Below are 69,681 nucleotides of genomic sequence, written 5' to 3'. Positions count from 1 at the left end.
CACGAAACGGTCGTGGAAAAAGTTGCTCAATCAGTGCAAGGAGCGCTAAAGGTAAAAAAACATGTGCTTCTTGAGTTTTGGCTTAGTTGTGAACATTGTTGATCTTCATGTTTTATGTTTTGATTGTTTACATGATTGAAGTTTTTTTTACGGGCTGGGCGTATAAATTGAGAAACAGAATCTTCTCTTTGGAAACTTTGTAAATTTGTGTTTCTCCAATCCGACACTTCACTCCGGTACAACAGATGCGTTCCTCCGAACGTCAGTAGTCAGGTATTAATGGTAATCATGTCTCATATCTAAAAGAACACCATAATTTAAATACACGTTCACAGCTAACCTACTCTCTTTCCAGGTTCCGTTGAACTGGCTGTTGACGACGACAACGAAGTGCCACGTTTTGTGGTCTTTGACAGGGAGATCAGCAAGAAAGATGCAAACATTCTGGCTCTTGCGGAGGCTTGTTTTTGCTCTAACACATTACATTAAAATTATTAAAATTGTTACGATTTCTCTGACCCTCGAATCATATATATAATTGTAACAATCATATAAAATTGTTACAGATGAGAGGTGATGAAGGACCGGAGCTACCAAACTGCATTGAACTGCTAAGTGGCAAGGAATCGTTTTTCACCATCTCTGCAGTCACTGAGATATCTTCTTTGGCACTCAGCCAGAGGTGGGTAATCTAAGTTCTTAATAATTTTTTCCGTTCAGATCTTAAATAACATACATGTACAATTGTGTCTCAGAGTAGCAGCAGCAGCCAAGCTCCAGTCGTGGATGTCCAAGCTGGACAAGCAACATCATCTGCCAGCAACACGGTTGATGCGGCGAAAAGAGCAATGGGAGTTGATGAAGCAAAACTGCCCAGCTTTGAAGACGAGCCAAATAGTCCAAACGCCCCCTGAGTGATAGTTTCAAGACCGAATTGTCATCTCCACTTATAGCTATCGTGTCATTTGAAATAAATATTTTCTTATGTATTCCCTACTTTGATCTTTGGTTGTGTCTTGAAATATCTTCAAACCATCTCCCACCGGGAAAAGAGTTACTTGGATTTTAAATAAATAGAACGTCTGAAAAATAAGCATGTTCTAACTTAGTGTATCAATACATGTTCACATAGCAACACGATGCTATTGTCGACATTGTTTCAACGTAGAAAATGTTTACAGACTCATGTCAGGTTATTTTAGAGAATACGTCTAATTGGACAAATTGGAGATAATTTGTTTAATTTAAATTGTGTAAATACAATAGTTAGTTGTACTCAAAATTTTAAGGTCCAGTTTAATGGATCGTATCATCAAACTAAATCATGAGTTTTTTATCCAATAACAGATTAATGGATGCCCCAAATGCATTTTTACAGGACTTGCAGTAGGGAAAAAGCAATCTCTCACCCTCGCTTCAAACTAAGAGAAATAGCATCTGGTTTGTTTATGGGTTCCAAAAACGACCACTTATGCTCCGATCAGCTTCTTCTCAAGTTTCTTTTTTCTCAAACAGTTTTTTTTTCAAAGTATGCGTTATCGCCTCTTAAACCTCTGGCTAAAAAAAACAAACAAATTAAAGCTTCCAAAAAGCCTACTCATACAATAGACATCCACTATGAATAATATACCATCTCCTAACTAATGTTTCTAACTTCACTTATCATCTCTTACGTATACTTTTTTTGAACGACCATCTCCTCAATTCCTTATTCTTTTCTTATAGAAACTTTGTTTTTTTTCAACAACCATATCTTCTAACACAAAATACAAGTTTAAGACCAACTATCCCGCGCTTGCGCGGGGCCACGCTCCTAGTAATATATAACATTCGAACAGGATATAGAATACTTGATTTTATGTTCTTTTTTTACATCAAATACTTACTTGAGTTTTATGTATAACATGTTTTCTTTTACTAAGTATATAATATTTTTTACTGTTAGTATATTGTTAGAAAATCTTCATTGTAAATATCTCACCAAATATTTTATAAGTACAAAGGAAAAAATAGTAGGAAAAAATTATGAGAGAGTGAAGAAAAGTTTTTGAATAAGAATAATTTTGTTTAAAAACTTTTGAAAGTTCTATAAGGTGTTAGAGCAATCATTTGAAGGTTTTGGAGGTGTTTGCAACTATTTTGGGGGTAAAAGAGAGTAAAATATGACTTTGGACAATTTTAGTGAAGTTGGGGATTCACCCAAGTGTCGGAACAGACAGGGGGTCAGAGTGGCCGTCGTATACCAAGTGTTCTCGTAGCTAGTCAGATATTAATTGTCTTCCTTCAGGCGAGGGTCTAATTAATATATGAGTCGTTCTTGGGTTCACTCCCTAGGGTGAACCTCTAGGTTCACCAACCAATAAGATTTCATTATTTTAAATTTGATATCTTTAAAAAAGAAACAAAATATTCTCAAATTATATTATGTTTTTAAAATAAAAAAAGATAATAGTTACAGAAAAAGAATTAAAAAAAAAATATTTTTAATGTTCTCAACAAAACACTAAACCCTAAATCCTAATCCCTAAACCCTAAATCCTAAACCCTAAACCCTTGGATAAATCCTAAACCCTTGAGTAAATCCTAAACCCTTGGGTAAACCCTAAACCCTTGGATAAACTCTAAATAAAAAAACACTAAAACACTAAACCCTAAACGCTTGAATGTTTTAGTGTATAGTGATTTTGATTTAGAGTTTTGGATTTATCCTATAGTTTAGGGTTTATCCAAGGGTTTAGAGTTTAGGATTAAGGGTTTAGGGATTAGAATTTAGGGTTTAGGGTTTAATGTTATGCTGACGACGTAAAATATTTTTTTTGTAATTATTACTTTTTAATTTTAAAAACATAATATAATTTGACAATATTTTGTTTCTTTTTTTAAAAGATATCGAATATAAAATAAAACAATTCTATTGGTTGGTGAACCTAAGAATAAGTCTTAATATATATATATATATATATATATATATATATATTTAGTTGGTAATTAAAAATATATATATTTAGCTAATATATTTATACTAGCTAATTTGCTAATCATTTTATAAATAGTTATTGTTAAATAATTTAATCGTTATAAACTATAACGTGAAAATTCATATACCAAATGATTTTTAATTGATTAATATTTAGTTATAAATCTTAATGTTTTCAGCCTTTAATTATTTATGATTAAAATGTATTTACAGATAACAACAAAAAATATATATAAAATTATTTTTTAACCATATAATATATTCATTATATAAATATTAGGGTAATATAAATTATATAATAAATGAATTTAATTATTCCTATGGATATCGACGACTCTAACCGCTCTAATTTTTAATATGGAAAAATTATTTCATAAATAATAGTATAGATGCTGACAAAAAATATATATAAATGATAAGATACAAAAATACTATATATGATTATATGGTTAATTGGTTATATTTTATTAAAATTTCCTATGATATTTGAATATTTGAACTGCGTCTCAATTTTTTAATTTTATTTCCATAAAAATCTTTTCTTAAATAGGAGGAGTTCGGCCGGTACCAACCTTTGTTAGTATATGATGATATATAATAAAATAATTTTACCAGAAAAAATCAAATAGAGACTATTAGAGATAAATTATCTCACATCGGAAGTTTAAGAGAAATTTAATTAATATAAAAGGTTAAGGGATATTCACTGATTACTGGTTAACTTTAAGTTGGAAACTTATCATAAGCCAGAATGTAACATGGTATCAGAGCTTAAATTCTAAACACCTACTAATATAACCCTTTCAACCAATTATAAATATCCTACTAAACCCTCGTGACCAGATAAAAAGTCCAAAAATTTCGAGATAGTTGGCCGATAAAAGCCATAATAGGGGTATTAGAGATAAAGTATCTTATATCCAAAGTTTAAAAAAAACTTAAGTAATATATAAAATGTTAAGAGCAATCTATTTATCTCACTTATCATCAATTGATTTTAAGTTGAAATATAATAGACCAAACTGTTGTGCTTAATAACCGCTGTCCCAACGCATTGTTAGTATCTTCATAAAAGTTTGAAATATACACACACGATGTTCTCAGAAACAGTTTATTAACTTTTTAATTAAAAATTAAGAAACAATTTTTTATATTCTCCTAAAAATCCCGCCCTAAAAACCCTTGATAATGATACTCTCACACTATTAATGTATGCGTTCGCGTTTGGTCGTTTTAGAGACTGTGTTAGTAACTGAGGATCTCAGGATATAAGCTCGTAAAGAGTCCAAATTTGATTTCTCTGTCGAACAACTTCGATCATGTCTTATCTTTTACTCACTTCTGTATGTCGAACATCTATGAAAATACCAATCGGAAGAATTCTTACAAAGTTTCTTGAAACGATCTCTAATTTATAAGGTTGACTTTTACCAAGGAAAATGCATTAATGCTGAATCCCACATGCATCATTCCCAGTGTGAATGAAAAATAAAACATGTAAGATGGGAATATGTGGAACCTACTAGTGTGATTAGAAGTCGTAGTTACTGACAATAATATAATTACTGTTGGGCAATGATCGAATATCTGAATTTTTAGAGGTATTTGTAATTTGCTTCGTATGCCGCAAATATCTAATTTTTTTTATTTGTTTTGCCTCGAAAAAATACGGATATCCGGAACACATATATTCGAAAATAAATAGATATTTGTTGATATTAACCAATACTTACGGATATCTCATCCATTTTGATTAATACAAATAAACTTAAAAATTTGATACAAATTTGTTTTATAAAATATTATTTGCATGATATATAAAATAAAAATTTAAAGAAATAGTGAAACTACATATTTTGTAAATTTTAAACTTAAGTTAACAATTATAATAAAACAAAACTTAAGAAAAAGTTATAATTGTTGTAAGTTTTTTCACCTTTTTATGTAATACTTTAGTATAAGTAATAATGTGAGTATAATTTATCAAATCATATGTTAGAATAATAAATATATAAATTTATACATTTAAAACTGTAAATGTAAACAAGATATACATGTATTTATATATCGCCGGATCGGAGCAGATATCCGCTTCCCAAAATTTGAATATTTCTGATTTGCTTCGATTTCAGCAGATATTGATTTTTAGTATTTGTTTTGCTTCGAAAATTTACGGATATCCAGAATTTTTGGATCAAATCGAAAGGTATAATAGATCGAATCACATTTAACGAATAAAATACCCAGCTATCTATTAAATTACACTATCTATTTTTGTGCTAATTGAAAATTTTAATACTTACTTTAATTTTATATAGTTCAAGTATTGACATATACATAATAGTACAATAATATGTATGTATATATATATATATAACATCACAGATAATTACCTTAACTAATTCACTGAGAGATCTAAATTCGAACGATACCATCAGATCGCATACGGTTGTTGTAACAAACTCCTCAAACTCTGGCCATATGCGCAGTATTCTCAATAGAGAAGTTTCAATTAGGTATTAAAGATACAAAATGTCTATTTTAGTTTGATCTTAGTTCGTTATCAAAAAAGAAAAAAGAAAATTGATCCTAGATAACATATAAGAGCACTCACATCCATTAGTATCTCAAATAAAATATCTCATAAATAAAATAGTAAGAAATTTAATTTAGTTTAGTTTGTAATCTATATTATTAAAACATAAGCAGTAAAAAATCTACTTACAAAAAATAATAGTATCATTAAATTTATTTAACTTATTAAGTTATTATTAACTATATACACCATAGCTTAAATATTATTTGAATATTAAAAATTATATATCTAAGAAAATATAATTAATTATCTTTTTCTAAAGATTACATTTAAAATTTATCTTTACTATTTATATTTAAAATGTAAATGTATTTATTTATTTTTGATATTTATTCTAAATAATAAATTCGTAATTAATATTAACTATGATTATAAATAAATACTAATATATATTATTAAAAATAAGCACTAAAACTTTATTTACAAAAACTACAACTACATTTATTTAGTTTTCTATTATTTCGCCTACAATAACTTTATTATTATTATACATGTACACCATAGTCTAATGTATTATTTAAATATTTTAAAATTAGATATCTAAAAAATATTCTTAAATATCTTTTTCTAATATTTCATTTTAATAATATCCGGTAATATCTTTTTATTTAAAATATAAATATATATTTCTTTTTAATATTTTTTTTAAATAATACATCATCAAAAAACATCTCTGTTATCTCCTATGAGAACCTTATTTGATTCTCTCACCACTTTTTCCAGATATTTATACTTTTTGGATAGTGTTTTAGAAAATGGATCTGACTCTCAAGAGCTCGTAAAAGCTATCAACTCGAAATCCTATTCAGTAGAGCTCTATGGGGTTTTCTTTGATATCGAAGTTCTATCCCTATCTTTTGCTTCTGTTTTATTTTCTTATGTTCTTCGCTATCAGAACGTGACTGCAGGCAGAAGGAGATGCAGTCTATGAAGAACCAGAGATTATTGAGGTCATTACAAAGTACTTTGCTAATCTGTTCTCGACAAATAACTCAGACCCATCTAACATCGTGGAGGAAGCCTTAAGAAAGTCCATCACCCCAGAAGATAGGGACGCATTGACAGGTATACCCACAGCTAAGGAAATCAAAGAAGCCCTGTTCTTGATCCACCCAGATAAGGCCCCGGGGCCTGACGGCTTCTCGGCAGGGTTCTTCAGGACAAACTGGTCTACGGTTGGACCCGCCATCATAGCTGAAATTACGGACTTCTTCAGACATGGAACTCTCCCACAGAACATCAACCATACTCACCTGCGCCTAATACCAAAGATCACAGCACCAAAGACAGTGGCAGATTATAGACCGATAGCTTTGACTAACGTCTATTACAAGATTATTTCGAAAATCATCACGAGAAGGCTGCAACCGGTACTGGACTCCATCATCTCCGAAAATCAATCTGCTTTTGTGCCAAACAGAGTGATTACAGACAACATAATGATAACACACGAAACTCTTCATTTTCTCAAGAGATCGGGAGCTACAAAACATTGCTCTATGGCTGTGAAAACAGATATGAGCAAGGCTTATGATAGGCTAGAGTGGAAATTTATTGAGGCGGTGCTCCGGAGATTTGGATTCCATGAGGTTTTCTGCGGTTGGATTATGAGTTGCATCACGACAGTGACATACTCTGTCTTATTCAACGGCGAGGTCCAAGGAATGATATACCCAACTCGAGGCATCCGGCAGGGAGACCCGCTGTCCCCTTACATCTTCATACTTTGTAGCGAGGTTTTATCGGGTTTATGCATGGAGGCGCAGCGAAGAGGTTCACTGGCAGGGGTTCGGGTCGCAAGAGCTAGCCCAAGAATAAATCACTTATTATTCGCTGATGACACGATGTTCTTTGCCAAAACGACCATCAGTAGTGTCAATGCACTAAAGGAAGTCCTGAAGAAATATGAAGCTGCATCTGGTCAAATGATCAACACAGAGAAATCTGCGATCACTTTCTCCAAAAAGGCGCCAGCTGAAGTGAGAGAAAGGGTTAAAGAATGCCTGGGTATTGCTAAGGAAGGGGGGGTAGGAAAGTATCTAGGCTTGCCAGAGCACTTTGGGAGGAGGAAGAGAGATCTTTTCACCTCGATTGTGGATCGTATACGACAAAAAGCGGCAAGCTGGAGTACTCGTAAGCTCTCGGCCGGAGGAAAACTGACCATGTTGCAGTCAGTCCTGCTACCAATTCCCTCTTTCTCTATGATGGCTTTTAAACTGCCGAAAGGTCTCACCAATAGGATACAATCAGCCTTCACGAGATACTGGTGGGATGATAACCCGGAGACGCGGAAGATGTGCTGGATCGCTTGGTCGCGAGTTGCAAAACCGAAATCGGAAGGAGGGTTAGGAGTGAGAGACGTTGAGGCTTTCAATGATGCCCTACTAGCTAAGCAGGGGTGGCGGATTTTAAACAATCCAGACTGTCTACTTGCCAAAGTGATGACAGGAAAATATTGTACCACTTCCTCGTTCCTGGCTGTACCAGCTTCAAGCTCATGTTCACATGGATGGAGAAGCATCCTATGCGGAAGAGATCTCTTACTGCAGAACATGGGTAAAACTATAGGAAATGGAGAGAGTACAAAGATTTGGGAAGAACCGTGGATCTCACTGGATGTACCAACTAGACCGATTGGCCCGCCGAACCTCTCTTCAAAGGACCTAACAGTTTCACACTTGTTAACTCAACCAACAGGAGCTTGGGACCGAGATAAAGTGGATTTGCTGCTTCCCCATGAAGCTCATAAAATCCTTCTCCTTAAACCAAGTAGAACAGGAGGCCAAGATAAGCATTGCTGGTTAGCGACTAAAAGTGGTGAATACTCTACAAAGACAGGTTATCATACAGCCCTGAAGCAGTTACAGCCCGAACAGAGTCCACCCCCCCAACCGATGATATGTGACTGGATGGCAGACATTTGGTTGCTCCCCATCCCACCCAAGATAAAAGTTTTCCTATGGAAGATAGTACAGCGTGCGCTACCGTTGGGAGATACGCTAGCTTCAAGAGGTATCCCAGCAACGTGCCTCGCTTGCACTCATTGTGGAGATCGAGAGACGGCGAACCATCTGTTCTTGACATGTCCTTTTGCGAGACAGATTTGGAACCAAACCCCGATCCATAATGTGATGAACATAATTGATTCTGCAGATTTCCAAAGAGCCCTCAAAGACTCAAAGAAGGCCCGAAACCTTCCTCCCATAGGAATGAGAATGGGGTCTCTCTTTCCATGGATATGCTGGAACCTATGGATTGCTAGAAACCATAAGATATTTCAGAACAGGTGTTTTGAGGCGAAGGAGGTCCTCTCGAAAGCGATTGCGGACGCACTGGAATGGCAAACAGCTCAGGAACAGTCTATCACTGGTCTGGCCACTGAGCAGAACACAATTGTCCAAAGGCCTCCTCCCCAAATGAACCCAGATATCATCACGGTGAACACAGATGCAGCTTGGAAGGAATCAGAACAGAAAGCGGGGTTGGCTTGGCTGTTCTCGGATAACACAGGCAGGATACTGGCACGGGGAACCTCGCTCGAACTCTACGTCCCCTCCCCCTTAGTGGCAGAGGGCATGGCGTTAAGAGAAGCCTTACTCCATGCGCAAGCTCTTGGCTTTAACAAACTATGCATCAAATCAGACGCTCAGATCATCATCAGAGCTATCAATAGGAGAGACCCAATCAAGGAACTTTGCGGAATCCTACAGGATATCCTAAATTTGTCTTGTTACCTCTCTGTTTCCTCCTTCATTTTTATTTCTCGCAAAGACAATATGGCCGCTGATGCTCTTGCTAAGAGAGTATTAGTTGAAACAATCTATGTGTAATCTCCTTTCTTTTTAATGAAGTAGTCGTTCAAAAAAAAAAGAACGTGACTGCAGGCTCATTGGCAAAAAACGCTTTGCGTTTGGCCACTTCTTTGTACTAGCTATTCGCAATTATTAATCAATTTGGTGTTAAAAAAGGATAGTGTTTTAGAAACCTCCATGGAGTTGCCTTAATCATGCTGTTGTACATATACACACTGTTCAACTAACCAAATTCTACCGTTAGTATTCTTAGGGATCCGTTTAATCTCTCATAGCATTTGATAATAATAATGAAGTGAATAGAAGAAAAAAAAGCTCAGTATCCCCAAAATGTGAAGATTTGTATACTGCCTACAAAAATTTAGTGGCACACTAAGAATAAAACCGGTGGAGGATACATCAATACTATTAAACAAGAAAACTTTTTATATACTTACAAACCGTTGGGTCATTACATTAATTAAATTTTCTATTATTTCTCATTCAACTAACTTAGTTATTACTCCCTCCATTTCATAATACTTGATATTTTGCCTTAGTGCACAAAGATTAAAAAAGTTAGATTTAAGAAAAAAAAGCATTTAAAAAATATAGTTTTTAAATCATTTAAACAATTATAAAAAAACACGTAAAATCTAATTGGTTGAACAGTTTCCAATAAAGTTAAAGTTAATCTTAAAACCTCAAAACTTCATGTAAATTGAAACAAAATATTTCTTCTAAAATATCATCTATATTGAAATGGAGGGGGTATTAAATATATACTATATATAACATATTATTTTTATATTTTCAAAATAAGATTTCTAAAGGATTCTTAAGTATCTTTTTCTAAGATTACATTAAATAGTTTATATTTAAAATGTAAATATATTTTTTATTTTTGGTATTTAATTTTAAATAATAACATTCGTAATAAATATTAAATATTATTATAAATGAATACTAATTCATTTTTTGATTTATAGAATAAGAAATAAAAGTTCTATAATATTTATATATACATAATTGATATTCATAATTAAATTGGTAAACCAATTAATAAATATAAAGTTAATTAATCCATTTATTAAATATTTAAATTTTTTAAAAAATAATTACATATGGAAAATAACATATATTAATAAATTTTAAAAAACTACTTCAACTTATTAAAATAAAATATTAAAGTAAGATATTTAAACTAATAAATATTTGTATATTTTAATATACATATTCAAATTAGAATATTAAAATATAATTAAATATATTTGAATTTGTTAAAAATACAATATTAACCCTAGGGGTATTAGTGTCTTTTACGCTTTATTAAAAGTGGAGGTAAAAGTGGTTAGTGTAAACATGAAAAGTGGTAGTATGAATGTGAAATTTGTGGAAATTTCCCATTTCTTAATTGATATGTATAATCATATATTATATATTTATATCATATAACAATGAATAGACCAATCGTTCTATTTTTTCTTAACTTGAGTTTATCATGTATGGTATAAGCACACAATAATTACACGGCACATGAACGTGAGAAGCCTTCGAAACAAAAAGACACATGAACGTGAGATAAGTTTTTTAAAATGTAAGAGAATTATGAGATATGTTTTTTGTATTGTGAAGAGATTGGTTATTTTCTATAAATATATTAGGTCACACACCATTCTATTCATTATTGAATGAAAATATTTTAACAATTCTAACCTCATGTCTTAAACTCCTATACCTTATAGACACCCGTAAAACATTAATTTTATAAGTTATAGAATATGAAATTATTAGAATTTTGATTAGTTTATTTTAGGTCACACAAAATATTTGTTTAGTTTTTAGAGTGATTCTCTTTTAACAGTATTAAATTAAAGAATCACAAATCAAATATTTTATTCAAATTTATATACTATTAAAAAGTATATCATTTTTTCTAAGAAAATATCATCAGATTTATATAGGTTTTTATCGGGTTAATCATTATCACATCGCAGATTAATGATGGGCTTTTGAGTTTTTACCAAATTTTATAAGATTTTTACTTATCACGTTTTAACTAAATCTGAACCGGACTATACATAGATCACCGAATTGACCGGTTTGACCACAGGTTTGGGTCGTGTATAAAAACACTGATAATATATTTATTCTAAGTAAATCTTATGTCTCACCAACTTAACAAATATAACTCTTATAAAATATATACAAAATATAAAAATGACGTTGTAAAATGAAAGTGTACATAAAAATCTTAAATAAACTAATTGATAAATTCTATAATTTTAAACAAAAAAAAATCTTCTTTGATATAATGAAACTTTATAACTTAATAATGTATATCAAAACCATAACATTAATTTATATCTAACAATGTTATTATCAGAAGACAATCTGCACTTTCGAAGCGCGGATCAAAATCTAGTCAATACTATTAAAACAAAATCATTATCTCCTAAAGTAAAAATTCTTTTTGGAATGTTAGGGATGATTCCAAAGGGTCTTGGATATGGAGGAAACTTTTGAAGTTGAGGGATGTAGCATATAACTATCTTAAGGTGGACATCAGGGATGGCACAAGCTGTCACTTCTGGTTTGATGATTGATTGGGTAAAGGGCGTTTGATCGACATCACCGGAGCTGCAGGTACTATCTATCTTGGTGTGCGGAGACACGCCACAGTTAGTGAAACGGTAACAACGAACGGATGGAACATTCAGGGGCAGATAAGTAGGCGCTTTCAAGAGTTACGTAACAGCATTCTGGCTATAGATGCTCCTCAGCCTGAGAGCGGAAGAGATGTAATGCTTTGGAGACACGAGGTTGATGACTACAGAGATACTTTTTCTTCATCCAAAACTTGGGATCAACTGAGATTGAAGCGCAATAAGGTGGGATGGTATAGAGTGGTTTGGTTCCCACAAGGAGTTCCCCGCTACTTTTTTATCACTTGGCTGGCCATTAAGAATAGGCTTTCTACGGGTGATCGTATGAGACACTGGGGAATGATTCAAGGATGTGAACTGTTTGGAGAAAGAGATGAGATAAGAGACCATATGTACTTTTCATGTCCCTATTCCTACACGATATGGGAGGCTCCTGCTCATAAACTTGTGGGTTCTTGTGTTAGCCCAGACTGGCAGTGGACATTGCAGCGTCTGTCTACAGGCAATGGGCACTAAAGGAGTAGACTCTTGCATAGTTCGACTCTTCTTTCAGACCCTAATCTACCACATTTGGCGAGAGAGAAACGCTAGGCGACACCAGCAACGTAGACACTCAATAGAGCAGATGAAGAGATTCATTGATAAGGCTATGAGGAACAAGATTTATTCACTCAAATATAAGTCGGAGCACAAGTTGGGAGGAATGCTAGGAGATGGTTTGAAATCACACTTTGATATCGATTTTTATAACACAGCTTAGAGATATAGCAAATAGATTGTTCCTCTCATGTAAATAACATTCTTTTACTTATTATCAATAAATTTGAAATTTCATCAAAAAAATCATTTTTGATCTACTTACAAATAATATAGGTTGGACAATTACAATTAACTAGCCTTCCTATTATTTCTACTTATAGCTAACTTAATTATTATTAAATATATATATCCTAGCCTAAAATTAAGGAGCTAAATAAATAATATATTGATTTTTAAAGTAATAAATTTAATTTATATTAAAACTAAATTTAAGTAACTAATCAATTATATTTTATTTATTAATATATAAAATAATTATATATGCCTAATAATTCGTATACATACAACTGTACTTTAATCCAAATGCAAGAAACAAATCCTTCAAAACTTTCAACAAATTCAAAATAATATAACTCTTTATATGGAGTATTAAAATTAGACATTATATATATATATATATATATATTTGATAAAATAAATATCAGTTAGCTACTATTAATATTTAATGACATAATTAAAATTTATGAGTATAGTTTTAAGGTTTATTCCAACAAACATGTAAAATATTTATCAAATATAAAAATAATTGAACAAAACATAAAACACACTTTAACTTAGGCTTAGGCGTTCAGGTACCCGTTAGGATATGAGTTGGGTATTTTGAATTTTGGTTCTAAAAGTCTTATTCTAGTAAATTTGTAAGTATGAATCGGATTCGGATATAATACATCGGTTTTGGTTCTAATTTGTATCAGATCCTAAAACCTATAAAGTAACCATATATCTATCGGATTTGAGTGATATTGGTTCTGTTCCGATATATCCGAAGTTAAATCCAAAATTTAAAAGCAAAACATAAGAAATAAATACTTATTTATATATAATTGGATATTTAAGATACTTATTTAAAAAAAATATACTTAGTTAAGATACCATTTGAAAATAAATATAGAATTGAATATTTGAAGTAAATATTTATGTTTCAAATATTCATATTTGTGATTAATTTGGACATGCATTGGATTGGATTTTCAGATTTTTTTGGGTTTTTTTTTCGGGTTACTTGTTCAGGTTTGCCAAAATAATACTTCGGGTTTGGATATGTTTTGTACCACCCTACAAGATACATTCTGGTATTTTTATATTTCAAACCGGGTACGGATCAGATATTTTTGGTTTAGTTTCAGTTCAGACTTCGGGTTATGGATTTTAAATCCATGCCTACATTAAATAAATAAAAAAATGCGATTATACAAAGTTGTCAAAGAAATATATCCCGCGCTTTAAAAGGGTGAGTCAAAATCTAATTTATTTATACTATTAAAAAAAAAAGTCATATGAAGTTTTCATGTGTGATTTTTTTTTTAATTTAGACCTAATAAAATATTTCAAGAATATCCTTTTATGATCCATTTTAATGTATCAAAGCATTGAGAAGCTTTAGTTCAATGTATATAGGTTCATCAAATGTAGATGTATATTTTATATCAATGAAAATTATGATTCATGATTTAAAACTATAAGTTTTTTTTTTAATTTGACACACATCATCCTTATACAATTTTGAATATACTTGGGTATAACATTTAGGTGAATACAATATTTAGTATGTTTATGATTTTTAAAACTATAATAATAGAAGTTATGAATTTTTTATCTGTAAATTTTTTTTTGGATCATCCCATAAAAATTTATCAAATGTATGTTTTTATTTACCTAATAATATGCTAACAATTAATTCTTATGTAACTAAACTTAAATATAAATGAAGTTATTACACAAACTTGCATACAAATTTTAAACTTGAAATATTAAAATATTAAAATATTAATATAAAATATTTAATAAATATATTATCTACGATAGTTTTCAACAACAAAACTTAAATATGACTCTATGTGCTATAAAAATTTATTCATTAATGTATGCTCCGTTGTTTATATGACGCCTAAAATTACGAAATATCTAATACAAAATCATTTATACAATTTCAAAAGAAAATAATTATAATCAATCAGTTTAATATCTAACAAATCAGTTGCTATCTAGATATTCTAAGCACATACTATACTAATATCTATCCTATTAACTGAAATCATAAAAGAAAATCATATACATTAAAATTTATTTAGATATCATCATATATTCATAAAACCTAAAATGAAAACTATATATGTATACTTTCAACTAAATCTACAAAACATCATATTCTCATACTCATGTCTCTCAACATGTTTATCCTAATATTTAGAGTTTTATATTTATTTATTTTCAAAATGATTTGGAGTAACATCTATAATATTTTTTTAATCAAAGACATTTTGTAGTAATAATTTTAATTAAATCACATGAAAATAAATTATAGAATTCGAAGATAACAACAAACTATTTACAACTAGTCACAAATTTTTGGGTTTGCAAAAAAATCATAAATTTTTGGGATGTAAATGTAAATCTTTTCTATAAATAAAACTCGTGCGGATGTAACGATCAAAGATCTAGTTAATTTTTATCTTCACCTTTTTTATGTTTTGCATATTATTTTTGGTTTACGCATTTTAAACAATAAAAACATCTCAGTTGTTGACGATTAATAAATAAACTCTAATCGATCGCTCTTAACGGCGATCCAACAGTGCATGACCTATAATTTCTTTCGCTACACACCCTATAAAAATTATAGAAAAAATATAAAATTTATACACATGATATTTATAACGTTTAAATGGTCAATTGCTAGAAGTATTTGAATAACGTTTAGAATTTACAACATTTGCTTTTTTTCCTCTAAAGATTCCAAGGTGATCGACCACCCATGAAGATAGTAAAAGCGACTCAATAACCAACCAACCAACCAACCAAGAAATATATGACATTTATGTTACCTGTATTGTTTATACTTTATAGGGTTTTACTGTATATACATTAACTAGCAGGCGCAAGAAGCATATATCCACCAAATCAATCACAAAAGACGCAGGTTTCCATAAGTGGCAAGAGGCTTCTCAGCCATCAGTCATCACCAATTGCTTTTCAACTTAGCTTACTAGGAGAGTGACTATCGCTCCTTCACAACCACCAAACCTCACATCATCTCTCGACGTGGACATCGACTATGGACGATCACTATATAGTGCTTTCATTTTATTCTTAAATATTTTGATTTGAGGGATTAAATACAACTTAATAAATATACATTTTCATAAATTTTATCTAATTAAGCGGACGAAACAATAAGCTCAACCAATGGATTTCAAATAATTGATGGGAGTTAACAGTTCAACCAGAAAATTCTGCAAAGCCATTATTTAGATTAAACTACAAAAAACTAGTCTTTACTTATTGCTGTACTTTAGCCCCCTATTATTAGGGTATGAATGGTGATCAGGGAACGGCGAGGAATAATGCGTTCCCTAACGTTCCTGAAAAAAATCACAATTCACAAGGAATAATAATTTCCTCTCACTTCCTTTCATTTTTTTTTGTAGAGAATTAAAGAACAAAAGTATTCCTTGTTAAAAGTGATAAGGAACAACCATTCATTTTCATTCCTGCTATTTTATTCCCTAACATTCCTTTTTAATTTGTTCCTCTTATTTTCCGAATGGTCACCAGTCAGACCTTAATGTTTTGCTTTGCTTCTTGCATTAATCTTCAGCCCGCAGAAGCTTAAGAGAACTATCTCCAACCACGACCAAAATACTCGGCCTTGATGAGACAATCGATCACTTTAAGAACAAGATATAAATAAAATATAGTAATAATTTATGACAAATTTAGTAGGATAGCTTTTTCTAAATTTTTGTTACAAAAATAGTTCTTAGTGAGAAAAAAGACAAAAATAAATTTTATAAAGAATAAAAATGCATTTATACCCTAGAGTTAACTAATTTATATTTAGGGTTTAGAGTTAAGAGGTGTGAAGTTTTGAGGATAGAGTTTCAAATTTTAAAAAATAAATATTAAAATTTTTAAAATAAAAATAAATTATTTTGGTCATTTTCTTTATAGAAAGTTATTTTTGTGACAAGAACTTAAAAATAGCTATTTGAGAGAATTGCCCATAATTTATCCAACTAATAAAGCATAGTAGTTACTTTAAGTGTAATCCATTACTAGGTGTCTTCCTGCACCATGTGCAGTAAAAAAAGTTTAAAATATTTTTTAACAGGTAAATATAAATTATATTTTAAAATAAAATTTTATTAATATTGTAAATTTTTGTCTTCGTATCAATATTTTAATATAAATTTGATTAATTAAACATAAAAAATATATTTAAGAATATGCATGTATATATTTGAAATTATAATCTTAGATAGATTTTTTATCTATTTATTTTAATTAAATATATTAAATACATTTGTAAAAGTTGCATAATTACTAAAAACATAAAATTAAATAATACTTATAAAATCTGTAGATATATAAGAAAATAATGATTTTACGATTAAATTTTTATAATTTTCTAAAAAAATTGTATATATTTTTGAAATTTTTAGTAATAAAATTGTATAATTAAAAAATATATAATTAAATTATATTTCGAAATTTATAATGCCATATTTGTATATATTTATTTTAATGATGATTTATGAGTTATTTACATATCTAAAAACAAATTTGAAAATATAAATTGACATTAAATGTAATATATGAGTTATTACGATATTTTAAAAAGTTTACCAAAAATATAAATTAAAATTAAATGCAATTGCCCAAAATCTATCTATTTATTTTAATTAAATATATTAAGTACATTTGTAAAAGTTTCATAATTACCAAAAATTAAAATTAAACAATATTTATAAAATTTGTAGATATATAAGAAAATAATGATTTTACGATTAAATTTGTATAATTTTCTAAAAAAATTGTATACATTTTTGAAAATTTTAGTAATAAATTTGTATAATTTAAAAATATATAATTAAATTATATTTCGAAATTTATAATGTCATATTTGAATATATTTATTTTAATGATGATTTATGAGTTAATCCCATATTCTAAAACAATTTCCAAAAATATAAATTGACATTAAATGTAATATATGAGTTATTATCATATTTTATAAAGTTTACCAAAAGTATAAATTAACATTAAATACAATTGTCCACATCATATTAAGCTATAAGACATGTCATCAATTTCAGTAGCCACGTCATATTTGTTTTGTGAAATTAATTGTAGAAATGACATGTGGCAAAATCACTTCACAAATATAGTCTAGGGAAATTTATAATGCCAGATTTGAATATATTTTATTTTAATGATGATTTATGAGTTATTCCCATATCTAAAAAAAATCCGAAAATATAAATTGACATTAAATGTAATATATGAGTTATTACGATATTTTAAAAAGTTTACCAAAAATATAAATTAAAATTAAATGCAATTGTCTAAAATCTATCTATTTATTTTAATTAAATATATTAAGTACATTTGTAAAAGTTGCATAATTACCAAAAATTAGAATTAAACAATATTTATAAAATTTGTAGATATATAAGAAAATAATGATTTTACGATTAAATTTATAAAATTTTCTAAAAAAATTGTAAACATTTTTGAAAATTTTAGTAATAAATTATATAATTTAAAAATATATAATTAAATTATATTTCGAAATTTATAATGTCATATTTGAATATATTTATTTTAATGATGATTTATGAGTTATTCTCATATTCTAAAAAAAAGTTTCAAAAATATAAATTGACATTAAATATAATATATGAATTATTACTATATTTTATAAAGTTTACCAAAAGTATAAATTAACATTAAATGCAATTGTCCATGTCATATTAAGCTATAAGACATGTCATCAATTTTAGTAGCCACATCATATTTGTTTTCTGAAATTGATTTTAGAAATGACGTGTAACAAAATCACTTTGCAAATATAGTCTACATGTTACAATATAGTCAATTTCGAAATTAAATCTTAGCATCGAAAAAATAACATTCAAATCTGGTGGATTCTACGTGGCTCGTATGTGTGGATCCTTTGAACATTTATCTCTTCAATGATTCTTCTACATGAATAGTGCCATAGTGGTGAGTGGTGACTATTCTGGTGTTTGACCTTTTTCTTGGTATTCTTATATAAACATTTTGGTACCGGAATATAGTGAATGGTAGATAGTGCACATGTGACATGTATACCGACCAATTTTCTAGTTTTCTTTGTATACGTACGGTATACCAAATGATTTTTCTTGTTTTGATAAAGTATCGCACATCAGTTCTATATTTGTAAATAAAAAAACATTATTATGTATTGGTCATGAATCTTTTGTTCTTTTGAAAATCGTAAAGATACACGCAAACATGGTTGCAATTGCAGTGTGATAGACGTGGGTGGACGTTTGGATATTCAGTTTTGCTCGGTTTTAGTCTGGTCTGGATCTTCGGGTTTTAGAGAATTAGACATCTTTAAGTACTTGTAAATTTTTTTATTCGGTTTTGGATCGGTTTCTCTCGGTAACATGTGTCAGCTTTCTATAGACAACTATAAATACCAACACTAACTGATAACTATTGTCAATACATTTGGGGTTAGTCTTTGGGCAAGGCCGGTTGAAGACCAGGGGCCAGCGGTGCACCGAAAGTCCATTGCTGGAGGGGGCCCATAATTTTTTTTTATTGTAGTAGTACAATTTTTTTAATGTAAAATATACATATAACATTTTTTTAATAAAACGAAATTAATAAATCTAACTTTATGGAAACACAATCTTATTCATGTTAATCTGTTTACATTTTTACCAATTATAATTAATATTAAAATATTATAATCAACATTTATGTGAGCTTATTAGGCATGAATATATTTCATCAAGACGTCTTCTTTTCTTCTAAAAAATGTTCATATTTCCATTAACGATACAATTGTAAAATATCTCAAATTCGTTCATTCTTCAAGGATTCTTGCATAATTGATTAGTTTTTGTAAGTGATCTTTAAAATTTTGTTTACTATCATGTTTTTTGTTTATAGATCACTAATTTTTTTGGTAGAGCAGAATATTTTTTTTTTGTTTCTAAAACCTAGAATTGTTTTTGTTTTTTTGTTTCAGGTTTCCATTTCACTTTCAACTTCATCAATTCAGTTTCTGGTTCTTAAATCCAGGTCTATTTTTCCTTTTACTCAACTTTGAAAAATTAACTTGACCTTGAAGCAGGACCGGCTAAAAAATATTATAGTTTGAAAGTTTTTGTAGAAGCAAATGATCTGGTTCTCAATAAAAAAGAAGCTATAAAAAAAGCAAAAGTGTTTTATTATTCTGGTTGTGCTTACCTTTTCAAATGAAAACGATTTTATTTTACCTTGTAATTACAATATCAAATTTTCAATTTCATCTCGTAAATGTCTTTTTTTTTTTTTTTTGCCCCAGAGCCTGTAAAAGGTTTGAGTCGACCCTGTTTTTGGGCTTGGGCTGCATATTTGGGCATAACAGGCAGCAAGTGAGTAGCCGATTCTACTCGTCTTGTCTCATCTCTCTCACTGTTTGTTAAGAGATGGTGACTTGTGTATATGTTTCGCAATAGTGAATGTCAATTTTTTTTTAAGGATTGTTCAGAAACTAACAAGGATATGATATCTGATGTAAAGTTCTTAGTTATCAAAAGAGCTGCAGATGAGATGCAGCTGCCAACATTGTCAAGCAGAAAATTTTGCAAGTCTTAAGCTTACTTTTTCAAGGAGACTAAGTATGTTGACTCGCACAAACTTTTTTTTCTCATTTCTGAACAACTTCAGTGAAAAAGCCTATCAAGACACTGAAGCTGCATGTTTCAATATAGTCTTTGTGTTCTTATGACATTACATCAGTTGCCAAAAAAATTTGTAGAGAAACTCTTAAACAGAACAAGTGACCTCCCGACCTAAAATGCTAATGTCAGTCTCTTTTGTTCGCATCTTCTGGTTAGTTTCTCTGTCTCTACCTCTTCTTGCATCAAGCACCAAATGTTGCCTGAACGTTGTGATGAAGGCCTCTACTCTCTCGTTCAGCTCCTCGTTTGATAACCTCCCTGGCTCAAACTCAGCTTCTTTTTCATGAAAGTCTACTGAATCCTTGTGAAGCAAGCAATCTTTCACAGTTTCCTCGGACTCGGGACAAACACTTTTCGTCTCCTCCACGATACAGTTCTTGATAACTTCCTTAGGCTCCACGACAACGGAACAAGCTGGTTCCTCCACTCCCCTTGTCTTCTTGGCCTTCTTACTCTTCCTCAACGTACCTCTTCGACGAGCCTTGAAATTGTGATGAGTTTCGCCGCAAATAGGACGAGTCGATGTGAAGTAAACGGCTAAGAGGACGAGGTTGAGGAGTAGAAACACTAACGAACGCCATTGTTCGATTAAATAAGAAATAGAGTAGAAATGTTTTAGACAAGCCATAGAGAGAACAAAAAATGCAGTCAACAGCGACGTACACATGTTCTCTTCCTCCACTCTAAGGTCTCTCTTCATCACCATTATTATCTCTCTGTCTCTTTCTTTCTATGGTCTGTTTCTTTCTTCTTCCGATCCACGAAGCTGAGATTCTTATACGAAAATATTTCAAGATTCCTAAAGGTGGGTCCGATTCTGGAAGACAGAAATGGCGAACAGAAAGAACAAAATGAAAAGACAGGAGAAGAGGAAGCAGAGGAGGTGTAGGAGACAAGAACAGGCATGCCCTCTTCATATCTAGTTTTTATTACAGACAATGTATTATTACTTTCTTCTCAGGCTTTTCTGATTTCATCTGTTTTTTTTTTTCCTGCTTTTCCTTGGGGACCATTCTTCCTTAAAACAATCATTATCAACTTCTACTTTACATAAATGTCTTTCAATTTTTTTTTTTTGAAATATGCTAATTTAATCTACACATCAAATAAAGATTTTTCAACCTTAATGTTTAACATAAATAAATTGGTTTATAATCAATTATTGAAATTTACATCTTTATAGATACATGCAATAGCTCACAATGAACATTATATATATGAAAAGTTTTTTTTTTTGCCTATTGGGTTATATTTTCTTAGTGAACAGAAAAACCAGAGAAGTGTTAGTTACTCAAAGTTCTGTGTTCAATGGGGAACCGCATGCTAAGCAGGGAAATGTAATAGTTTTCGCAGAAACTGGGAATTATGTAAACAAATGATATTTTTGAGTTGATTTTTAAAAATAACTATTGAATATTATAAGTTTATAACACTCCATCAGGAATATTTCGATTAAACCTACAAAAAACAATAATTAAAACAAATTACACGCCTGCTGCTCTGACTTGTTTATTCCTTCACAGCAGTGTGGCCCCATGTTTGCTCGTCTTTCCAATATACATAATAACAACTTTGGTTCCCCGAATTCAAATGACTCAAGAACATTGGGTTTTCACATTTAAGTGGAAATAAACAAATAAGGAGCTGAAAATGGTTTCCCTTTATAGTACTAACACCAACCGTCGAAATGCTTTTCATTTCACTTTCAGCCGATATAGGGCATATCAAAGAAAAAAAAATGTTTTCAATTTTTTTTTACTAAATTTAAATGTATACACTCAGATTTGACACCATGACCTTAAACATGCATACGCAAACAATTACCAATAGATAGACGTTTTTACGTTTTTTATCGTTTCACGTTCAAGATCATATGCAATGAGCTTCGATCCAGAACAAAGTTAATGTTGAGAGAGAAGCAAGTATCTACAACATCTTGACTAGGATTCAAACTCTTAACAACAACCTTTTGAACAGAGATTGTTTCTTCTCTTCCTTGTTCACAACATGTAACTCACTGTAAAGCATTTGGTTTCTCCAGTTTGTGGAATCATGTAAAACCAAAACTTAAAGTCTTTAAACATACATTCGGGCTGGGCTATTTCCATCAAATAGGCTGGGTTATTTAAAAGACAGCGGGCCTTAAAACTTTAGAAAATGTCAGAGTTGGTGATGTGGAACTATCAATTAAATTGCAATTATGCCTTTTTGCCATTTTGGTCAATTTCACTATTTGAACACACAATTTTCAGCTGGTTAATCATAATTCAACTATTTACGAACATTATTTTAATAGTCTTACATATGAATATTGTGCAAATCCTAGTTTAATACTAGCAATATATAAGTTTTGTGTTTGGTCTATGAGAACACTTGAGTGATAGCTACAATTAGTTTAAAGGAGGTTGGTCAATAAAGGAAGGCCATTGGATGAGAGAATATTTTGCTAAGATTTTGTTTTTGGATGGTCGTATGATTACCAGAGCAATTGTGATCATGTATAGGTAGGTTAGTTAAAAACTATTTAAGAAGAAACAACAATATCATTGAAAATTTCCTACTTGTTTAATTTAAAATTGCACATTTGACCACACCAAACCCATACAGACGTAGAACCCAATTTGCTGTCACCAAAAGGTCTACGGTGACAACACACACGCATGTAAATACAGTAATAGTATTAAACTATTGATTATCAAAGATACAGATGCATTATGCATTTCTATCAGTTGATGTTTGTAATCTTTTTGTTTTATATCGTTTTGAGTGTAAGCAAAGTTAATATTGCAAAAAGGTGATTTCGAGGTCATACCAGAAATACCACAAGTTGTTCATAAGCTTAACTTAAGGTGTGGAATCTCTTAATATTGGAAAGTTAGGTATGTATATGCAATTTACTTGAAAAATGTCATCTTACAAAAAAAAAAAAATTACTTGAAAAATGTTGGTTGAGATTGAAATCAGTGTTGATGTATAAAAAAGGATACAACTAAAACTATTTAAAATATCAAGAGAGCAGATACTTACTTGATTTTGCAGTCAATAAACCTCTTATATATTAAAATAGAAGTCATGATTTCTTTCATGTGTAATTTTTTTAAATTTGGACCATCACTTAAAAATCATATTAAATGTATTTTATTAAGACTAATAATACATAGAATCTTTAAAATACTTTAATCATCATATCTTTTGATATCTTTTTATTTCAAATATAAATATATTTATTTTGAAATTCCAGAAAATCTGTTTTAAAAGATTTTTACAAGATCTTTATTTTTGAAATTATATTTAAATATTTTCACTAATTTTGAAATTAGTTTGAAATATTATTATACATTAATAAATTCAGTAATCGTTAATAAAATGAAAAATAAAAAATTCTGTAATACTTTATATATTATATAATCATAATCAATCATATTAAAAGAAAATTATTATATTGAATTAAATATAATAAAAATTAGAAATTTTATATATTTTATTTTCGTAAGTATAATATATTTATCTTCAAAATAAAATCTAATATGTTGGTAAGATGAGTTAACATTAGCAAACTATATAATACATGTATACAAAATAACATGTATTTCTTTAAAGCTTATAATATAAAATCTTTGTAACTACTTTAATCATAATATATTTCTATTTTAAATATAATATAATACATATTTATATATTATATTTTAAAAATTCTAATAAATCTGTGCAAAAATATTTTAACAATAATTTAATGTATTTTAAGTTATTGTTTATAAAATGTAGAATAAATAAATTATATCATACTTTATCTACTTTATAGTCATGATCATGTTAAAATACAATTATTATACTTAAATAAATATGATAAAAGTATATTCAATTGATAAATTTATAAATTTTATTTTCATAAATATATATTATTTATTTTAAAAATAAAATATGATGATAGAACGGCATAAAATTAGCAAACCATATAATACATGTCTAAAAATTAACATATCTTAAACTACTTTTGTATATACAATAATATATTATCTAAAATGAATAAGCATAAAAATATTAATAAAAATTAAAAAGAAATACAGCTTTGAAATATGGGTCAGAATTTAGCATAAATTAAATACAAAATAATTTTCAAATATGTTTTCTCATGAATATATTAACTTGATTAATAACTAAATGCAAATACAATAAGATAAATATATAAGAAGAAGTGAAAATACATACAGTTTTAAATATTTTATTAATTATAATATATAAATTATAAAATTATTGTATTTGAAATAGTTATATAAACATTTAAGTATATAATTAACGTTAAAAATATGTACAACTAATGTTTAAAAATAATAATTTATGTATAGAAAAGTGAAAACAAACACCCGTGCGGTTGCGCGGATCAAAATCTAGTTTTAATATTTAATTAAGATCGTGTTATGCAAAATGATTAATCTACATGACAAGTTAACTTAAGAAAACAAAAACAACCACATCATTTTTATCTTTGAACACTTCATTTTCATCAACCTTACAAACTATTCGAATATTTATTTACTACAAAAAAAAAAGTCAGAGAATGATGAAAAATTTCATTTTAATTGATGTTTTCAAACATAAATAAATATTAAAAAAAAGGAGAAAATTTAGTAGTAATAGTCTTTTTTTTCCCGGTCATAGGAATAAAAGATGAACAAGAAAATAAACACAAAAAGACAACAAAGTCGACGACTACTCTTCAACATCTAATCTCAAACCCTTTTGAGACGACCGTTCAACGCGTCTTGTCTCTCTGCAACTCCATTGGCACATACCAAACCCAAAAGACCTCTCAACACTTCTTCATCCATGGAGAAGATCATCCCAAACCTTCTTCCTTCATCGATCATCATCATCCTCCTCCTCCTCTGTTCCTCTCCCCCCGCCATGGCTGCCGACGAAGACGACATAAGATGCTTAAAAGGAATCCAAACCTCCCTCACCGACCCTCAGGGCGCTCTCAGATCATGGAACTTCGCCAACACGACCCTCGGCTTCCTCTGCAACTTCGTCGGCGTCTCCTGCTGGAACAACCAAGAGAACAGAGTCATCAACCTCGAGCTTCGAGACATGGGCTTGTCCGGTCGGATCCCAGAGTCCTTACAGTACTGCGGGAGCTTGCAGAAGCTCGATCTATCCACCAACCGCTTATCCGGTAACATCCCTCCACAGCTCTGTACTTGGCTACCGTTCTTGGTCTCTCTCGATCTCTCCAACAATGACTTAAACGGCGAGGTTCCCCCTAGTTTAGCTGAGTGTAGATTCGTTAACTCTTTGGTTCTCTCTAAAAATCGGTTAACCGGTCAAATCCCGGTTCAGTTATCCTCTCTTGGAAGGTTAGCAACGTTCTCCATCTCCCACAACGACTTAACAGGTCGCATCCCTTCTTTCTTCGCCTCCTCGGCTAAGTATTCATCCGATGACTTTGCTGGAAATAAAAGACTTTGCGGACGTCCTTTATCCTCCACCTGTGGAGGGATAAGCAAGAAGAATCTTGCTATAATCGTTGCAGCTGGTGTGATCGGTGCGGCTGCTTCGACGCTGTTAGCGTTTGGCGTTTGGTGGTATTATTACAACCGTACGAGGAAGAGAAGGACTCTGAACGAAGAAGGAGTTAGCACCTTAGCGCGGAGGCTTATCAGCCATAAGCTGCTGCAAGTCTCGCTGTTCCAGAAGCCTCTGGTTAAGGTTAAGCTCGGTGACCTCATGGCCGCGACCAACGGTTTCAGCTCTGAGAATGTTATTGTTACCACTAGGACCGGGACCACGTACAAGGCGGTTCTCCCCGATGGGTCGGCGCTCGCGGTGAAGCATTTGAGCGAGTGTAAGCTCGGGGAGAAGGAGTTTAGGTACGAGATGAATCGGCTTTGGGAGCTGCGGCACCCTAACTTGGCGCCGCTTCTTGGCTTCTGCGTCGTGGAGGAGGAGAGGCTTCTTGTTTATAAGTACATGTCGAACGGCACGCTGATGAGTTTGCTGGAGGGTGATGAGGAACTGGATTGGTTAACTCGGTTTAGGATCGGTTTGGGTGCGGCTAGGGGTTTGGCTTGGCTTCACCATGGGTGTAGGCCTTCTATACTCCACCAGAATATTTGTTCGAGTGTGATTCTCGTTGATGAAGATTTCGACGCGAGGATTGTAGACTCAGGGCTTGCTAGGCTTATGGTTCCTTTAGATAATAATGAGAGCAGTTTCATGACTGGTGACTTGGGTGAGTTTGGGTATGTAGCTCCAGAGTATTCAACCACAATGTTAGCTTCGTTAAAAGGTGATGTGTATGGACTTGGAGTTGTTCTCTTGGAGTTGGCGACAGGGGTGAAAGCTCTTGGTAAAGAAGGTTTTAAAGGGAGCTTGGTTGATTGGGTGAAGCATCTTGAGAGCTCCGGGAGACTCGTTGATGCTATAGATGAGGAGATTAGAGGGAAAGGGTGTGATGATGAGATTATTAAGTTTGTTGAGGTTGCTTGTAACTGTGTGGCTTCAAGGCCTAAAGAGAGATGGTCTATGTTTAAGGCGTATCAGTCGCTTAGAGCTATGGCTGAGAAACAAGGCTATTCGTTTACAGAACAAGATGAAGATTTCCCTTTGATTTTCAACACACAAGAGAATGAATGAGACAGTGTGAAGTTAATAAAGCCTTATGTGAAAACCTTATCTTGAGGTAATTATTTGTGTATAGCATCTTGTACTACCTTCCTACTACCAAGTTAGAAGATGCATTATTCCATAAAGCTTCTAAAAATGTATTTGTAGACTTATGTTATTGTAATAGAGAACAAAGTGTATATGCTAAGTGTCTTCCCTTGTGTCTTGTGTCTCTAAAAAGATACTCCCTCTGTTCCAAATAGATGATGTTACATGATTTTTAATTTAAAAAATAATAATTTTATCGAAAAGTATGAGAAATGATGTTTTATAAAAAAAATTGATAATTAATTAAATTAATTTAGTTTATATTTTTAGTACTATCTTTTAGAAAACAATGTATATCTTAATTTTTGCGCTTTTTACCAAAACATCAACTATTTTGGAATAGAAAGGGAGTATTGTGTTTGTTTTGGTGTTTATGACTAACTGATCAATAACAAGGTTCTGAAGAGAACTGTTATAGTAAGAGCAAGTGTCTTTCTTGTGTTTTGGAAGAGTGACAAAACAAACTTTTACTTGTGTTTTCTTTTAAGAACCTAAAGGAACGTGCAGAACAAGAATATATGTCCCATGCAGAACAGGATAAAGAGGGCTTTCTCTGCAGAATCTTTACTTTAGGGTCTGCTTCTCGATACAGTCAAAATCAAACCCTGGAAAAAGAAGTTAAAGAATGCAAGAAAGAGAGAGAAAGGGAGGTTTTGCATCAATACATCACTCCTTTTGTATTTTCACTTTGTCAGATTCTCAAAGTTCAGAAGAACCCAAAAATGAAGATAGAAGTGAATCTAAAGTTGTACAAGGACAAGCTTCTAATAAGAGGCAAAATCATTGAGACTCTCTTAGTTGTTGTAGTGGTGGAGATATATTACAAGGCATAGATTATTAATAAATCAGTAATTTAAGGAGAAAAATGAGTTTTTGAAAACAGACAACTTTAGTTTAATGGTTTGCTTTAGCAGAGGAAACACAAAAGCAGACTTTAAACGTAAATAAATAAAAGACAAAAAGAAAGAAAGAAAGAACTATGAGGAAAACATGAGAGTTGGATAAAGACATAAACCTATAATCAATACAAATGTTATTACAAAAACCCTACAAAGTCCTTAAAAGTCTTAATATCTGCATCAATGTTCTCTCTACACCTTTACTTTTAAAAGTTTGTAATCTCCAGACACAATGTTCCCAAAAAGAAAAAGAGAGCAAGACTTCACCTTTGGAAAACAGAGCAAGGCTTCACGAGCTATGTGTTCTTAGCATATAATCTGAATCTGAAGTTATGGACTGCCCCAGAAGAAAAAACTAGCTTCTTGACGTGAAAACGCAATTGAGAAGGTCGAGTTATCCACTATCTTGTCTGAAAAAGGTAGAGAAACAGAAGATGAACTAAGCCCACAAGAGACTTACATTATACTGACATGATTATCTATAACAAAAAGTTTGCATACCTTACAAGTCGTAAATATTGGAAGCTAGATCATACTCGTGGTGGCTGTCTTGAAGTTTCTTTCCTGAAGAGATAGTTTTGAAACAAAAGCTCAGTAAAGTTGAGTCTTCTACTATAGAACTTTAACTAAAGTGGTCAAGTACGTCACAAGTGTCGTTCGTTCTTTTTAAAACATAGGAATTAGAGAAACAATGATAACATTATCTGCTTTCTAAGGACAAATAAAAGAAGGAAGGAACAAGAATTCCACATGCTAAAAATCTTTCTAGAAACCAGTAATTATCGGTATATGTGTAAAGCTACATCCAAGTAAATCTTGAATTCAGCAAAAAGCTAATACTAGAAGATTAGTTTTCTTGTATAAACATACTTAAACCAACTTCAAGACCACATCCTCAAAATGCTTAATCTCTGATACCAAACTCAAATAAGAATATCTAAAAGATAGAACTATGAGAGAAAATATGATGAACCTGTTGTGGATAGGATCAGCTCCATTTGGAACTTTTCGCTTGCTTACATGAAACAGATTCACATCTTTACCACTAAACCGCAAACTCTTGACCTTTTCTGTTGATGGAACACTTTGTGCAGCGTTTGCTAAGATACCAACAAGAAGAAACACAATAATAACAAGAGACACAACAACTCTAACCAAAGCTATAATGCCATTTCCACCCATACTGCAACGTATGTCCCTACAGCTGAGCAACCAAACACAAGAATAAACTGAGCAGAACATTCATGATGTTGGTGAAGTGACTGTCACATAAATAGAGAGAGAGATATGGACAGAACAAGCATTTAAGTTGTTTTTATATACCTTGGAAAGACAGATCCGTGATTGGGTCTATTTAAAAATGATGGACACAAAGCAGCATCATACATAGGTAGGTGTCCACGTAGAGAAAAAAAAAGGAAGCAAGAAGAAGAGAAAGTTATGGAAAAACATATCTTTATGTAACATATGGGCCCGTTAAGTACCTTTTTTATTTGCTTTGAGATGCGATTTTTCATGCAGCAAACCATTGGGGACCTCACAGGCTCCCCTAACTACATATATTTTAAGCCATTATAAAGCATATGACAGTGTGCCTTTTGTGACTTGAGTATTAGCAAGCCTACTCTTTTCTTTACCACTATCTTATCTCACTTGGATCTTTCCTTTAAACAATAAGAATCAATTAAGAATGTAATGCATAAATAAGAAACAAACCTGTGAAAAAGATCTAAAGCCACAACTTTCTTCCTTGTTAAGTATTCCCTCCTTACCAAGAACCAATTAGCAGAAAAGGGTATTCACTAAACAATACACTAAAGCAGATATGAAATGATAAACTTAAACTGATTCAGAAACATGTCCAGATTGTGAAGAAAAGAATCAATATCTGATTGACAGCTAGGGAAGATGGAGTCAGTTTGTTTCTATGTCACAAGCAAACTTTCTTTTGGCCTTGGTGGGAAAGAGAAGCTTGCCTTGTACATAGTAAAGCCAAAGTTTAAATAGATATAACCCCACAATTTTATTACTATACATATGTATCCCCTGTATTGTATAGGGACCTTACACATGATCATGATGGTGTCCTTCTGGTATTGATTCTTACAGTGATTGTGTGAGTAAAGGCATCTCAATATTTCCCTCTAGAGTTTTCTAATTGCATGCTCTATGTAAGAGTTGGTTACCAAAGTAGAATAAATTAGAAAGAAGGGAAGAAAGATTAACACATACCTTAGTTATGTCACTCTCATAAAGGTTTTGTCTTTTTTTTTTTTTTTGTCACATAAATTATATTAAATGAAACTCAAATTGCTTAGGCCCAAAGATGGCCCAAACGGAAGTCAATACAGAAGATGGGCTCTAAGAGCCGCTTTTGCCAAGCCATCGGCGATAGTATTTTTTGATCTAGAGAGATGCGTAAAGGAAATTGAAGCAAAATCAGAGGAGATCACTCGAATGTCATGGATGACACCGATGATTTCTTTAGACTGATGCTTGCTGGAGATTGCTCTAACGAGTTTTTAGAAGTTATTGACGCTTAGGATAGTTATTGACGTACATTATACATACATATAGAAGTTGTGTGTAGCAAGTTGTCTCTCAGACTTAAGGCCATCAAACAAAGCCATATGTAATGGAAAAAAGGAAAAAACTCTAACTGACATTATATCTCAAAGTGTGTACAACTGTAGTTACACCATTATATTAGTGCAACTTGTTTCCATGCTAGGACTTGGCAACAAACAAAATGGCAATTGATGTACAAAAGGAACTGCAAACATATAACACGAGATAGTAAGAATATGTGACAACAAGAAACAGAAATGAAAACTAAATGATCTTGTATCACATGATAAAAGCAAGTGCGGAAAATCATAGTATTTGAGATGTAACAGCCAGAAGAGTAGCTGCATTATTTTACATCCAAAACAACTTATTCTAGTATTCAAACTTTGGAACAAAACTAGCTCTTTAATCCCAGCCTCTGTTCATTGCCTTTTAAGCGAAGGAACTAGAACCTTCTCTTGCAGGCAGAGGGTCCAATCTGAGCTGTGTATGTTTTTAGACTGAAACATATTTGGATCCCAAGAAGCTTTGGTGATAATAAAGATCATAAAGAGAGAAGAAAAATTATTGAAAAAGCACATGAAATAGTTCTTGAACATAAAAGAAGCTACAAGAGAAGCAACAATAACAACAAAAAGAAGGATCTAATAATCTAAGCTATTCAAGAGTTGAGGAAACTGTGACATCATCTCCTGGTCCTTATCCAATATTTCATCCACAAAGTAAATCGCTGAATGGCACGTTCCAGATGCCTTGGTAGCAATGTTCTTAGAGCTGGACTCAGCTTGGCTGTTGAAGTTTTCCGTTTGCGCAAAAGTGAGGTTGCTAGTAGCTGAGGATCCCACTACTTGTGTCTGAGAACTCATGGGTGAAACAGAGTCCGAGAGAAGATAATCGCTCCAGCAGAATGTAGTAACCGGTGCTTGAGCCCCTTGGTTGATACTAGCAGAAGACGATGAGGAAGAGCATGAAGATGTAGTTCCACCGACCAGATGATTTGAATTTCTAGAGAAATGGATTGAAGTAGTTTGATAGATTCTTGTCATGTTTTAAAGAAGTTAATTAGCAATTAGGTATCTTCTTTACCTGCTGCCAATGATTCTGTGACACTGAATGATAAGCTCTTTTTCTTGGGGGGAGAAGCTATCTTTTTTAAGGTCCGGTCTTAAGTAATTCGTCCATCTCGGTCTTCAGATCTTTCCACATCGATTCAGGGCTACTTTCTTGGGGATCAAACTCCAGTTTCCTACACCATGGATTGCAACCTAAGCGAGGATCTTAGCGTCTCTTCTGTGGTCCAGAGACCTTTCTTGACATTGGACTTGTCACAGCATGGAGGTCTTCCCATTTTTTTGAGTATTCAGACACAAAGAGAGAAGATCAGCTTAGAAATGTCTGAAAGTATCTGCTTTATGGAAATAGAATGGTGCAATGCAAAAGCTCTGAGAGAGAAACAGACGTTGAGTATCTCATGCCTTGAATGCTTTTAATTAACGGTAATTGCATGATTGTTACACTTTATTAGAAATATAGAGAGCTTCCAAGTGCATGACGTAGATTAGACAACTATCATGGCATGTACATACACTACAGAAATGTACAATAATACATATCATGGGTTGCTTGCTTGAGTTTGATGATAAAACAAACAGACTTATATTAAAGTTTGGTCATAACTGAACACGAAACCAGAAGCTTATTTAGAAGATGAGCAACATATAATCATGACTTTTTTTTAAAGAGTTTGATTTTACTTAGTCTGTCTAAGTAAAGGGCCCATTATCGGCTCATTAATGCGCAAACATATGGGCCCAGTAAAGGCCCATTATCGGCTCGCTTTCGTGTAGCGTACGTACGGAAAGAAAACCCTAGAAATCTCCTCCTCATTATGGGGGAGAGGCACAACCAAAACCCCTTTAAATACACGATTCTAAAGGGCCCCTCACAAACCCTAGCAGTCAAAAACTCCGCAGAGTAAAAAAAAAAAGATGAAGGGGATCGCTGCTTTCCTCCTCGCGAAGCTCGCCGGAAACGAGAAGCCGACCAAGGATGATCTGAAGAGCATCTTCGATTCCGTTGGCGCTGAGTTCGACGAGGCCAAGACAGATCTGTTCTTTTCTCTCGTGAAGGATCACGACGTGGCCGAGCTGATCGCTGTTGGGAGGGAGAAGATGGGGGCTCTATCTTCCGGCGGTGCAGGTGTCGCTATGGTGGCTGGAGGAGGAGGAGGCGACGCTCCTTCGGCGGCTGAGCCAGCGGCGGAGACGAAGAAGGTTGAGGAGGAGAAGGAGGAGTCGGATGATGGTGAAGGCATGATGAGTCTTTTCGATTGAGTTTAGTTTATGACAGAAGGCTTGGAGGATCTGATCTTGTCTGAAATATTTATCGCTTTTAATTTTTGTTTTAAATGAATGGATCGTTGTTGATAATACCTTTTTTAAGGATTATTAAAGACTTTGTTATCTATCGTTAAATTATCTATTTTATGTTACTCAGTTATGATTTTGTTGCCTGAATGTTGAACACCACAGTTTCACCATGCGTATGTGCTGCTAAGAGATTATCAAAGTTGTTTCTTTGATAAATGGTTTTAGTATACGTCTTTAAGTTTGGGGATAATTGTTTGTGGTTTTTGTGATATAAACTTTCCAAGAGCTGATTGTTTAGGATACATCAATTTTAGATTTTGAAAGTGACACTGAAAATACACATTTTGTAAATAAGGATAAGGATCTGACTCTTCTAATCGGTTTCTTCCTCATTGTCACTTAATTTTTTTTTATTGATACACTCAGAAACTAACTGTGAAACTGAAGCTGACACTTTATTGAGAGACTCTTTGGAGCTGTTCTTGTTTCTGCCGATTGTGAAGCTCTCTTGAAGGGCATCATTATCCATTGTCCTTAGAATGATGTCCTTAGGATTTTTTATTGTTATTTTTAGATTAGGACATTTGTAAGGACTTTTTGTTGAAATGATGATTATTGGTGGGACTTATTCTTGGTCTTTAGATAAATTTTTTTTTTTAAATAACTTGTAACATATATATAAGATAAAACTTATTTCCATTTTAAATTTAATATAACACACAAATTATCGAAATATATTAAATTTAATAGAAAACTACAAAGTTTTTATTACATTACATTGTGGAGAGATCCGTCGGGAGAAGCGTTGAGAGACCGGTCGAGAGATCCGTCAAAGAAATTCGGTGGAGAAGAGAGGAGAAGCCTCGAGAGGAGATCCGTCGGTGGAAAAGAGAGGAGAAGCCTCAGGAGGAGATTCGTCGGTGGAGAAGAGAGGAGAAACCTCAGGAGGAGATCCGTCGAGAGAAGAAACTTCAGGAGAAGATCCGTCGGTGGAGAAGAGAGGAGAACTCTCGGGAGGAGATCGAAGAGAGGAGATTCGTCGGTCGAGAAGAGATGAGATCGAAGAGAGGAGATTCGTCGGTCGAGAAAAAGAAAAGACGAGAAAATCACAACACTTTCCCAATTCGATTTTCCTCTCACCGGTTTCATCGCCCAATCCCACCAAGCCACGTATCACCTAACGACGAGAACAAAAGCATCTTAACTTAGATATGTCCTTAGATAATTATTTATTTTTGATTTAAACTAATTGTCATTTATGCTAAGGACATGCCATTAGGACGCCGTTAATCTTGCCCTTAGACTGTATATCATGGGCTCTAGAATTTGGGCTTTTGATTTTGTTCCTAATGAGTCTCTCGAAACCCAATTGCGTGATAGTGCGTGCGTGTGAGACGAGAAAAAATTACTGACATCGTGGCATTTGAAAATCCGCCATCGTGTAAAATATGTCATCCTATCTTAAAATAACTTTTCAAAAGGTACTTTTACGTAAGAAATTAGTATAAAATTCATAGACTAATGATAAAGAAATGAAAACCTCATATGTTAATGCGGATAAACCTCGTGTAAAATATGTCATCCTATCTAAACTTTTTTTTTCTGTCTGTTTATGAAATAATAGTTAACAGCTAAACCGCATTAACATATGAGGTCTTCATTTCTTTATCATTAGTCTAAACTTAACCGGACCTCGTGGTCTGGTGGTAAAAAAACTTCGGCTGAAGTGTCTGCCATCACGAGTTCGAGTTCCGGTCACAGTAGATTTAACATGGTTTTCGTTTGGTTTTCAGGACTTTCCTTGCCGGTACTAGTTGGATGCGGTGGGATAGTCGGAGTAAGTGAGAGGTCCGGATACCTAGATAGTCGGTGTTGTATTAAAGTTATTACAGTTAACTAGAATTATAGAATTTTTTTCTCAAATTCTTTTTAAAGAAAATAACGATTTCCTTAAGAAAAAAAAAGATCTTTAGCTCATACTTTACCCAATTTTAAAATCTTAAAAATATTTAAGTGGTTCAGTAGACCATTTTTTACCACCTTTCACCTAATCCTAAAGTTAAAGATCATAAACTAAAAAGACTAGTGACGTTATTCACTGTAACATACCCTATGATTAAACTAAATATAATAATCGTAACATTCAATAATATTCTGCATATATATGATCAGTTTCCTATAAAGTTAGTTTCATGGCAACTTCCTTGGACCTCTAGAGTACTATATAATAGACGGTAATGAAGCAACAAAACCAAAGCCAAGTCTCAAGAGAAGAAAAAAAAAACACAAAGACTCTTTCGTACGACACAAGCAAGAGTCTTGAGACACAAGAAACCAGAAAAAGATGCTTGAAACCGTAGCAATATGGGGCAAGATGGTGTCGAGTATTATGCTCATTTGGGCGATGTACTCACAATACATCCCTCGCCATATACGATCTCAAATGGAGATATACTTCTACAAGCTACTCGGATGGCTCTCATTCTACGTCCACATCAAGTTCAGATAAGTTAACAAATCGACTCGAATAATAAAACAATTTGACGAGTAACAGATTTTTTTTTTTTTTTTGCTAAAACGTTAATATCATATAAATATGAAAAAAGGAACTTACAAAGTTGTAATCCTAATGACAACACTTCCAAGGCAAAAAAAGGAAAAACAAGGAAGTATTACAAGGTAGTATTGGAGTTTCAACCACCATTTCACGTAAACTGAAGCCAAGAGGACAAGAGGGTGTTGTATTTTCTCTTGTCTCTTCTTCCTAAGAGAATGTTGCGCACCTCTCGATCAATAATCCTAAACACCGTGTTCGGTGGGATAAGGACCTGATTATGGAGGATATTATTTCTCTGCCGCCAAATGTGGTAGACAGTTGATTGGGTAGCTATCTTCTTCAAAATGGAGACATTTAGACCACGTGGTAGACGAGTAACAGATAATGGGATCTGCTAATCAGGCCCATACAGTTAGACCACGTGGTAGTTTTGTAGTGTTAGGTGAGATCGAATCATCTATATATAACATACACTCGGCTTATGAAGCGTTAGGTGAGATTGAATCATTGAAATATACGCACATCCCTCCCTCTGACACTACACTGACTCACCCATTGGTGTATAATCAATTTTTTTTTAAAAAAATGGCAGATGTTGTAGTGGTCTCTGAGACCATAGTTCGACCAGAGAGCAACGAGGATGGATCGGATCGGGTTAAGATCCACCTCACTCCATGGGATCTCATCTTCCTTCGAACTGAATACCCACAAAGAGCTCTTATCTTCCCGAAACCCGACCCGAAAATCAACGTGATTTCTCAACTGAAGTCCTCTCTTTCCGCAGCTTTGAAGATCGTCTATCCATTCGCTGGACGTCTAGTGAAGATCCACAACGAAGACGACGAAACGGCGTCGTTTTACATAGACTGCGATGGCTCGGGTGTCAAATTCGTGCATGCAGATGCTAAAACTGTGTCGGTGAGCGATGTTTTAGAACGTTCGGGGGATAACTGGAACACGTTTTTTCCAGCAAACGGAGTTAAAAGCTTAGAAGGTGTCACGGAGTCTTTGCTTGCTCTCCAAGTAACGGAGTTGAAAGATGGAGTCCTCATCGGATACGGCATCAACCACTTGGTTGCTGACGGAGCTTCCTTCTGGAGTTTTTTCAAAACCTGGACGGAGATTTGCTCCGCCGCCCGGAAAACGTTTCCTCCTTTGCCTCTCCGTGGCTGGTTCCTCCCAGAGATTGATTACCCGATTCGGATCCCCATCTCGGAGACAGTACCATCATCACCCGTTAGGGTTGTTGCATCTTCCTCGTTGCTCTATCTACCAAAGAAGATGTTTCGGTTCACGAGGAGACACATCTCCGAGCTCAAAGCGAAAGCCAACGCCGAGGTTGCTGCTGCTGCTTATGGCGAGCATCTGAAAATCTCGTCGTTTCAAGCCGTTTTGGCGCATATGTGGAGGTCAATAATCAGAAACAGTGATCTCGATCCGGAAGAAGTGATTCATTTCAAGTTGCCTATGGATTTGAGACAGAGGCTAAACCCTCCGCTCCAGAAAGAGTGTTTTGGAAACATGGTCGGACTGCCCACAGCCATTACAACGGCCGGAGAGATGCTTGACAATGGACTGGGTTGGGCTGCTTTGCAACTGGACAAAACTGTGAGGTCGCAAACGAATGAAGAACTCAAGCGTTTTGCTGAGGATTGGGTGAAGAACCCAAAGATACCGAATGGTTTAATGTTGAATAATTCCTTCCTTGTTGGCAGCTCTCCGCGGTTCAATGTGTTTGGAAACGATTTTGGTTGGGGTAAACCGATTGCGGTTCGAGCTGGACCGGGAATCTCTGGCCATGGTAGAATCCTTGTTTACCCGGGAACTGAACAACGAAGCATGGAGATTCAAACGTGTTTATGGTCTCACGTTTTGGATAAATTATTGGCTGATGCAGAATTTTTACAGCATGTCTTATGTGTTCATCCAAGTCGATTGTAATTCTTTCTTTTATGTTCTACATTTCTGCTAGGCAATCTGTGTGTTAAAGAAATAAGAAAAAAATCATATTTAAACAATAGACAATAATAGTGCTAGTGGTAGCTAGTACACTAACCCCTCCAAGGGCTTTTGTTCAAACTTGTTTCTCCAGTTTATGATATTATTTAATGGAAAATATATTATTTAAAACAAATGAACCTCTGCTACATCACCATAAATTAATCAGAAATATACCACCTGCCATTTTAAATATTAAGTGAAATTGCGAAAGCAACACCATATTAAACTCTAGACAATGGTAGTTAATTTTGATATTTAACTTTTATTTTTTTAATAAATTAATTAAAATTAGTAATATATTTTAAGAATCAAAATGTGTTAAAATTCAATAATTTGTGTTATTTTGTGTGTTTGCATTAATTATAAATGATGTAAAAAATTTTGCATCACTTAATTAAATTACTTTGAATGTGGTGATGCAAATAATTTGCATCATTTTATTAACAACTAATATAAAAATGTATTTTATTTGCATTAGTTATTGTATATGATGCTAATATGTATCAATTGTGAAAATTGAAATTAATACACACATCAATTTTTCAAATGATGTTAATGTTAGTATTCGTTAAAATAAATGATTTCAATTATTTATTTAATAATAAATAAAATAAATTCGATTTCTATTTAAAAGTAATTTAATAATTATGAAACTTAATTTAAATATTATATTAATTTTAAAATTACGAACGTCAATTAAGTCAATAAAATTTAATGTCAAAAATATTTTTGTATTCATAACTTTCGTTTTATTGAAAATACAAATATATAGGAGAAAAACACTAAAAGATATAGTGAGAAGTCTAAAAAAAATGAACTGAAAAAAAGAAAAAGATGGTACAACAAGCCATAAAATACTAATTACATTTTGGATTTGTATATGGCAGTGTAGTTTTAATTAAATCGAAATAAATGTGACAAATTTACATTTTGGATTTGTATATGGCAGTGTAGTTTTAATGAAATTGAAATAAATGTGACATAATCACGTTTTGAATTTGTATGGCAATATAATAGATATTATTCGTGTATGTTAATATATATATATATATATATGTGTGTGTATGTGTTTATATAGCTGGTGGAGTGGAGCGGAGATCTGGTTCTTAAAATTTTAATATTTGTGATTTGCTTCAATTTTAACGAATATATTATATTTTTAGCATTTGTTTTGCTACAAAACTTTACGGATATCCAAAATTTTCAGATAGAATTGAATGAGATAATGGATCAAATTAAATTTATATGATAAAATGCCTAGTCCTAGTCCTTTTTGGAAGCAGAAAGCTTTTTAATTGTTTTGTGAAGTTAAAAACTGAATATGTTTAATGTCAACTTGACTTTTTGAGTTGTTTTTTTTTTAAATTAAATTTGAGTTTCAGTATTCTATATTTCAATGAATAATTTGGAAGTTTTATTTAATGAAATAAACAAAAAAAAATCTAGCAAAATGTATGCCGTTTATTATCACCGTCTACAATACACACTTTACTACGTGGTCAAAAACGATTTTTTTTTTTTTGTAATTTGTCAAAAATAGTAAAACTCTTGCAGGACCTTACTTTTGAGTTTTGAGTGATTGTTTTTTTTTCATGTTTAATCATAATAATTAACTAAGTAATAATATTATCAATTTCACTATTTTTAGATAAAAAGACATTAGGTCTCTTTAATCTAAATATCGGTTTGGTTTAAGGTTATTTTTTTTTATTTATAATCTCCTAAAATATCACTACCATTCTAAATCTATATTTATTTTGGTTTGTTGAGTTAAAATGCTTGAGGTTTTTGGTTTTTTGGGTGATAAACCAAAAACTATTATTATTAGTTTGGTTCATGTTATATGAGTTTTAGACAGTCTTGATATCAAACCAATAGTCTCATATTATAATTTCTATAACGCATGCAAAATCAAATCAAATCTAGATAATAGTAAAAGAAAAAGAAAATTATTAAGACAAATTATTTCTTCACAATTTAGCCGATGGTAAGAGGAAACATTAAAAAAAATTCTAATTTCAACTATTATTGAGTAAAAAAGAAGTATGCAATGATATGTTACCGTAATTGTAATCGAGTTTGAGAAGTTTATGAAGGAAAATAAATGTCAATTAGTTTCTTGCAAATTGTATTTCTATGTAGAAACTTTGTATAATCTGTTGAACTATGCATGTGAGTATATTGAAAATAAAACCTGTAAAATATTATATTAGAAAAACGATATTGGTGAAGTTTATTTAGGAAAGAACATTACAATAAATTTGTAAAGTTGGCTTGAGAAACTCTCTAGATGTGACATGTCAGCATATTCATTCTCGAATCGTTGTATGGCTACCACGCACATTAATCTTAAATATTTTTCTTTTAATATCCAGGGGATTGAAAGTAGTGTTAGAGAAAAAAAAATTTAAAGTAAAACTGTATTATTTATGACTATCAAGACTCTTTTTTTGTCAAACGTTCCTTTACTGATTTTTTCCACCCATCACTGCTCTATAGTAACTTAGTAAGCTTATCCCATTGATTTTTTTTCAAACATCAAAAATTGCATTTTTTTTTTATTTTGGGTAATTTATCGGATAAAAGAGTTAGATGTGGATCACGAATTGATGCAAAAACAAAATTCTTTGAGTACATAACCCGTTATCGTGTAAAACAAGTCACCACCGTGTATTTTAATAAATTTTCAAAAGCTACTTTTATGTGAGAAATTAATTGCCAATTTTATAGATTAAAGATAAAGAAACGAAGACCTTAATTACGTAAATGCGGCCTAGCTGTTAACTATTATCTAAACTTGTAGTCGAAGGTGTATAAAAGTTACTGCAGTTGACTACAATTATAGTATAATGATTTGCTTAAGAAAAACTATCTTTGGCTCATACTTTATCGAATTTTTAAATCTCAGAAATTTATTTTAGTAGCCTTTCTAGCACCTTAAGGATAATCAGGAGACCATTTTCTAGCACCTTTCACCTAATCCTAAAGTTAAGATCGTCAACAACAAAGACTAGTGACGTTAATACACCCTGAAAGTAAACTAAATATAATTAAGAAACAAAATTATCATAACGATTCCACAAGATAATAATATTCTGCATATATATGATAGGTTTCCTATAGAGTTAGTTTCATGGCAGCTTCCTTGGACCTCTAGAGTACTATATAATCGACGGTAATGAAGCAACAAAACCAAAGCCAAGTCTCAAGAGAAAAAAAAAAACACAAAGACTCTTTCGTGCAACACAAGCAAAGTGTCTTGCAAAACAAGAAACCAAGATGCTTGAAACCGTAGCAATATGGGGAATAACCGCCAAGTCGGTGTCGAGTGTCATGCTTATTTGGGCGGTGTACTCGCAATACATCCCTCGCCATGTCCGATCTCAAATGGAGATATACTTCTACAAGCTACTCGGATGGCTCTCATTCTACGTCCACATCAAGTTCACCGAGCACACAGAAGAAGGTCTCAAGAGAAGCGAGAACTACAACGCTATACGCAACTACCTCTCCACCAATACCGCCGCTCGTGCTCAACGGCTAAAGGCCAACGAGTCCAAAAACAGCAAGTCGTTGGTGCTTAGCATGGACGACCACGAGGAAGTTGAAGATGTGTTCAACGGTGTGAAGGTGAAGTGGTACTCCAACGTGAAAGTGACTGAGACACAATCTAACTACGGTCGGAACAACTCGTACGAGAGAAGGTTCTTTACACTCACTTTCCACAGAAGACACAGAGGGATGATCATAGACACTTATATAACTCATGTTTTGAGAGAAGGGAAAGCTATTGGCGTGAGGAACAGAGAGAGGAAGCTGTACACTAACAACTCGAGCTCAGAGTGGTATCCATGGATGTCAGGGAAGTGGAGTAACGTTCCTTTTCATCATCCGGCGACGTTTGAGACTTTGGCAATGGATCCTGAGAAGAAAGAGAGGATCAAGAAGGATTTGGTGAAGTTTAGCAAAGGGAAAGATTATTACAAGAAGGTTGGGAAGGCTTGGAAGAGAGGCTACCTCTTGTTTGGTCCGCCAGGGACAGGGAAGTCAACTATGATATCTGCAATAGCTAACTTCTTGGACTATGATGTGTATGATCTTGAGTTAACGACCGTGAAGGATAACTCAGAGCTGAAGAAGCTGTTGCTTGAGACACAAGGTAAGTCTATTGTTGTGATTGAAGACATTGATTGCTCTCTTGATCTTACGGGTCAGAGGAAGACAAAGAAGGAAGAAGATGAAGAGGAAGATAAGGAGAAGAAGAAGGAGAAGAAGAAAGAAGATGAGAAAAAGAGTAAAGTGACATTGTCAGGGCTATTAAACTCCATTGATGGGTTATGGTCAGCTTGTAGTGATGAGAAGATTATTATATTCACTACAAACTTTGTGGATAAGCTTGATCCTGCGTTGATAAGGAGAGGGAGGATGGACAACCATATTGAGATGTCTTATTGTAGGTTTGAAGCGTTCAAGGTTTTGGCTAAGAACTACTTGGAGATTGAGTCACATGAGTTGTATGGAGAGATTGAGAGGTTGCTTGAGGAAACAGATATGTCTCCTGCTGATGTAGCAGAGACTTTGATGCCTAAATCTGATGAAGAAGATGCGGATGTTTGTATCAAGCGTTTGGTCAAGACTGTGGAGGAGGAGAAGGAGAAGGCAAAGAAGTTGGCTGAGGAAGAAGAGAAGAGTAAAGCAGAGAAGGAAGAGAAGAGGAAGAAGAAGAAAGAAGAGGAGGCAGATAACAAGAAGACAGAGGAAGACGAGAAGAAAGTTAAGGGATCAAAAGTAAATGGTGACCTATCTGAGAAGAATGGTACCAACTAAAAGGGTATAAGGAAAAGAAGTGAAGCCTGATGTGTGTTGTTTTATTTGTGTGTTGTGTGGATTGAATAAGGTCGTTCTATTAGGCCATCTTAAGTATCTACTTGGTTGTTGTATTAGGCCGTCTTAAGTATATATTTGATTGTTGTATTAGGCCGTCTCTTAAGTATATATATTTGATTGTTGTATTAGGCCATCTTTAAGTAAATATTTGATTGTTGTATTAGGCCATCTTAAGTATCTTATTTGATTGTTCTAATGTTTTCAAGTACCACCTATATTTATTCTATTAGCAAAGGTTCAGGTTATCTCTGCCATATTTGTTCTAGGAAGATGGCAGACTAACCAAATCCAAGCATAAGACGACTTGTCATAAACTTAATGGTGCAAAAATGGTAGGCAGCATCAAGACGAACAATCTAGTAACATAACTTGCTTCTCAAATCGTTAAGGGTTCATGCAGAAGTAGCATCTAGAAAGAGCTTGCTGGGTTCACCAGTCAAGGCAGATGGGAGGCTAATCTATTATATATAGAGTTGGGAAAGTGGACGAATTAGCAAAGGAAGAGCATTTCTGCTTCAAGGGAATTGGACTAGAGGAGCTGAAACAGAAGCTTGAAGAAGAGACAGGTCTAAGTAAAACCCTTTAAACGCAAAACTATATCCCCTTGGGTTGCATCTCCCTTCCAACAACACAATGATGTGCTTATTGTCTTGAATCTTGATCCCTTCGTCTTTACAAGTTTAGTTTTCTTTTCATTGACAACTTACCAAGAGTACCGTGAGCCATGAAAAATCAGGAAAATTAGTTAAGACAATGAGGTCAACATAACGTTTCCAGTTTTTTGTGGATGTTGGTTCAGTCATGGAATTGTGTGACAATGAGTATAAGCACTTCTTGAAGAATGTTTCAATATATAATTGAAAGAGAGTCTTTTTATGAAATTATGCAGGGGGTAATGACTGATGCATGCATTTCTTGAAGAATGGTTCAATAATATGGAGAGTTTGATGTCCAAGACCACAAACTTTTGCTTGCTGTTACTGTGTATCTCGGTAACAAAACCTTTTTAAGGCCACCTTGGTGCTAGAAGTATGTAGCATCAGGATGTATTTTAAGTCCTAGCTAATTAGGACCAAAAATACAATACTACACCAAGAAGACATTGTGTTGGGGTTTTTGAAAGGCTTTCCATTTATTGCTTCTCTTTAAGCTTTTTATTCTAGTAAGATGAAGTACTAGCCAAGCCAACTCAAACTGACGTCAGGATGAAGTGTTAGCAAGAGAAAGTTACAAGCAAATAATAAAAACAAGCAAAATGGGGATGTAGCTCAGATGGTAGAGCGCTCGCTTAGCATGCGAGAGGTACGGGGATCGATACCCCGCATCTCCATTCTATTTTTATTTTGCATTAAAGACCACTCTAACTTTGGATAAGTTACCTTTATTCAAATGGTGTAAAGAGTTCATTACCTGGAGGCTGGAGCTAACCTAACCATGCTAAAAATGAGTAATCGAAATCCATCTTAGTTTTTTTTTTGGTAAAATAAATCCATCTTAGTTGTAGTAACACCTTTCCTCACACCATTGTTGGTATCATCACTTTCCTTGACATCTTTATAAGACCTGGTCTTTTAGTTAGTTAGTTTTCACTAAAGTTATTTATATCATCATCCTTCTTAGATTCGAATCCAACATTATGCTATATAGTACATTAGATTTATAAATGTTAGATTTTCTTTTTATATTTATTAAAATTCTTCATACGTGCAAAGATATATTTTTCTATAGGCGGCCGTAGCCCTGCATTCTCACCATCGGTCCTTGACCTTGTCTTTGGTTGTGTGTTCTTTGCCGCGTATCTCACCATCTTCTCCCGTGACTCTACATTCACTCTTAAAAACAATCTTTCGTTTCTTTTTTTTTGGCTTATTAGAAAGAATAAAAACAATTAAAGAGGATTAGAATTTCATTGGTCTGAACTCAAAGAGTCAAAAAAGACAACCACCTGTAACTTCAACAAGTTAGTTGCCTACCGTTTATCCATTAGCTGCTGAGCACCTCAAATGACTCCATGTGTCACAAAAGCTTTTATTCTTCTAGATGTAAAGTCAACATGCATAATAACTATCTTCCCCAAAACCAAAAAGTCTACCCTTTCGTCTTGTTCTTTTTATAATTAACTCAATTATTAGTTGCTGATTAATGCTACTATTAAAGAATCTTGAAACGAGTAAAGAAAGTTATCAACATACTCTCACACAGTCTTACTTGATTAATCTATTATATCCTTGCATTTCTGATATCTAAAGAATAAATGACGAGAGAGGAGAAAACCATTTTTTATCATCAACATTTGGTTAGACTTACACTCAGAATCTCAGATCAGAGTTCAAATCCAAAAATTCAAGCATTGTTAATTGCATATATAAGTTTTTTTGAGTGTTGTAGTCAACTAGACTTGGAAAGGCCGTTTATTATAGAATTTTGTTTGGCTTGTTATATATCATATCAGATTTTATAAATTTTGAAATAATTAAACAAAAGTTGAATATAATATCTCAGAAGTGTTACAATCGTATGCACTGAAGCATAAATTTGATAAGAAAATTGTACATATCAATTTTTTTTTGAAAGGCACTAATAGTATTATTATAAATTCCCAAATCAATCAAAATTTATTCTTTTATAAAATTGTATAGATTGTAGAAAGTTATGTTTAATATATACATTTTTGTTATATGAAAATTAAATTATCCCAAAATCCTAAAAGAATTTTCTCTTTTAAAGAGTGAATTAGCCCAAAATCATATATATATACATTTTTGTAGAAAGTTATGTTTAATTCTCTTTTAAAATTAACACTTAATTTAATATAAGATTATAACTAAATTAACCCTTAAATCTTTTTTTTGGACAAATTAACCCTTAATTATTTGAGCTCATGTACGCGTACTTTTTTTTGCTGCCCAAGCTGACCAATTTATCTCCTCTGTTTCACACAAGCTGCCCGATCTGCCCGTTGCTGACCAGTTTCAGTCTCTCTCTTCTCTCTCTCTGAAGATGCCCTTTCGTAGCTCTGTATCTTTCTCAAAAAAAGAGAATCCATCCCTTTTGACTAAAACTTTCTCCGGCTAATCTCCCATTCCCTTCACTCATATCGTTGTTTCTCTATATCCCCAATTCAGGAGCTCATCGTTTGTTTTCATCTTAAAAGTCTTACCTTTTTTTCTTTTAAGGGAGAAAGGATCAAACTTTATCCTTTCTGAGAATTGGGTTTCTGACTTTCTGCTCTTTCCATCAATTTCACGTTCTGGGTCTGATCGAGATCGATTTCTATGGATGTGATCAGAGGGAGTGATCTGTTCTAGGGCTTCTCTTTGATTAGGGTTTGTAAGGAGACGATGGCTACGGAGAAAGACTCTGTTAAGGTGGTGGGTGTGGAGAAAGCTGAAAAGGGGAAGACTTTGAGTGCAAATAAGAGAGATGGAGAGGAGAGTGAAAGTGGGTTTTGGTTCAGAATCAAGCTCATATTCAGCTGCATCACTTCTAGATCAAAAGTTGATAGTTCCTTGAATGCCACCACCACAGTTATTGGTAAATCTCTTTCTTCCTCTAATACTAGATGATCAACTTTGTTTGTGAGTGTGTATCTATTTGTATAGATTACAAGGTTGTAGGTTGAGCTTTTTTTTTTTTAATCTTTTGCTGACAATTAAGACAGCTTTATGTCTCTATATGGACATTACTGTTCGAGTATTGGACTTGGTTTCGTCTAATTTTCGTTTTATTTTGTGTCTATTGCAGCAGCACCTAAACATGTTATTGAGAAGCGTGAAGATCATACACCTCCGTCTAAAGATGCTAGCCGTCCGGAGAGTGGTTCGTCGACACCTCTAATCAGTGGGGAGTTGAAGTATTCTTCTAAGCTAAGGATATTCATGTTTAACGACCTCAAGTTAGCCACTAGGAACTTCAGACCAGAGTCTCTTCTCGGTGAGGGTGGCTTTGGATGTGTTTTCAAAGGATGGATTGAGGAAAACGGAACGGCGCCGGTTAAGCCTGGTACTGGTTTGACTGTAGCTGTCAAAACACTGAACCCAGATGGTCTTCAAGGTCACAAGGAGTGGCTGGTAAATGACCAATCTCTTTTACTTTGACACTAGTTACTTAAGGCCTAGTGTTATAAATTATTGATCATGTTGCTAAATTTTATGTACAGGCTGAGATTAACTTTCTTGGTAACCTTGTTCACCCAAGCCTGGTTAAACTGGTGGGTTATTGCATGGAAGAAGATCAAAGGCTGCTTGTTTACGAGTTTATGCCTCGAGGGAGTCTTGAGAATCATCTTTTCAGAAGTATGTTTGTTAATCAATCACTGTTAATCAATCACAAATCTTATATTGATTCTTGTTTCATTTGTCATTGTTATCTTTTTGTTTCAGGGACTTTACCTCTCCCTTGGTCTGTCAGAATGAAAATTGCGCTTGGTGCAGCTAAAGGTCTTGCGTTTCTTCATGAGGAAGCTGAGAAGCCTGTCATTTACCGCGATTTCAAAACATCTAACATCTTACTTGACGCTGTATGTCTGAACTCTGAAGTTCAGAAGCTCTTCTACCCTTTATTCTCACCATTCTTAATAAAATTGGAAATAAATGTTTCTATTTTCAGGAATATAACTCAAAGCTCTCTGACTTTGGGCTAGCTAAAGATGCCCCAGACGAGAAGAAATCACATGTATCAACCAGAGTCATGGGAACATATGGTTATGCAGCTCCTGAATATGTAATGACTGGTGAGTAAAGTATCCTCTCCCCTTTGTTATTACTCCCTCCGTTTCTTTTTATTTGACGTTTTGGAGTTGTGCACAGATTAAGAAAAAAATCATTAACCATCTAACAAACCTTAATTCAACCAATAGAAAAATAATCTGCAGAATATAAAAGATCATATAACATAAAAATCAATAAATTTTACATTTAAAACTGAAAATGGAGGAACTATTTAGTTTATGGAGTTACTAATCTCAGTTTCAACATCAGGACATTTGACAACGAAGAGTGACGTATACAGCTTCGGAGTAGTTCTACTTGAGATACTAACTGGACGAAGAGCTGTGGATAAAAGCCGTCCCAACGGTGAACAAAACCTGGTGGAATGGGTGAAACCTCATCTTTTAGACAAAAAGAAGTTTTACAGACTGTTGGATCCTCGCTTAGAGGGTCACTTCTCGATCAAGGGAGCTCAGAAAGCCACCCAAGTAGCGGCACAGTGCCTTAACCGAGACTCTAAAGCTAGACCAAAGATGAGTGAAGTTGTCGAAGCGTTAAAGCCGTTACCGAGTCTTAAAGACTTCGCTAGCTCTTCTACATCTTTCCAGACAATGCAGCCTGTTGCTAAGAACGGTGTTAGGACACAAGGAGGTGGGTTTGTGGCGAGAAACGGACAGCCTCTGAGGAGTTTGTCGAGTTTAAACTTGCCTCAGGCTTCGCCTTATCGGAATGCGAGGCAATCACCAAAGCCTAAAGGAAAAGAGCAATGACTCAAAGTATAGGGAATTAGTTTGTCTGACCGGATTGGAGCTGGATGTTGTTCTAGGCTTCATGTTGCATCGATTCTTTCTGATTCAAGAGCAAAAGAGATGGTCTGTGGATCCTGGTTTGTGTTCTTTGAGTGGATGGAACTCAGGAAAAATATCTTTGGTCCTGAAGGTCTAAAGATTTTGATCTGTGGTTTTTAATGTGTAGAAGAAATGTAAAGGTTGAGAGAGTGTAAAGTTCTTGCAAGGATATATATAAAACCTGTTTGTTTGTAAAAACATATGTTTTACCCTGTAATATATGTCCTGTGCTATGTATTGAATTTTAATCTTTTAATAACATGGCTGTAAGTGTTAATCATGATAGAGAGTTAACTTGCTTAAACCAAATGCAAAGGTTGTGTTCGGTGCAGAAATTGTGTGGGTCCACGGACGTATGACTCGGTCTCAGTTCTTGGGTTCTAAGTGTAATAAACTTAAGAGTTGTTACTTTGCTACAGAACTGCTGCGATGAACTAGCCAAGTCCTTGAGGTCCGGACTGGTGGATAGTTGGAGATAGTGAAGCACCTTTCTGGGGAAGGACCTGATGAAGAGACCCCAAATTGGAATGGCACGACATATCTTGGCAATGACTATTGTCAAAAAGGTCCAAAACCAATGCACACTTGCTCCATTCTAGTAACAAAAATTGAATCTTTCAGAGAAATGTCACAAGGATTGAAAATCTCAGGCTAAAGTTAGTAAAAAAGGTTTTGAATTTCAATTTTTTTTTTGCTATATATCTTATAACTAAATGGTTTTATAATCATATGTGACACATATTTCATTTTTTTTGGTTCTTGTAAATTTTCTTGTATGTTATGTTTGGATTTAGTTTGTAGCTAAAAATACAGAATAAAAAAAAAAGAGATTTGGTCTAAAATAATAATAAACCGATCAACCGAACCAACACTAATGTCCAATTTTCGGTTTAGAAGTATTTGCGCGCGTGCGAATCGTACCAGACCGGTTTATGGCTATAACAGAGGGACAGTATGGTAATTTCCAAAGTTCCAAGGACGAGATTGCAAAACAAATGAATCAAATCTATCTTCTTCTTTAACGTTTGATCTCTCTGCCTCTGCTTCGATTGTTTTCCTCAGATCTCTCTCTCCGTTCAACCTTTAAGATCTGAATTATCTCCGTAAAGGCAAGGAGAGAAGGATGTACGGATTCGAGGCGCTGACGTTCAACATCCATGGCGGATACTTGGAGGCGATCGTGAGGGGCCACCGTGCCGGCCTTCTCACCACCGCCGATTACAACAATCTCTGCCAGTGCGAAAACCTTGACGACATCAAGATGCACCTCTCCGCTACCAAGTACGGCCCTTACCTCCAAAACGGTGCGTTTTCCCTCATTTGATCGCTCTCTCGATCCGTGATGATGATCTGATTAGTTGACTTCGATTCTGTTTTGGTTGATGTGAGTTTCTGGGTTTTAGGGTTACGAATTGCTTTCACTGTGGAATCAGTTTTATGTTGATTTAAATTCGTCTTCATTAATGGATCTTTTTTTTAAGCTGATATTTAGACAAGACAATGATTTGTTCTGTTCTTGTGTTTGTTTGAATCTCTGTTCCATTATTGTTGTAACAAAATGTTCTTTATCACTGAATTAGTTTTATTTTAATTGTAATCCATCTTCATGAATGGATTTCAAACCTGGTGTTTAGACAAGACAGTGATTTATCCTGTTCTTTTGTCTGAAATCTGCTTGGTTTATCAGTGTCTCTGTTCCATTATTGTTGTAAAAAATGTTCTTTATCAAACCAATTTTGTTTTAGTTGACATTCATCTTCCTAATTGGATCTCTAAGATGATGTTTAGACAAGACAGTGATTTGTTCTGTTCTTGCGGTTGTTTGTTTGTCTGAAATCTCTGTTTCATTATTGTTGTAAAAGATTTTTATTTTTTTAATCTGTGGCTGCAGAACCGTCACCTCTGCATACCACAACAATTGTGGAGAAGTGCACTCTCAAGCTTGTGGATGATTATAAGCATATGCTTTGTCAAGCAACTGAGCCTATGTCAACCTTCTTAGAGTACATCAGGTAAGTTAGATCCTTCGGTAACTCATCATTCTAGATGATTCGAAAATGGTGGTGCAGTGATGTTGTTGGCCCTTTTTTAGTTTCCAGGTATAAGCCTATTAGTTTTGTTGGTATTTAGGTTTGCTAGAATTCTCTTGTCCATTATAGTATGCAAGGTTTGGTACTTTCACGAAGCTCCATTTTAAAGAGATTTCAGTGAAATGGATTTGTTTCAGTATTTGAGAGCAAAGATTTTGATCATTTTGTTCTAGTTTGCTAGCTTATAAGTTATAACGTTATAATCTATCAATAAAAGACGCTGACATTTGAGATATTGGGTTATCTTTCTCTTGATATTGTTATGCAGATACGGCCACATGATTGACAACGTCGTGCTGATTGTTACTGGAACCCTCCACGAGAGAGATGTTCAAGAGTTGATTGAGAAGTGTCACCCTTTAGGCATGTTTGACAGGTACCTGCATTGACCTTTTGGATCTTCTATACCTCTTCAAGTAGCTGCTTTAATGTTTTTGCTAATGATTTCTCTTTTCCAGCATTGCCACGCTGGCAGTTGCTCAGAACATGAGGGAGCTCTATAGGTTGGTGCTTGTGGATACTCCTCTCGCTCCTTATTTCTCTGAATGCTTAACCTCAGAGGTACATCGCTGAAACATTTACTATTGTTCCTTTTTAACCACCTTGTGGAATTGTTTAGATTATTAAGATTCGTTTAACGTTCGTGTCATTTTCAGGATTTGGATGACATGAACATAGAGATTATGAGGAACACCCTCTACAAAGCATACCTTGAGGACTTTTACAAGTTCTGTCAGGTGCTACTCGACTCTTGGATCTTTTTTTAACACAAATTCATAATCTACCTATTATGCTAGCTAACCCCATTGTCGCTGTGTATCCGAAATAGAAACTTGGTGGGGCAACATCAGAGATTATGTCTGACCTTCTAGCCTTCGAAGCTGACAGAAGAGCTGTGAACATCACCATCAATAGGTTATTATCTACTACCACAAGATGTTACGGTCTTTATAAAGTCGCTGAAACTGAATTTCCTTTTTTTATGCAGCATTGGCACTGAGCTTACAAGAGAAGACAGGAAGAAACTCTACTCTAACTTTGGTCTTCTGTAAGCATTGTAGACCCAAACTATATATTCCATTCAATGGTGTTTTTCTTACCATGGTTTTACTTTTTTTGCTTGTGAAGCTATCCATATGGCCACGAGGAGCTTGCTATCTGCGAAGACATAGATCAGGTAAACACTTAAGCTAATAACATTATAATATGTTATGTGTGAAAATGAATCTAATTGTCAATTTGTCATTCACTGTTAGGTTCGTGGTGTTATGGAGAAATACCCTCCTTACCAAGCGATATTCTCCAAGATGTCTTATGGAGAGAGCCAAATGCTCGACAAGGCGTTTTATGAAGAAGAAGTCAGAAGGCTTTGCTTAGCCTTTGAGCAGCAGGTTTGTTTCTAATTGCATAACAAGTCTTGTTTCTGATTGGCTGTTTAACACTTACAGTGGGTTGATTTTTTTTTTTGGCAGTTCCATTACGGGGTGTTCTTTGCGTATATGAGGTTGAGGGAGCAGGAGATCAGGAACCTGATGTGGATATCGGAATGTGTTGCACAGAACCAGAAGTCAAGGATCCACGACAGTGTTGTCTACATGTTCTGAGGTCTGGTAAGAAGTGAAAGAACCGGTGTAGTGGTTGTTGGTTTTGCTTGATTGCTCCAGACTCTTGTTTTACCAGAGAAAGCTGTTTATGTCGCTCTACGTGTGAGTGCGTGCGTGTATTAAATTAAACCAATAAGAGAAGAGTCTCCCCTATTCGTTTGTTTGTCTTTGCCATATGTATTTGCTTGGTTCTGTTGCCAATAAACTCTTGTAATAATATCACACTGTTTGTTTTTTTCTTTTCAATTCATATTGTCACTACAAAATCACTTTAAAATACATCCTTTAAATACAATTTATAAACTAATTTGAAATCAGTTTCAAAATGCTTTATTTTCAGTAGCTAAGTTTTTTAATGATTTAAAATTGTGATTTGCTACTGGCAGCATTACAGTAAAATGAACAATAATCTGTGATTTGTGTATGTGATATGATCGCGTAATCATGTTTATTGAATTTTGATTGATTAAAAGTTATAAAAATAGTTAGTCATAAAAATTGTGTAATTCTTTTTACACATTGATTTTTTTTTGAAATAGAATTAGTATATTATATAAAATTTATATTAATAATAAACATAACTATTCATCAAGGGTAACATATACTTTAATCGTTTTACATTTAATTCGAGAGCTGTAAAACAAACAAAAAAATATGAGAATTTTCTAAGATAAGCATTTTTAAGTTTTGTCACAAAAATAGATTTTAATGAAGAAAATGACCAAAATAAGTTTTATTAAAAAGTAAAAATGTATTTTTACCTTAGGGTTAACCTAGACTTAGAATTTAGAATTAAGGGATGGAGTTTTGGGTATATAGTTTCAAATTAAAAAAAATATTAAAATTTTCAAAATAAAAAAAGACTATTTCGAAAAGTTAAAAATGACTATTTGAAAGAAGGGAAATTGCATCCTATATAGATGAAAAAAACTTAAATACATTAACTAACCAAAAATTTCCCCTCTCTCCTACTTCCTCTTCCTATCTCTCTCTACTCTCTCTCCCAAAATCTAATTTTCATTTTTTTTGGTTATTTGGCAAATAAACCCTTGAAAGAATTGCCCAAAAATATTTGCAAATAATAATATAGATTGTAAATTTTGAAAAGTTAATTGTATTTATTTGTAAATAATAATTAAAATTGATTTTTTTTTATATATGTAAAAACTTAAACACAGATTTTTCTAAAACAGAATAATAAGTACTAGGTTAAGACCCGCGCCTTGCGCGGGATGAACATTATATATATAAATTATTTTATATATTATATGTTTATAGCATATTATGAAATAATAAATATATATTGAATAGCATATTATGAAATAATAAATATATATTGAATAAATAAAAAATCATTATCTACTACTTGTATAATTAAATTGGTGCGAACGTATAAATAAATTTAGTAAATCGAAATTTTTTTTTCTATTTGATATGATATATAATTAAATTTAAATAATAGTAACATATATATGGTATATGTTAATATTAATATTTATTAGATGATGCTTTTTGTTCATATTTTTTTTATCATTTGTATCTGTTAAAGCAAAAAGTCTAAATTAGTGATAACAAAATTTTCACTGTGGGAATAATGGTTTAAGTCATTTATAACATTTAAAAAAATTAAGTTGTCAATATTTTTTCAAATTTTTATCAAAAAAATGTTCAAAGTAAATTTCAAAATTACGATATTTATGTATTTTTATATGACATATAATTTAATTTAAAATGATACATATATTTATATATCTTTTAACTTATTAAATGAGACTTTCAACTTATATTATTTTTCAATTATTTGTATCATGTCATAACAAAAGTTTTAAATCATAGATTACAAAATTTGAATGTGAAACTTTTAACAGTTTTAGTAATTTATACTCGTTTTTAAAAATTCAAAATATAATATATAAATAATTTTTTTAATTTTTATTATATGGTTACTATGATTGTTTAATTTATTTTAATAGCTTAAAATTAAACAAATATAATTATAATACACATATTTTTTTATCAAATCTTTATTATTCAAAATTATTAATTGTCATATATACTTTAGCCACATTAGGCAATTCCGTAATCTTATTTAAGAAAATAATGAATCACATTAATAATGTATTTATTGTGGTTTAATAAAAAGCTTATTATATATTTAAATGGACCAACATATTCTCTAAGGATTCTAAGAATCATTCTAGTGATGACATGTGGCTACAAAAAAAATGTTGTAATGCTTCTCAAATAATATATAGGGGATAAATAATCATCTAATGGTAAGTAACCAGCCCTCATTAAAATTTTAAAACGGATTTATTCTTCTTAATTATCAAATGCTTTAAATTCGCTCTCCGTCCATCACTGTGTCTCTGTGTGTTAAAAACTCATCAGTCTCTTCTCTTCCTCCTTGGCTCGCCTCTCATCGGAGCCATGACGGACGTTCATTCCTTCAACAACATCTCCCTCAGTGGCCGCGGCGGATCGGTTCGTTCCTCCCTTATTCTCTTAGGATCTTTCTCTTCCTCTAGGGGTTTCTCCCTATTCCTCTCGCTTCGAAACCCTAATTTAGTTTCCCTCGTTTGATTATGATGGTGACTGTAGAATCCTGGACTCCTTAAGATCAACGCCGGAGGGATTCAATGGAAGAAGCAAGGCGGCGGCAAAGCTGTGGAGGTCGACAAATCGGACATCGTGGGCGTGAGCTGGATGAAGGTTCCGAGGACTAACCAGCTTGGTGTCAAAACCAAAGATGGGTTGTACTATAAGTTCATTGGCTTTCGTGATCAGGTTTTGCTACTAATATTATCTTCTTGTTCTTTGATTGGAAGTTATATTATGTTCATGCTTATGTGTGTGTGTTTTGTTTGGTGGGATAGGATGTTGCGAGCCTGACCAGCTTTTTCCAAAGTGCGTTTGGGAAAACGCCTGAAGAGAAACAGCTCTCTGTTAGTGGTCGCAATTGGGGTGAGGTTGATTTGAATGGTGAGTTCTTTAACTCCTTATTCTGTGTGTTCTCCTCCTCTTAACTGACTGTTTTCTAGTGGGAAAGAATCATAATTTGGTTGAGTTTGGTCGGAAAGAATCATAATTTGCTTGAGTTTGGTCGGAAAGAATCATAATTTGCTTGAGTTTGGTCGGAAAGAATCATAATTTGGTTGAGTTTAAGCTTCTTTTGTCTTCTTAAGTGAAAAAGGTTTTAGCTTTATTCGTTTTCTTTTGTGCAGGGAATAATTTAACGTTTTTGGTTGGTGGGAAGCAAGCTTTTGAAGTGTCTCTGGCTGATGTGTCACAGACTCAGCTTCAAGGGAAGAATGACGTCTTGTTGGAGTTTCATGTTGATGATACTGCGGGTGCCAATGAGGTATGTTTCTCCTTTGAAAATGCAGTCTAGCTGAGTTACTGATTCTGTTATTATGTATTTATAGAAAGACTCGTTGATGGAGATAAGTTTTCATATTCCTAATACCAACACCCAGTTTGTTGGTGATGAAACTCGCCCACCTGCTCAAGTAAGTTGATTGAAGTTTTTTTCCTTAATTATATGGGTGTGTCTTTTTGTATGTTGATCCTAAGAGCATGTCTTAGGTTTTCCATGACAATATCTTGAAAGTGGCTGATGTTGGTGCTGGAGTTGAGGAGGCTGTCGTCACATTTGAGGGTATTGCAATCCTCACTCCCAGGTAAAGATTTTTCCTTACATCGTATCTTTACTGTTAAGAGTATTAGTTGATTACTCTAGCATTTGTTGCTACTGTGTGTTGCTGAATCATCTCATGAATACATGATTGGTTTTTTCTTTCACAGGGGTCGGTACAATGTGGAGCTTCACCTTTCTTTCTTACGCTTGCAAGGACAAGCCAATGACTTTAAGATTCAATACAGTAGTGTTGTCCGCTTGTTTTTGCTTCCAAGGTAATTCTTTTTAATCGTATCTAAGGGACTTTTACTTGTTTTCACTGACTCTTATACCTATTAATGGAACTCTTGTTATCTGTTTTGTGCCTGCGCAGTCAAACCAGCCACACACGTTTGTTGTTATATCTCTAGACCCACCAATCCGGAAAGGTCAGACCCTGTACCCCCATATTGTGATGCAGGTAAACATTACTTTTATTTTCCCTTTCATATCAATCTTCTTTTAGAAGTTTGTTTCTTTAACCGTTTCAATCTGTTTTTCTCCACCTTCTTTAGTTTGAGACAGACTCCGTGGTCGAAAGTGAACTCTCAATTAGTGATGATCTTATGAATACAAGGTTCAAGGACAAGTTGGAGCGATCATATAAGGTCTCTTGTCTGGTCTCCGCTTATTTTATAGTTCCTTCATAAAAATATCTATATACACTGAGTGCTAAGGATATTGGCTATTATGAATTTTTCAGGGTCTCATACATGAAGTGTTCACCACCGTGTTGCGTTGGCTGTCTGGTGCGAAGATCACTAAACCAGGGAAGTTCCGCAGTTCCCAAGATGGGTTTGCAGTGAAATCATCTCTCAAGGCCGAAGATGGTGTTCTCTATCCCCTCGAGAAGGGATTTTTCTTTTTACCTAAACCTCCAACGCTTATACTTCATGATGAGGTATTCTGTGGTTATTAATGATTGGGAAAATTTTGATATATAGTTGGTTTGTTTAAACCGTTTGTTTTTTTAATTTTTGTAGATTGACTATGTGGAGTTTGAAAGGCATGCTGCTGGCGGTGCTAACATGCATTACTTCGATCTTTCCATAAGACTGAAAACTGATCATGAACATCTCTTCCGGAATATTCAGAGGAACGAGTATCACAATCTCTATTCCTTCATAAGGTTGGTATCTCAGCATCAACGTTCTTGAAATGAACGGTAGTGAATAAAACATCATCCTTCTTTTGATGCCAGCTCTAAGGGATTGAAGATCATGAACCTTGGAGGTGCGGGTACTGCAGAAGGTGTAGCTGCTGTTCTTCAGGATAATGATGATGACGATGCTGTTGACCCTCATCTTGAGCGTATCAGAAACCAAGCTGCTGATGAGAGTGATGAGGAGGACGAAGACTTTGTTGGGGCTGAGGATGATGACGGTGGCTCACCGACTGATGATTCTGGCGAGGACGACGACTCTGATGCTAGTGACGCTGACGGAGGCGAGAAAGAGGTGAAAAAAAAACTGTTTCATATTCCTTCAATCAAACTCTTTCATAAGTGAAGCCATATCTTATTTTTATTCCTTCTTCAGAAATCTGTTAAGAAGGAGCCCAAGAAAGAGGCTTCGTCTTCGAAAGGATTGCCTCTGAAGAAGAAAGCGTTGGCCACAGAAGAAGGCAGTAGTAAGAAGAAGACGCAGAAGAAGAAGAAGGATCCCAATGCACCTAAAAAGGCAATGTCTGGTTTCATGTACTTCTCCCAAATGGAAAGAGACGTGAGTTCTTTCTTCTCTCCTTTTTGCCTTAACATTTCACTCTTAGGCAATGTCTTGATTAATAGTATCGTTTTCACTTAACAGAATATAAAGAAGAGTAACCCAGGAATAGGATTTGGAGACATAGGAAAGGTGCTTGGAGATAAGTGGCGTCAGATGTCTGGTAAGATCTCCCCTTAAAAAAACTCTACATTTCTTGGTCTTAGCTTAAAAAAGTGTGTTGTGATGTGATCTTCATCGTCTGTTTTTTTTTTATGTAAACCATAGCTGAGGAAAAGGAGCCATATGAAGCTAAGGCGCAAGTTGACAAGAAGCGATACAAGGATGAGATTAGCGATTACAAGAACCCTCAGCCCATGCTTGTAGACTCTGGAAACGATTCCGACAGTAACTAAACACTCCAATGCCCCCCCCAGAGATGCAATAGTATCTAAGGTTTGACATGCTATCTTCTGCTTCATCTTTAGCTTGTGTGTTTTTTTCAATGTAGCGACTAGAGATTCCTAAAAAACTTGGTTACAAATCTACTGAACTTATGTTCGATTTACATAATTATTTTAAATGAATCCAACTTCAACTCGTAACAGTATATACAAGAAGCAACAAAATCAGTAGCATTACGATATATATTATTAACCGTTTGGAAGATAAATAAGCTTATGAACAAGAAGCATCTAAAATCTTGTGGACAATAGGACGAGCTCTACACATAGCTTTCAACGGTTCAGCTTTGCGCATGATAGTTCCTTTCTCAGCTTCTGTCAAGTCCACATATTTTTCTCCATCTCTCTCCCAATCGAAACATTGAACCAACGAACCCAGAGCCAAAGTCACAAGCCTCTGAGCTAGCCCTGAACCAGGACAAGCTCGTCTTCCCATCCCAAAAGACAACATCTTCTTATCCTCACCTTCTTTCTCAAACCTCTCTGGCTTGAACTTCTCCGGCTCTTCCCACATGTTTGGGTCTCTATGAATGGCCCATGCGTTCACCATTACCATCGTGCCACGTGGGACGTCGTACCCTGCCACGATGCAGTCTTCTGACGCCATGTGAGGGAGAAGCATTGGAACCACAGGATATAGCCGTAATGTCTCTGACGTAATGTTCTGTAGATAAGGAAGTTTCACAATGTCTTGTTCCTCTATTAACCGGTCTGAACCGATTTGCTCCTCGATCTCGGTCCTTGCCCTTTCCAATACTTCTGGATGGTTCAACAAGTTAGCCATCGCCCATTCTAAAGTTCCTCCTGATGTATTAGTCCCAGCAATTATCATAACCTATTCAAATCAAAACTTTGTTATAAAAAAATACAATAAACCCTTAATAAAACGTTACTAGTATGCTCTCTTATTACTTACAAGTATGATTCCTTTGATGATAACATCCGTGTAATAATCAGGCTGAGTTTCTTGGAGAGAAAGCAAGTGATCGATCATAGTGTTACCCTTTACTTTCTCCGCACGTTTCTCGTCCACTAGACTCTGTAAGAACTCGTCAATTCGACCCGCTAGCTTTTTCACTTGTTTCTCGTAACTCGTTATCAAACGAAGGATCGGGAAATAGTCTGCCACGTTTCCAGCGCCGCTGCTAACAGCCACATCGGCGATCAACTGCCTCACGTGTCTTGCCTCATCATCGTCCTCTGTTTCATCACCGTAAAATCTCTTTCCGGCCACCATCCTAAGGATGTTGTTTATAGTCAAGTTCATAAACAATGTTCTCATCTCCACCTTTGCATATTCCTGAATTTCAAAAATGTTATATTCAAATGATTAATAATTATCAATGGTATGTTAATCCAAATTACTTGGTTACATAACTAGATTCTTATCCACCGAATTTTTATTTTAATTATTTAAAATTTAGTTGGAAATAATATGGGAAAATATTATGTTCTAGCTTTGTTAATATTGTAGAGTACTATGTTACTGTAATCGATGATATACAAAATGTCTATTTGTTTATATTTTGCAGAAAGTATATTATAACAAAAAGTAAATGTAAATCTTTTATATTTCTAAACCTTAGGTTAATATTAAATGGTACATACTTGTTGAGAGTTGTTGGATAGAGAGAATATCAGCCGTCGGATCTCGTCCTCACGGATGGATAAGAAGCTATTGAGTCTAAAAGACGAGAAGATCTCAATGGTGCCAACACGACGGAGGTTCCGCCAGCTGTCACCATAAGCCGCACTGACCATGGTGCTTGAATTGTATCCGATATACTTTCCGAAGATAAACTCCGGCCGGTTAGCTAAAACGATGTCGTTTTTGGTGAAACATTCCTCCGCGACGGAGTGAGAAGAGACAACGAAAACGAGACGTGTGCCTAGGCGAAGGGAGAAAATGGAGGCACCGTCTAGAGATTTGGGGAGAGAGAGAAACGTACGGTGTAGCGGCAGCTTTAGGAGGTGGAGATGTCCGATGACCGGAAATGGACGAGTTGGACTCGGCGGTAGGTTTAGTTTACGCCGTCGTGCTCCGAACAAAAGTTTCAAAGAGAGGACGAGGAAGAAGAGAGATGGGATGAAGTAGAAAGTTTCCATTATTGAGTTAGCTTTCTATATTTGTTTAAGTTTATTACAAAACACAAGTGCTTAAGCAGGTTTTATAGTGTGACATCGAGCAATAAAAATATAATATTTTACATCAACTAGTTGCATTGAAGAAGATAATTCATAATTTATCTTTTTGCATGAAAGTTAAAGAAGAGGATAAGCGTTTTGGTTACGTCACTGCCTACTATATTTTGCTTGTCTCGATCAACATGGGAGTAGGAGACGGGGATGCTGATATCATTAGGCATTAGCTCATGTATAGCACATGACACGTGCGAACTTTCATGTGATGTGTTAGACGTCACTGCATGTGTCACAACATATTTGTCTTTATACTAACATTGATTGACGTCTACCAAACATTTTGAAAACCTTTATAAAAATGTCTAGTAAGGTTGAGTCTCGCCCCACGGAATGTACGAGCCTTCGGACAATGAGACGAGTATAACAAGATTCTGAAGATGGAGTTTATGGACAAGAATTAGAAGCATCTAAAATCTTATCCACAATGGGGCGAGTTCTACACATAGCTTCCAACGACGTAGACTTATGCATTGTGATTCCTTTCGCAGCTTCTGTCATGTCCACATATTCTTCTCCGGTTCTCTCCCACTCGAAACACTGGACCAACGAACCCAAAGCCAACGTTACTAGCCGCTGACCTAGCCCTAATCCAGGACAAGCTCGTCGTCCCATCCCAAATGACATTAACTTCTTATCCTCCCCTTCCTTCTCAAACCTCTCTGGCTTGAACTTCTCCGGCTCTTCCCACATCTTTGGGTCTCTATGTATGGCCCATACGTTCACCAATAAGATTGTTTTACGTGGGACATCATAGCCTGCTACCATGCAATCTTTTGACGCCATATGAGGGAGAAGCATTGGAACCACAGGATAAAGTCGTAATGTCTCTGCCACTATGCTCTGGAGATAAGGAAGTTTTACAATGTCTTGTTCCTCTATTAACCGGTCTAAACCGATTTGCTCGTCGATTTCGGTCTTTGCCTTTTTCAATACTTCTGGATGGTTCAACAAGTTCGACATCGCCCATTCTAACGTTGCTGCTGATGTATCAGTCCCGGCAAGTATCATAACCTATCAAAAATTTAAATCACTTGAATAACAAAAATAAAGTTAGATAACTGTTTTTATTTTTGAGATCTAGTTACTTACTTCTATGATTCCTTTGATGATGACATCGGTATAGTACTCAGGCTGAGTTTCTTGGAGAGAAAGCAAGCGATCGATCATGGTGCTACCCTTTACTTTCTCTGCACGTTTCTCATCCACTAGACTTTGCAAAAACTCGTCAACCCGACCGCCTAACTTCTTGACCCGTTTCTCATAATCTGTTAACCAACAAAGGATCGGGAAATAGTCAGCAGCGTTCCCCGCACCGCCGGCAGCAATCACCTCGGCGATCAAGTCCCTAACGTGTTTTGACTCATCGTCGTCCTCTGTTCCATCGCCGTAATATCTCTTTCCGGCCAACATTCTAATGATGTTGTTGATCGTCAAACCCATGAACAATGATCCCAGCTCCACCTTCGCAGGTTCCTGAAATTCGATTATTAAACCAAATGGTTACGTTTCGAAAGTTCATTTTTTTATTGGTATAAAAATATAGAAACACTCTGTTCTACAATGGATGATTTATAGATGGTGTAATATAATGGTCATTTTAAAATATTTCATACTATTTTTATTATTTTAAAACAATGTATTGCTTTTTATAAAATAATTTTTTTTGGTAAAATATTAATTTTTTCAACTTTCGAGTCTCATAAATCTCTAGACAGTAATATTTTATTTTTATCTCTAATTTCTCGATACAAATTGTATCATACAATTGTACAATGTATTAATAATATGCTTAATTCAAATATTAAGATATTTGTTAAATACTACTATGCCCCTTTCAAAATAATATATGTTTTAGAATTTTTGTACTTTTTAATAAAACATATTAAAGTTTAGTTATAAATAAATAGTTTTTTTGTAATTTTATATTTACTATGTTTTTTAACCAATAAGACTTTAAAAAGTGTAATTAATTTTTTAAACTTCATAGTTTTTTATTATTAGTTGACAAAAATTACTTGAAAATGCAAAATTGTATCTTTTTGAAATGGTGGAAGTATATGGTTTATAATTTGTTTTTATAATGATACTTAATAGTCGAGACCGTAACTAAAGTATTAGTTAAATCGCACTTACTTGTAGGGAGTTTTTCGATAAACATAATATCAGCCGTCGGATCTCGTCTTTACGGATGGATAAGAAGCTATCGAGCCTAATGGACGAGAAGATCTCAATGGCGCCAATACGACGGAGGTTGCGCCAGCTGTCACCATAAGCCGCACTGACCATGGTGGAGGAGTTGTACCCGATGTGTTTCGCGAAAAGAAACTCCGGCCGGTTCGCAAAAACCACGTCGTTCTTGGTGAAGCATTCCTCGGCTACGGAGTGAGAAGAAACAACGTAAACAAGACGAGTGCCTAGGCGGAGTGAGAAAATGGAGGCGCCGCCTAGTGACTTGGAGAGAGAGAGAAAGCTCCGTTGGAGTGGCAGCTTTAGGAGGTGGAGGTGTCCTATAATAGGATATGGCCAAGCTGGACTCGGCGGTAGGTTTAATTTGCGCCGCCGTGTTCCGAGCAAGAACGTCAGAGAGATGAAGAGGAAGCCAAGAGATAGAATCATGTAGAAAGGTTCCATTATTGAGTTGTTTTTTGTTTTTATCATTATCTTAAATTCGCTTAAGGTGGTTTTATAATGACAGTCGAGGGAAAATGTATTATTGCCTCAATTATTTCGAGTAAATTAGGTACGCACGTTTGTGGAAGAGAATAAAAGAGGATAACAGTTTTTTGACGTTACTTCATACTACGTATAATTTCGTGCCACTGGCCGCTAAAATTAGTAAATGGAGTAGAATTGATATTACCTCATGTGAGATTACATATATACAACACGTGCTAAACTATAACGATGTGTGATTGTTGTAATGTTGTCTGAATTGCTTCGCTAAGTTCTTCACTTAGGTTAATATAGATTTGGCAAGTGAGTCTGGCAATGGCAAAACAATGTGATTGGATGAATAAAATGCACGAGGGAGAGTTTCAAAACAATTAGGAACTGCTTCTGAAAATCAGAAGATATATATCATTCGTTTCCAATTGAAATCGAGACACTAACTTAGGGTTTCGTCTTCAAGTTTGATACGTTGAAGCTGACAGGGTCCATCATTTAAATCTAGACAAGACCCTTAGAGCATCATTATCCCTAAACCCTTTAAAGGGTCTCTTATTTAACTTTTTATAATTTTTAAAGTGTAAAAGTGAGTTTTTTTTTGTGACGTCGAACAGCCATTCTATTACTCAAGCTTGAGGTGGTCTGGGTAACCAGATCGGAATAGAACAACCAATGAAAAGTAAGTGTAAAAATGAGTTAAAATACTTAGAAAGAGATTTGCACATTTATGTGGTTTATTGCAAGTCTCTTAATTATGGTTCTTAAAAAAAAAGTATAAAACATTCTCAACACAAGTTTGTTTTTAAAGATCATAGTTGTTGTTACTCACCCATGTACACAAAGTAATCTAGGAACACAGGTAAATGTATAAATAAAAGTAGATGGAATCATCATTTGCTTATACATATATTATAACTTTGTTTGTAGACATCATTACATATATTTAGCTTTTGAAGGTTATGTATATGCCACAACACGAGACAAACACACACAACATCTATCTATCTACGGAAGCAAAAAATGGTACTTACAAGATGGGCAAGCACTTCACAATCACTCCCAGTATGGTACTTGTGAAACTTCAGTCTTTCACTCTGCTCTTGGGAACGCATTGATGCTCCTTAGAGCCTGTTTCACACCCATCCTAGCAGCTTCCCTCAAATACCAATACTTGAAAAGCTAAAATTCAAAGAACAACATCATTTGAATTACGGTGGTTACATAAAAAAAAAGGAGAGAAACCCATACGAGCAATCAAATGGATAGAAAACACATCAATGAAGTTAAAATTCAAATACTATTTTACAGCATCTCTCTACTGAGTTTCATAGGAAACATTACAAAATTGATTCCTTTACTAATCGATTCAATAATCAATTGGATGATTTTCGATTTCTCTACACCAATCAACACAAATATATATACTTTTTGAAGATTTTTACTCCGAAGCAGTATGTGAGATCATTGAGAGTGAGAAGACTAATCTTTCTCTATCAAACTTCACAAGGGTGAGACAATTCATATAAACAAAAAAACACAAAACTTTCAGCATCAAATGGTTGGACCAGAAACAGAGGATAACAGAGTTGAGTAACCAATTACTATCTTCTTCGTTCTCATGAGCTAACTGAGAGAGAAAAATCAAAACCTCTTTGAGAAGAATGGATTCAGGAAACGGGCCGTGGCTTCGTCAGGTCTCGAGGAGAAGCTGTGGCTGTCGTCTTTCTTGCTTTTCTTCTTCTTAGACGAAGACGCGTGGAGGAGTGACTCCATTTTGAAGGAAGCATGAGAGAAGTGAGATGGAGAAGAAGAAGCTACAGGGGAAGGGAAGAAGAGGAGACCGTCTCTTGTGTACCCTAATTAAGAGACTGTCTTTATGATAATTGATATATATATATATATTTTTGTAATCTCTACTAATAAAAGGGAGCTTTTATTAAGACACATAGTTAAAATGTAAAACTACATTTTATGCCACGTGTCATCTTTCGGGAGAAATTTTTTCTGCTGATGTGGTTTATGCCACGTGTCATCTTTCGGGAGAAATTTTTTCTGCTGATGTGGACGCTCTATGGAGCCTCAAAAGGTCCCTTTTATTAGTAGAGATTCCCGTTTTATAAAAAAAACAAAAAAAATTATATATAATTTCGAAAATAATAAATATATGTAAAACATATAACATAAAAATGGAAATACTACATTAAACATATGTAAGATTACCATTTTACATTTAAAAATAACAATAATATGTAAACATACAACATAAAAAATGGAAAATTTACATTAAACATATGTAAGATTACCATTGTTCACTAAAAAAACGGTTTATCTTCATAATGTAACATTACCATTTTATAAAAAAAAAACATAAATATAACTATTTGACTATTTGTCCAAGTTCGTCTATTAAACATTGCCGTTTTACATTAAAAATGGAAAAATACGTAAAGATTTAAACATCTATCTTAAAATATAAAATATAGACATTAACTAAATATAAAGTATAAGAAAGAGAAATACTCAATATAAACAAAATAAATAATAAGTAAATATTATAAATATACGAATTATATATACAATAATAAGTAAATGCACAATTTTAAAAAAATGGAAAGAGTACATTAAATATTAAACATCTATCTTAAAATGTAAAATATAGATATTAAGTAAATAGAAAGTATAAGAAAAAGAAATACACAACTTAAAAACAATGGAAAAAATATATTAAGATTTAAACATCTATCTTAAAATGTAAAATATAGATATTATGCAAATAGAAAGTATAAGAAAAGGAAATACACAATTTAAAAAAATGGAAAAAGTACATTAGTATTTAAACATCTATCTTAAAATGTAAATCAATCTTAAAATATAAAATTATTAGTAAATAGAAAGTATAAGAAATAGAAATACACAATATAAAGAAAAATAAATAATAAGTAAATATATAATATAAGTAAATACCAAATTTAAAAAATGGGAAATTACATTTTTTTTAACGCTGATTTATTATGATCTTACAATTATGATATAAGAAAGATTACATAGACGATTCGACAACCGACAATACTACTTGTCTTATGAAGACCTACGCCTAACTGCATCACCTGAGCCGTCCTATGAAGATCCACGCTTGACTAGATTTACTTGCACCGTGTTGAAGATCTCTTGCAAGCCTTTCCTCTTTAGTCTGTATAATTGTTTAATAAATCGCTCTCTCCGGGACTTGAAACCTGGATTTCCTGTAATCTGCAATAAATTTCATAGTCTCGGATTCGAACCCCAGACCTGGGTGTAGAAACCTTTAAACCTTAACCAATAGGCTACGGTGCTTCCACATGGGAAATTACATTAAGATTTAAAATATATATATTAAAATTTAAAATATAGATATTACGTAAATAGAAAGTATAACAAATAGAAATATACAATTTAAAAAATTGGAAAACGTACATTAAGATTTAAACATCTATCTTAAAATGTAAAATAGAGATATTAAGTAAATGAAAAGTACAAGAAATAGAAATACATATACAGGAAAATAAATAATAAGTAAATAATGTAAATATATAATATATGAATTATATATGTAATAATAAGTAAATACACAATTTTTTAAAAAATGGAAAAAGTTCATCAAGCTTTAAAAATCTATCTTAAAATGTAAAATATATAATATAAGTAAATACACAATTTAAAAAATGAAAAAGTACATTAATATTTAAATATCTGTTTTAAAATATAAAATATAGATATTACGTAAATAAAAATATAAGAAATGGAAATAAACATTTTAAAAAATGGAAAAAGTACATTAAAATTTAAGCATCTATCTTAAAATGTACTTATATCTTAAAATTGTAGTAAATTATATAAAAATGAAAATACCACATTAAAAAAATGTATAGTTTTACATCAAGAAAGTCCCTATAAAACTCATTATTCCATCCACATCAACCTCACACTATTAAGGAAAATTTCAAAGCACTCGAGCAAAAAAATGGTTTCACCATCAACTCTTGCCGTCCCAGAAACCTTTAATGACCTTGACTGAGATTTTTTTATAACAACAAACTTTTTGTTAGGTGGATTCATTGTTGGGAAACCCGCAACTTCCAAAAGCCAAACTTATTCATGGGAATTGAATTGCTTTTCATAGACTCAAAGGTATTCTTACAAATTTAAATTAATCTAATCCATAATTTTATTGTTAATATTCATACTAACTCTCTCATGACCAAACCATTTCAGCTAGTAACCATTCAAGCGTTTATCCCGAAACACTTCCTTCCTCGCCGAATCAGGTATTGGTTCATGTTGGTTTAGTATTGTTTTTGGTTTACTAACCGGTTTAGGATGGTCCTATTGTAAATATAATTTAAGTTGGTTTAGCATATATTATGTTTAAAATAACTTAAATTAAATAATAATAATAATATTATGCTTAAAATATAATTTTAGAGAGTTTTCAAATATAGTTTACATAACATTATAGGTGATGAATTTAATTTATTAAATTCGTTTATTACTTAAAACTAAGATTTTTAAAAAACATACTGAGTTATAAATATAAATGATGAATTGGTGAGTATAACATGAACACAAACATGAAGACAAAAAAAAAAAAAACATGAAGACAAAATTATAAATATCTGATTTTCAAGATAATAAATTCAGCTTTTATTCAGATAGTCAATATATAATATCTTAAATTATTTTTTAAAAAATATACATAATATATATATATAGATTAATCTTCCAAACTTAAACTATTATATTATATATGAATAATGTTTTTAAATAAAAATAATTTCTAATTTAAAATAAAAATAAAAACAAAAATGGTTATTTTCAAATAATGGATGTAATTTACATTATACTATCATTTAACCTAGATGATTTTGATATATCATTATTTTCTATTTCCAGAAAACAATAAATTGTTAAACATCAATATCATCTAGGTTAAGTATACGAACAACACAAATTCAAACATCACAAAAAATATTTACATAACCATTATAATACAATAATTTAATCAAAAAATATAATTAAAAAAATATTAAAAAGAATAGTTATATACTTAATATTTGAAAATAAAAGATATTTTTGCTAAAATTGTACTTACCTGGCCAAGGAGATCGACCATCTTTTTACGGATCGATCGAATGTTGAGCATGTGGTCGATCCGAAAATACTCTGCAGTTTAATAAAATCTCTAAAACATTTATTCCAACGCTCAAAAGATAGTTTTGCTAAATATGATAACTAGATAGCCAATAAAATTACAAAAAAATATTTAAATAGTAAAAAATATGTTAATTTAACGTTTTAAAATTTAAAAATAAATTTTAATTATGATATGCACTTTAACATTTATATAAATATATATCATAGCCTAAATATAAATAATTTAACAACTTAAATTAGAAAAAATAAAAATCCCGGGCGTAGCCCGGGTTAATCCCTAGTCTCTACTAATAAAAGGGACCTTTTGAGGCTCCATAGGGCGTCCACATCAGCGGAAAAAATTCCTCCCGAAAGATGACACGTGCCATAAAATATAGTTTTAACATTTTAATATTACTTATTTTTGAAAATTGTAAAAAAATATGTAAACATACAGCATAAAAAAATGGAAAACTACATTAAACATATGTAAGATTACTATTTTTCACTTAAAAAAAAGATGGCTTATCTCCATAATGTAACATTACCGTTTTATAAAAAACATTATATATAATTTCGAAAATAATATATATATGTAAAACATACAACATAAAAATGGAAATACTACATTAAACATATGTAGACGCCATTTTACATTTAAAAATAAAAATAATATGTAAATATACAACATAAAAAAATGAAAAATTTACATTTAACATATGTAAGATTACCATTGTTCACTAAAAAACGGTTTATCTTCATAATGTAACGTTACCATTTTATATAAAAAAAAAGAAAAAAAAAACATAATATAACTATTTGACTATTTGTCCAAGTTCTTCTATTAAACATTACCGTTTTACATTAAAAATGGAAAAAATACGTAAAGATTTAAACATCTATCTTAAAATATAAAATATAGACATTAACTAAATATAAAGTATAAGAAAGCAAAATACTCAATATATAGAAAAATAAATAATAATTAAATATTATAAATATATAAATATACGAATTATATATACAATAATAAGTAAATGCACAATTTTTAAAAAATGGAAAGAGTACATTAAATATTAAACATCTATCTTAAAATGTAAAATATAGATATTAAGTAAATAGAAAGTATAAGAAAAAGTACATTAGTATTTAAACATCTATCTTAAAATGTAAATCAATCTTAAAATATAAAATTATTAGTAAATAGAAAGTATAAGAAATAGAAATACACAATATAAAGAAAAATAAATAATAGGTAAATATATAATATAAGTAAATACCAAATTTAAAAAATGGGAAATTACATTAAGATTTAAAAATATATGTTAAAATTTAAAATATAGATATTACGTAAATAGAAAGTATAACAAATGGAAATATACAATTTAAAAAAAATGGAAAACGTACATTAAGATTTAAACATCTATCTTAAAATGTAAAATAGAGATATTAAGTAAATGAAAGTACAATAAATGGAAATACATATACACGAAAATAAATAATAAGTAAATAATGTAAATATATAATATATGAATTATATATGTAATAATAAGTAAATACACAATTTTTTAAAAAATGGAAAAAGTTCATCAAGCATTAAGCATCTATCTTAAAATGTAAAATATATAATATAAGTAAATACACAATTTAAAAAATGGAAAAAAGTACATTAATATTTAAATATCTATTTTAAAATATAAAATATAGATATTACGTAAATAAAAATATAAGAAATAGAAATAAACATTTTAAAAAATGAAAAAAGTATATTAAGATTTAAGCATCTATCTTAAAATGTACTTCTATCTTAAAATGGTAGTAAATTATATAAAAAATAGAAATACCACATTAAACAAAAAAAAATGTATAGTGTTACATCAAGAAAGTCCCTATAAAATTTATTATTCCATCCACATCAACCTCACACTATTAAGGAAAATTTCAAAGCACTCGAGCAAAAAAATGGTTTCACCATCAACTCTTGCCG

The 69,681-nt window shown here is 33.0% G+C and overlaps 12 protein-coding genes, 1 long non-coding RNA gene and 1 other non-coding gene across 15 annotated transcripts in view; 9 read left to right on the top strand and 5 right to left on the bottom strand.

Moving 5' to 3' along the window:
• LOC125596427 overlaps positions 1-2,335 on the bottom strand; it is a 4,216-nt gene extending 1,881 nt beyond the window's left edge. The window contains exon 1 of the long non-coding RNA XR_007331040.1: positions 1-2,335. This exon is cut by the window's left edge and continues 1,408 nt beyond it. This is a non-coding gene — a long non-coding RNA (uncharacterized LOC125596427).
• Positions 2,336-11,935: 9,600 nt separating this feature from the next.
• Positions 11,936-12,546, top strand: LOC106421554. The gene is made up of 2 exons (XM_013862386.1): positions 11,936-11,974; positions 12,085-12,546. Exons 1-2 carry the CDS (start codon positions 11,936-11,938, stop codon positions 12,544-12,546), a joined length of 501 nt encoding a protein of 166 aa, XP_013717840.1.
• A 7,969-nt stretch (positions 12,547-20,515) lies between these two features.
• LOC106370157 lies at positions 20,516-23,510 on the bottom strand. The gene has a single exon (XM_048771576.1). It carries the CDS (start codon positions 21,277-21,279, stop codon positions 20,659-20,661), a length of 621 nt encoding a protein of 206 aa, XP_048627533.1. The 5' UTR covers positions 21,280-23,510; the 3' UTR covers positions 20,516-20,658.
• Positions 23,511-25,274: 1,764 nt separating this feature from the next.
• Positions 25,275-27,395, top strand: LOC106371135 (inactive LRR receptor-like serine/threonine-protein kinase BIR2). The gene has a single exon (XM_013811174.3). The coding sequence runs from the start codon at positions 25,401-25,403 to the stop codon at positions 27,204-27,206; it is 1,806 nt and encodes a 601-aa protein (XP_013666628.2). The 5' UTR covers positions 25,275-25,400; the 3' UTR covers positions 27,207-27,395.
• An 891-nt stretch (positions 27,396-28,286) lies between these two features.
• Positions 28,287-29,527, bottom strand: LOC106370156 (CLAVATA3/ESR (CLE)-related protein 25-like). 2 transcript variants are annotated; one of them, XM_048771575.1, is made up of 3 exons: positions 29,157-29,527; positions 28,690-28,747; positions 28,287-28,593 (listed from the first exon to the last, which is right to left on the bottom strand). In XM_048771575.1, the coding sequence occupies exons 1-2, from the start codon at positions 29,423-29,425 to the stop codon at positions 28,714-28,716; spliced, it is 303 nt and encodes a 100-aa protein (XP_048627532.1). In that variant the 5' UTR covers positions 29,426-29,527; the 3' UTR covers positions 28,287-28,593; positions 28,690-28,713. The 2 variants fall into 2 exon arrangements, with proteins under 2 accessions (XP_048627532.1, XP_013665672.1); XM_013810218.3 differs by having other exon boundaries at positions 28,685-28,747; positions 29,157-29,523.
• A 3,147-nt stretch (positions 29,528-32,674) lies between these two features.
• Positions 32,675-33,253, top strand: LOC106370155 (60S acidic ribosomal protein P2-3-like). The gene has a single exon (XM_013810217.3). It carries the CDS (start codon positions 32,740-32,742, stop codon positions 33,082-33,084), a length of 345 nt encoding a protein of 114 aa, XP_013665671.2. The 5' UTR covers positions 32,675-32,739; the 3' UTR covers positions 33,085-33,253.
• Positions 33,254-34,648: 1,395 nt separating this feature from the next.
• Positions 34,649-37,653, top strand: LOC106370154 (uncharacterized acetyltransferase At3g50280-like). Its single transcript, XM_048771574.1, has one exon. It carries the CDS (start codon positions 36,062-36,064, stop codon positions 37,616-37,618), a length of 1,557 nt encoding a protein of 518 aa, XP_048627531.1. The 5' UTR covers positions 34,649-36,061; the 3' UTR covers positions 37,619-37,653.
• Positions 37,654-40,898: 3,245 nt separating this feature from the next.
• On the top strand, positions 40,899-42,643 carry LOC106370153 (AAA-ATPase At3g28510-like). The gene has a single exon (XM_013810214.3). It carries the CDS (start codon positions 40,958-40,960, stop codon positions 42,503-42,505), a length of 1,548 nt encoding a protein of 515 aa, XP_013665668.2. The 5' UTR covers positions 40,899-40,957; the 3' UTR covers positions 42,506-42,643.
• Positions 42,644-43,822: 1,179 nt separating this feature from the next.
• TRNAA-AGC lies at positions 43,823-43,895 on the top strand. The gene has a single exon. It is a non-coding gene; the product is annotated as a tRNA-Ala (tRNA).
• Positions 43,896-45,645: 1,750 nt separating this feature from the next.
• Positions 45,646-48,402, top strand: LOC125596423 (serine/threonine-protein kinase PBL36-like). The gene is made up of 6 exons (XM_048771572.1): positions 45,646-46,099; positions 46,310-46,635; positions 46,725-46,860; positions 46,948-47,084; positions 47,174-47,297; positions 47,545-48,402. Exons 1-6 carry the CDS (start codon positions 45,907-45,909, stop codon positions 48,042-48,044), a joined length of 1,416 nt encoding a protein of 471 aa, XP_048627529.1. The 5' UTR covers positions 45,646-45,906; the 3' UTR covers positions 48,045-48,402.
• A 699-nt stretch (positions 48,403-49,101) lies between these two features.
• On the top strand, positions 49,102-52,062 carry LOC125596424 (V-type proton ATPase subunit d1-like). The gene is made up of 10 exons (XM_048771573.1): positions 49,102-49,426; positions 50,014-50,134; positions 50,481-50,588; positions 50,671-50,773; positions 50,869-50,949; positions 51,042-51,127; positions 51,201-51,260; positions 51,341-51,389; positions 51,469-51,603; positions 51,685-52,062. The coding sequence occupies exons 1-10, from the start codon at positions 49,246-49,248 to the stop codon at positions 51,814-51,816; spliced, it is 1,056 nt and encodes a 351-aa protein (XP_048627530.1). The 5' UTR covers positions 49,102-49,245; the 3' UTR covers positions 51,817-52,062.
• Positions 52,063-54,139: 2,077 nt separating this feature from the next.
• LOC106371129 (FACT complex subunit SSRP1) lies at positions 54,140-57,792 on the top strand. Its single transcript, XM_048771571.1, is given in 15 exon segments — positions 54,140-54,300; positions 54,418-54,603; positions 54,693-54,798; positions 55,041-55,177; positions 55,242-55,325; positions 55,402-55,496; positions 55,621-55,744; positions 55,827-55,913; positions 56,008-56,100; positions 56,196-56,393; positions 56,476-56,621; positions 56,694-56,949; positions 57,031-57,213; positions 57,298-57,376; positions 57,481-57,792. Coding segments are annotated over 15 exon segments (1,956 nt in total). The 5' UTR covers positions 54,140-54,246; the 3' UTR covers positions 57,609-57,792.
• LOC106371131 (cytochrome P450 81D11) lies at positions 57,714-59,762 on the bottom strand. Its single transcript, XM_013811171.3, has 3 exons — positions 59,265-59,762; positions 58,573-58,956; positions 57,714-58,491 (listed from the first exon to the last, which is right to left on the bottom strand). The coding sequence occupies exons 1-3, from the start codon at positions 59,760-59,762 to the stop codon at positions 57,871-57,873; spliced, it is 1,503 nt and encodes a 500-aa protein (XP_013666625.1). The 3' UTR covers positions 57,714-57,870.
• Positions 59,763-59,993: 231 nt separating this feature from the next.
• Positions 59,994-62,531, bottom strand: LOC125596422 (cytochrome P450 81D11-like). The gene is made up of 3 exons (XM_048771570.1): positions 61,992-62,531; positions 60,948-61,331; positions 59,994-60,869 (listed from the first exon to the last, which is right to left on the bottom strand). Exons 1-3 carry the CDS (start codon positions 62,514-62,516, stop codon positions 60,243-60,245), a joined length of 1,536 nt encoding a protein of 511 aa, XP_048627527.1. The 5' UTR covers positions 62,517-62,531; the 3' UTR covers positions 59,994-60,242.
• Between the last annotated feature and the right edge of the window lie 7,150 nt (positions 62,532-69,681).

This window comes from Brassica napus, unplaced genomic scaffold (genome assembly GCF_020379485.1).
Source record: "Brassica napus cultivar Da-Ae unplaced genomic scaffold, Da-Ae ScsIHWf_1206;HRSCAF=1726, whole genome shotgun sequence".
Lineage (NCBI taxonomy): Eukaryota > Viridiplantae > Streptophyta > Magnoliopsida > Brassicales > Brassicaceae > Brassica > Brassica napus.
Note: the sequence above shows the minus strand (reverse complement) of the source record. Positions and strands in the feature narration are given on the sequence as shown.

Excerpts from the sequence above, each read along its gene's own strand:
- LOC125596422 (XM_048771570.1), bottom strand. The coding sequence starts at position 62,516 with ATGATAAAAACAAAAAACAACTCAATAATGGAACCTTTCTACATGATT. Across the intron at positions 61,332-61,991 it reads TATCGAAAAACTCCCTACAA|GAACCTGCGAAGGTGGAGCT; the intron begins GTAAGTGCGATT and ends ATCGAATTTCAG. Across the intron at positions 60,870-60,947 it reads TCATCAAAGGAATCATAGAA|GTTATGATACTTGCCGGGAC; the intron begins GTAAGTAACTAG and ends AATTTTTGATAG.
- LOC125596424 (XM_048771573.1), top strand. The coding sequence starts at position 49,246 with ATGTACGGATTCGAGGCGCTGACGTTCAACATCCATGGCGGATACTTG. Across the intron at positions 49,427-50,013 it reads CGGCCCTTACCTCCAAAACG|AACCGTCACCTCTGCATACC; the intron begins GTGCGTTTTCCC and ends CTGTGGCTGCAG. Across the intron at positions 50,589-50,670 it reads CCTTTAGGCATGTTTGACAG|CATTGCCACGCTGGCAGTTG; the intron begins GTACCTGCATTG and ends TCTCTTTTCCAG.
- LOC106370153 (XM_013810214.3), top strand. The coding sequence starts at position 40,958 with ATGCTTGAAACCGTAGCAATATGGGGAATAACCGCCAAGTCGGTGTCG.
- LOC125596423 (XM_048771572.1), top strand. The coding sequence starts at position 45,907 with ATGGCTACGGAGAAAGACTCTGTTAAGGTGGTGGGTGTGGAGAAAGCT. Across the intron at positions 47,085-47,173 it reads CTAACATCTTACTTGACGCT|GAATATAACTCAAAGCTCTC; the intron begins GTATGTCTGAAC and ends TTCTATTTTCAG. Across the intron at positions 47,298-47,544 it reads TCCTGAATATGTAATGACTG|GACATTTGACAACGAAGAGT; the intron begins GTGAGTAAAGTA and ends TTTCAACATCAG.
- LOC106421554 (XM_013862386.1), top strand. The coding sequence starts at position 11,936 with ATGGCACAAGCTGTCACTTCTGGTTTGATGATTGATTGG. Across the intron at positions 11,975-12,084 it reads CTGGTTTGATGATTGATTGG|GGGCAGATAAGTAGGCGCTT; the intron begins GTAAAGGGCGTT and ends TGGAACATTCAG.
- LOC106371131 (XM_013811171.3), bottom strand. The coding sequence starts at position 59,762 with ATGGAAACTTTCTACTTCATCCCATCTCTCTTCTTCCTCGTCCTCTCT. Across the intron at positions 58,957-59,264 it reads TATCCAACAACTCTCAACAA|GAATATGCAAAGGTGGAGAT; the intron begins GTATGTACCATT and ends TTTGAAATTCAG. Across the intron at positions 58,492-58,572 it reads TCATCAAAGGAATCATACTT|GTTATGATAATTGCTGGGAC; the intron begins GTAAGTAATAAG and ends TGATTTGAATAG.
- LOC106371135 (XM_013811174.3), top strand. The coding sequence starts at position 25,401 with ATGGAGAAGATCATCCCAAACCTTCTTCCTTCATCGATCATCATCATC.
- LOC106370154 (XM_048771574.1), top strand. The coding sequence starts at position 36,062 with ATGGGATCTGCTAATCAGGCCCATACAGTTAGACCACGTGGTAGTTTT.
- LOC106370157 (XM_048771576.1), bottom strand. The coding sequence starts at position 21,279 with ATGGTGATGAAGAGAGACCTTAGAGTGGAGGAAGAGAACATGTGTACG.
- LOC106370156 (XM_048771575.1), bottom strand. The coding sequence starts at position 29,425 with ATGTTCTGCTCAGTTTATTCTTGTGTTTGGTTGCTCAGCTGTAGGGAC. Across the intron at positions 28,748-29,156 it reads GCTGATCCTATCCACAACAG|GAAAGAAACTTCAAGACAGC; the intron begins GTTCATCATATT and ends CTATCTCTTCAG.
- LOC106370155 (XM_013810217.3), top strand. The coding sequence starts at position 32,740 with ATGAAGGGGATCGCTGCTTTCCTCCTCGCGAAGCTCGCCGGAAACGAG.